At 38.5% G+C, this 59956-nt stretch overlaps 3 protein-coding genes across 3 annotated transcripts; 1 reads left to right on the plus strand and 2 right to left on the minus strand.

Moving 5' to 3' along the window:
• Positions 1-215: 215 nt before the first annotated feature.
• On the minus strand, positions 216-41283 carry LOC130914776 (uncharacterized). Its single transcript, XM_057834276.1, has 8 exons — positions 41131-41283; positions 34186-34302; positions 32389-33034; positions 32009-32144; positions 28078-28247; positions 26141-26278; positions 15027-15253; positions 216-8634 (listed from the first exon to the last, which is right to left on the minus strand). The coding sequence occupies exons 1-8, from the start codon at positions 41185-41187 to the stop codon at positions 7462-7464; spliced, it is 2664 nt and encodes an 887-aa protein (XP_057690259.1). The 5' UTR covers positions 41188-41283; the 3' UTR covers positions 216-7461.
• LOC130914777 (coxsackievirus and adenovirus receptor homolog) lies at positions 15278-26129 on the minus strand. Its single transcript, XM_057834277.1, has 2 exons — positions 20824-26129; positions 15278-20317 (listed from the first exon to the last, which is right to left on the minus strand). Exon 2 carries the CDS (start codon positions 20307-20309, stop codon positions 19455-19457), a length of 855 nt encoding a protein of 284 aa, XP_057690260.1. The 5' UTR covers positions 20310-20317; positions 20824-26129; the 3' UTR covers positions 15278-19454.
• A 12948-nt stretch (positions 41284-54231) lies between the features above and the next one.
• On the plus strand, positions 54232-58393 carry LOC130915103 (uncharacterized). Its single transcript, XM_057834841.1, has 2 exons — positions 54232-54499; positions 57062-58393. The coding sequence occupies exons 1-2, from the start codon at positions 54322-54324 to the stop codon at positions 58327-58329; spliced, it is 1446 nt and encodes a 481-aa protein (XP_057690824.1). The 5' UTR covers positions 54232-54321; the 3' UTR covers positions 58330-58393.
• Positions 58394-59956: the final 1563 nt, after the last annotated feature.

The raw sequence follows: 59956 nt of genomic DNA on the forward strand, positions 1-59956 counted from the left end.
AGTCAGGTGCTTCTTGTTTCCATTGAAAGCTCATTGGTTAAAAGCTCTGTGCTGGATCAGTTGGAACAAAGACCAGGACCCACTGCGGCCCTCGAGGACCGGTTTGCCCACCCCTGGCTTACACTATCGTGACAAGTGAAGCAGGTCTATAAATTCAAGTACACATACTAATATGACTAAAAGATAACACAAGCACGTAACATGGCTGGTATGAGACAAAGACGTAGGTTACCCTACATAAATACATGCGCAGCAGTTTGATCAGAAATAGGGTAGCATTAATATCTCAGCAAAATATAATTTCTCCCCAATACGATATACTTTTTTTTTTTTTTTTTTTAAACGAGTCAACACTGTCCACTGGTGGGGTACTCTCCAGTTGTAATATGAAAAACGAATCGTAGCAACAAATAATTCCCACGAAGTCTGTAGGGAACTTTTTTTTAAATGTGTAACATTATTTACGGGGGCACAATTTTACATCAACACATTGCGACGTAAACAACAATAACGACGAGGGATGTCTCGATCGCATATTTTTTGCACGTAAGACCGAGTCCGAGTTACCTGATTTTGAGAATCTTCCAAAACAGTCTCGAAAGATACATGGGGGGGGGGATTTTTAAACAAAAGTTCCAAACATGTTACTGTCCCACCGTGCTGACTTCATAATGTGAATTTTTTTTAAAATAAGAACGTAGAAAAATGCTTGTCTTTATTAAATGCTTCATTGAGTGAGTCCACTCAAATCCACTCGCGCTGCTGAGAACAGCCTCTCACTTACTAGACTTCATACAGCAAACATATGCAAGTTTAACATTGATTGACACATCTGTGCCTTTAATCGTGGAGCTACCAAGCTCCTCTAGCAAGATCAAAGCTTCAAACCCGTCAATCATCGCTAACGTTAACTACCAAACAGAAGCTGGACAGTTTTGCCGCAACGCTTAGCAGGAGAGAGGCTGAGGAGCTTTACAAGCATGAAGCTGAAAAACAAATATATTGTTTAAATTAAAAACCCGATCCTTTTCACCCAATTCCAGTCCTCTGAAAAATGACGCAATCGGATCGGGACATCCTTAATAACGACTTACATTGAAATAAAGTTTTTAATAATATAATAAGCTGCGAATTATGTTCAAAGCTTATGTATATTATAGATGAGTTACAAACACTAAAATAAAGCATTGACAACCAACATGTCATTTTACTCAGGGTTCCATGTAAAATATAGGAGCTGCAAATTAGCATGATTTTTAGGTAAACAAAATTACATGGAAGCACCTGAAATCATCGTTTGCGATAGTGATTGTTCACTACAGCCAATTAATAGACAACACTTGTATATTGCTCAAATCATTTTTTTCTGTACATCTACATAAAAAACACATCATAACAGACAGGTGTATAGAAGAACAAACTATGTTACAGCACTATCCAGTGTTTGTCTTTTAAATACACTCACTGGCCACAAGATTTTGTACACCTGCACAATCTAATGTGAGTCAGTACAGGAGCTGTATCAAAGACATCGCCTCTACAAAGGGATTAAAATTAAATGTCAGAGTTTTTAATGGTAATTTGAAAAAAAAAAGTTAATTTAACTTTTTGAAGATTTTCCCCCTACACTGTAGGGCCTACAGTAGCTGCATGTACTGTCAATAAAGAAGCATTTCTTACGATGCTTTTCTGTAAACTCGTTGAATACAAACTACTATTCTAAACATTTTTAATTCTTGTAGTGTATATTTATGCTATGCATAAAATTGACTGCATCATCTATTCATCAATTCAATACGCTACTCAAAGTGTTAAATAAATATATTCATAAAGGGCTAGCATGGTAGGTTAGCGTCATAGACTTCGTAATTGTATAGACGTGTCACATCCGTCACCCACTGCGCATTGTCTTCAAGTAGGGGGCCGCCCTACAGTCCACTTCAGTTATTCGCAGTCGGTCACAGTTAGTCAATACATGCAGGGTTCCAACGCCGGATTTAGGTTGGAAAAAGTATGAAAGCTGTACCGCATACAAACAGGAAGGATTGTCTCAGGAGTGATTTGTTCGAGAGTTCTAGGTAATTATTATTATTTTTCGTACGATTCATGCATTTTGAAACGTGACAAAAATCAATGGGAGAAATTAGCTGCGACAGCATTGGCATTATAATTCGCAATATTTACTAGTGTTGCACCGATACCATTTTTTGGGCCCAATACCGATACAGATACCTGGCTGTGCAGTATCGGCCGATACCGATACCATTCCGATACCACTCTGTTTGCAAAAAAAAAAAAAAAAACTATATATATATAAATATGTGCGTATAACGGATGCAACGATATAGTTAAGTCACGGTTCAGTACGATTTTCGATACAATTCAATACATTTAATGCTCTGAAACAGAAAATACAACTGTTATTATTATTATATTTTTTTTTTTTTTGCTAACAAGCAAAAAAAACAGTGCCATCATATAAACAAGCATTTTAGTGCATAATATTTATGTGCTTACTTCTTCCTGATCTGAAGAAATTTCGTATATATGTGCTGAGAACAATCTTTACTGTTTGTAAAGTGGGTCACACTGTTGATTGCTGCAGCACTCTTAGCAGATATTTTTTAACATCCTATTTGTGGTCCGAGTCCATCTGTAACATGTACTGAATTAACAGTATTTGCAGCATTATCTATAGTCACTGGTATGGGTTGATTTAGCCTGCTTAACTTCCTTTCAGTCATGGCGGTTTCTATTTAATCAATATAGTCTATGGACTACGCGTCGCTCTGGGCTCACGCAGCTAATGGCATGGGATCTAAACATCTAACATCTAGGTTGCTATTTGATGATTTCTAGTTTGTGCGCGCGAGAGTTGGCATGGGATCTAACAATAGGACATCTAGATTGCTATTTGATGATATCTAATGTGCGCGCTGCGCCACTTGAGTGTTTTCTGGCCACAGAAGTCACTTCTGCTCATTACTGCACAACACCAGCATATTACAAACGACTTTCATAAACAGGACGAGTTTGAAGTACGGGGCTCTTAATTTGCCACTCAGTGTTCATCATGAAACCATGAGTTTGCTGAGTCTCCCACGGTCTTAACCTTTCTGATCCCTTCAGCTCTACAACAGTAAGCGTTAGCTTACGCAAGCTAATCGTTTGTGAATACCATGTTAAATGAGCAGAGTAACATCGCGGATAAGCGCTGTAGTGTACATTAGTAATATTGAAGATTAAAATGTAAATTTCGTGTGGTAATTCTGAGACAAAGACATTCAGATGTAATGATTTGGGAAGTTAGCTCACGTGGGGAGGACATTATATTAGCGTTCAAATGATGCCAGTACATGGTATCGGCGCCCTAAATGTTGGTACTCGTCGATACCGATACCACCAATTCAGGCCGGATCGGCGCCCCCTGCCGATACTGGTATCGGTATCGGTGCAACTTTAATATTTACGTGAAATAAATGCTAACTGCCTGGTTTTTTGCTCTTTTAACAAAGAATCGAGACAGTTTTACGTCCATATCTATAAAGAATTCAGGGATTTAAGCATTTGTTTAAAAGAATTTTCAACAGACAAAGCTCTTTATTTACATATGGCGGCTGCTAATTTGCTTACTGACTAGCATCATAGTTTGCAATATTTACGTAGAATAAATGCTAACTGCATGTTTTTTTTTTGCTCCTAACTAAGAATGGAGACTGTTTTACGTCAATATCTATATAGAATTCAGGAATTTAAGCATGTATTCAAAAGAATTTTCAACAGAAAAAGCTCTTTGTGATATGGCGGCCGCCAAATTATCTTACTGACTAGCATCATAGTTCGCAATATTTACGGAAAATAACTGATAACTGCATGGGGTTTTTTTGCTTTTAACCAAGAATCGAGACTGTTTTACGTCCATATCTATAAAGAATTCAGGAATTTAAGCACTTGTTCACAAGAATTTTCAACGGAAAAAGCTCTTTGTGTTTCCACGAGGTCAGCTTTGACGGACATAGGCCCCCATATGAATCACCCCCGCGTCCCCTCAATACATTATGAAGTCTATGTTAGTGTTTAGTACATCTGGGTTGGTTTTCTTGTCTTCTTGAAAAATGCATGCTATGTTAATTGACCTTTTTAAAAAGCTCTGCCCCCGTTAGTTAGAGCTGCTATGCTGAAACACTTTGTGACGCCAACGGCACAAGCCTTTCCAGGCAGATATATATCGGAGTGTTTTAAGTGATTTATTTTGGAGCAATACCAGTGCAACATCCTCGAGATTGAGGCAGAAGGGTTTACAATATGCAGCAATATGTATAAAACTAAGCAAAATATGAGGCAAAATCCTACAGATTCAACACTTACGGCAAGCAAAGGGTTGGGATACTAAGGTGTCCGTTCACAAAATGTTACAAAAAAAAATAAAAACAAGTTCAAGGAGCTTATTAGGACGCTATGTTTACTTAAAATGAGGAAGCACCGCTTTATGTTAGCGCACACATAGAATGGACTGCGAATGAAGGCATAAAGTTGACTAGCTTTAGCTTCAGAGACACCTATACTTAAGACATTATAGTGATGACATTCTAGTAATATTCAATAACAGCAATTACAACTTTGATATCAAGTTTAATGAACGTTATTGCCTCTACGAAGCAAGTTCGGCAAACCTCTCACAAGTTAGCCTCTGGTGTTAGCTTAATCTTACCTTAAAAGTACACGTATGTGTGACTTTGTTTTGAACACATTTAGTCATACATCAATGCTTCTTAATCTATTGGAAACCAATTTTTTTTTCCGCTTTGGGAATGAAAAGAACCGCATTTTTACTGAAAAAGTATCCTATTTAGATATTTACTTCACCATTTTAGACGTCCGCAGCTTCTTCATCCTTTTCGTCATCTTCCGTAAAGTTTCATGGCAGTTGGTGATCTCAAAACCAACAAATTAATCAAACAGGCAATGGAGCAATCTGAGAGTTCGACGGATCCTACTCGATCACGAAGTTGCTAGGACATTTGATTGGTCAATTGCCGTTTGGGGGGGTGGAGTTTGCGAAAGGTCAATTGAAGACTTAATTGTCTATAGGTGAATATGTGCTAGGGCTGGGTTGGTTGATTTCGAGATTGAAATCAACCAACCAAACCAAAAATGATTAAAGCTCTGTAATCGGCAATGTCATATTTAATCAACCAAGCAAATGCAAACTCTTGCTGCAACGATTAATCGATATACTCGATTAATTAGATTAGAAAAAAAGCATCGAATCAAAGGAATCGAGGATTTGTTTAATTAGAGTGGCGTTGTAATGTTTGGTTTTGCATTAAGGTTTATTGATTTGGGTGGATACACTGCCCTCTCGTGGCAACAGTGAATAGGACATAACTCATTTAACATGGCTGAATCCATTTGCTCTCTGTTAAGACCAACATAAGGTAAGTTTTCATTTGAGCTAAAAAAAAATGTATGCATTCGTAATTTAGTTTACAGGTATATTTAGCAGTTTTTTGTGGGAATATGTGTGAGAATGATTTGTCAGGAGCTTGTGAGGCAGCATTCTAAAAAAAAAAAAAAAAAAAAAAAAAAAAAGTTTTTGTAGCATTTAAACTAGCGGACTTTTGCGATGTAAGTTAGCCAATTGTTCTTTCGTTGTCCTTGGATTCTCATTTATTTATTCTTATTTCCTCTTTGAGGCTAAGCTAAGGTATTTTTAATTTATTTTTTAAATGAAAATACAATTCTGCAGTTTGAAGAAACACTGGGGAACTTTATTTTCGTTCGTTCGTTTCTTCATCGTCTCCCGCTTATCAGAATCCAGGTCGCGGGGGCAGCAGCCTTAGCAAAGATGCTCAGACAGCCCTTTCCCCTGCCACTTCCACCAGTTTGACAGGTAAATCGAGAGCTTCACCTTCCGGCTCAGCTTCGTCTTCACCACGACAGACTGATACAGCGCCAGCAACACTGTGGACGCCGCCTCAATCCGCCTGTCGATCTTACGCTCCGACCTACCCTCACTCGTGAACAAGATCCCGAGATACTTGAACTCCTCCACCTGGGGCAGGCACTCACCCCTGACCCAGCTAAGAACCATGGCCTCAGACTTGGAGGTGCTAATTCTCATCCCAGCTGCTTCCCACTCGGCTGCGAACTGTCCAACCGAGAGCTGGAGGTCGCTGTGCGATGGAGCCAGAAGGACCACATCATCTGCAAAATGCAGAGATGAGATCCTCCCACCACCAAACTCAACCCCCTCCACCACCCGGCTGCACCTAGAAATTCTGCCCATGAAGGTCACGAACAGAACTGGTGACAAAGGGCAGCCGTGGCGGAGTTCAACCTTCTCCGGGAACAGGTCCGACTTGACACGGACCTGACTCATACTCGTGTGGTAGAGGGACTGGATGGCCCCTAGCAGAGGGCCTTCCACCCCATACTCCCGGATTACCCCCCACAGGGTGCATCTGGGGACACGGTCATAAACCAAGGTCATACTTCTATTTTGTATTTGTATTTAATGCTCTTTTTAAAGTGCAATCTTAGCCTTTGTTCTTACATCTCCGAAAATGTATTCTGTAACGCATTCAATGTTCCTAGTCCAATTATTTGATTATTCGAACTAACTAGATCAGTGATGTCAAACCATTTCCACAAAGTGCTGCAGTGGGTCCTGGTTTTTGTTCATACCGAATGAACACAGTTCAACCAATGAGGTGTCTGCTAAAACAAGCAGCACCTGACTGCATTCAAATGATTTCACTTGTAAGACCCCAGATGAAAAGGTATTCATCTCGTTTGGTTGGAATGAGATCCAGCACCCACTGTGGCCCGTTGAGGACCAGTTTGACACCCCTGAACTAGATGATAAATTGATTACTAAAATAATCGATAGCTGCAGCCCTAATGCAAAATGACTAGTTTGGCGGATTTTGAATAGTGCCTCAAAAAGTGTTGGTTTTCAGGTGGTTGATTACATTCCAGGCAAGGTCAACTGTAAAGCTAAATTCACATAAAGAAAATTCCACATATTGTGCACTAAAATACAAAATATGTTTCAGTTTTCGAACGCCCGCCAGTTTAATGCTAATATACAATGTTAGAGGCCATTTTATTTAATTAAAAAAAAAAAAAAAATCGTGAAAACAATTTGTGATCTTTTTTGGGCCAGATCGCCCAGCCCAAACCTAAATGTGAGTATGAATGGTGGTAGCCCACATTGCACCTATAGTCAGCTCAGTAGCCTCCAGTTCATGAGCACCCTAATGAGGAGCAGCGGTATGTGAAACAGAGGACTCAATTAAATAAAAGAGGATATTTTTTGAGACAGCTCCTTAATTGGAACTCATTAGACGCTGTGGGTGTACGATTTACAGGTATATACACAGTAATGATCGTCTCCTATGTTAAACCTTAATACAGTAAACAGTGAATCTGTAAACATGTTGAGCAAGGGATCATGTGTTAGCGCTTGAGAAGAATTCTAGGACTGCTCCTAGTTTTAACTGTTGAGGTAGTAGATTTAATCTGCCTAAGACGTTTTGTAGAGCCCTTGGAAGTGACAGAGTAGCTACCGTCCTTGGTTGAGTCATCAGCCCAGCCCTTGGTAGGGCCAACTGCAGCACATTTGGAATCGTCATTGGAGCAGCTGCTGGCTGGTGAAATAAACGTGACAATGTCTTTGCTAGCACCTTTTTTAGTTCCCTTTGGACTGTGTTTGGCAGAGTTGTTCGCTGGTGGGTTTTTATGTACGTACGGTGATGTCACTGAGTTGACTCGAGCTTTAGGAACAGCAGCATGTCCCGCAGCTCTGATAACAGTCCTAGAAACAGTAATCCTGGGAATTGTTTTGGAGATCTGAGTTGACCCAATTTTCAGGTTCTTCTGTAGCCGTTTTTCTCTCATACTTCTGCATATGACCTCACTTACGGGACCGAGATCAGATTTATGTTTGACCTCAAGAGTAGTGATGCTTGCCGCTGAGCCAAAGCTTCTAATATTAACTTTATTCTGTAAGTTCTCAGCTACAAAACTGTCCCTTATCATTTTTAGCTCTCCAATACGTGTGTCTTGTTTAATCTCTTTATCAACAGTTTTTCTCACCTTGCGGACAGTATGTTCCACTTGGACATCTTCCTTACAGTTAGCCTCCGTCTCACCGTAGTTATTATCCAGTCGGTTATCCCCATTGGACTGTTGTGTCCTGCATTTCTTTAATGGATTGTCGGTAGAAAAATGATTGAGAGAAGTTGGATTTGCATCTGGTGGAAGTCCACGCTTTCTTCTAGACAATCTCACAACACCGGCGGTCTCTTTGAGCTGTCTTGTGGCTAAGTTAGTAGTCAATGGCATTTGAGCTGGTGCCCTGCTTGGATTTTTTCCTGAGTTCTGAAGACCTCTGAGTGTCTTGGGGTTTCTGTAGAACTTACAAACTGGTAGGCATTGATTGTGAGGCAGCTGGTGGTTGCTGTGTTGTGAGAGGTGATTGCTCTTGACTTCTGGTTGGCTTTGGGAGTGTCCTCTTAGTTTGGAGGTATTGCTGGGCCTTGGTGATTGCTGGCTGCCACCCCCCGTCTTGGGCTTCATGGATGAAACTGGTCTGACAAAGGAAGTGCTTTGGTCAGACACTCTAGTGACCTAAAAAACAGAAGGATCTTTTAAATGGATATGGGTTATTTAGAAATTGAACAGTAGGAATACATGGATGTGTCACACTATGCGACAGGACAAGCCGAAATTCTGACACAGCAGACTTTCTACGACGTGGTTTTGAGGTGCCCAAGATGCCAGATTGGCACTCGGTGGATATGTCACACTACAGAAGGCGCCGTGATGCCCCCACTTCAAAATGTCGGCCATGACTGTCAACCATTCTCCACGATGTGTCTGTTGGGATAAAATCGGGCTGAAAATGTGGAGTAAATCAACAGGGGGACATTGACATTTTGGTTGGGAATTACAGTAAAGACTGGATTTTATTGTATCTACTATATAGTCAGAAAAAAATTAAAATGGGCCAGATGATTCTTGTGTAATTTTACAATTCCAGCCAGCCAGATGGAGGTGATCGTTTTTAAGCCATCTCAATGCAAGTATTAGTCTGCTAACAGAGCTAAGCCACTACAGTACACTAAATGGTAACTAAGCCTGGAAGGAGGACTGAACGAGCACTCGCAGTTTGGCGCAACTCAGCTCAGGGTGGTGGCAGGTGGTTCATTCACACAACTAGGTGAAAAAAACCCTATTGAAGAGGGTCATATAAAAAAGGAGGCACTCCTGAGCTGTGTTGCCACGCCTTTATTCAAAACTAAAATGAATCTTCTAATTGGGCCAATTTGACTACGTGTGCCAAGTTTCGTGGCTCTATAAGATGCCTAAGCCCCTGAAGAGATCCACTTTCTTTTAATGACGGACAAAGAGTTCGTCATGGCAATAGACAGAGACATGCGGACGTTGGCCTTAAAATGTAGTATTACAAAAGGTAATACGACATTGACCCACCTAAGAGGAAGGCGCAGATATGTTGTACATCTGCCAAGTTATGACTGTTCGAAATTTGTAGTAAGACAAAATGGCGACGGTCATTTTCACTCTGTTTATAGCTCTCTGCTTCAACAAAACCTCAATATTTTTCAGCAGGCACCTGCACATATGTCTTAAGGCACCCAATGCAAGTTTGAGGTCAATTGATTTCCTTCCCTTGGAGGAGGAGCCTGTCTAAAAGCAGCAGTGGGCGCCAGGCCTAAAGGGTAATATTTCAATGCAGTCGTATTCAGGATGGGGTACCTCTCATACATGCCAGATATAAAAAAGACTGAACCATTTGTCATCATTTGTCATTTACTGAACTTGGCGTGTTGCCAAAAAACTAAAGGCCGACTTTGGCACCCCGCACAGGTTTTGATATATTACTATTTTGATAGTGACACCTTCTTCTACAGGGGTTCTACAGGTATCAGCAAATATCATTTAATGCTTTTTAATGCAACTTTTAAATTCACTTTAAACTAATTTAATGCCGATGCACTACTGCAGATAGTTTCACACATACAAATTGTAGGTAGAGTTGTCTGATAATGACTTTTTAACAGGCATGAAAATGGGTCAGAGGTTAATAAGGTGAGAAGGGTGAGGAGGAAATTAATTATTATTAATATAGGGCTGTCCCAAACGACTAATTTCCTCCCGATTAGTCAGCTGAATATTTTTTACGATTAGTCGACTAATAAAAAAAAAAAAAATTAATAATACTGTTTTTTTTTTGTTTGTTTGTTTTTTACTAATTTAGCAATGAAATTTTTGTTGACAAAAACATTTTGGAACACTAAAATTCTTTATTAAAGTACAAATAAATATGTAAATGACAATAATTAATCACACATAAACAATGAGGTCAAATGTTGATAGCATTTACTAGTGCAAAATAATGGAATGTAAACAGATTCAGAACACTGACTTTGCCTTTCCAACATACTTAAAAACAACTCTTTAAAAAATAGCATTATTATTACAGTATACTACTATATATAATAGTATTATTATAATAATAATGTTGCCAATCATATTTTTCAAAAAGGGTGTCATTTTAAGGAAATCAGTAGTGTAGAATCTGAATTCTGTAGTATTATAGTATTTACATATTATAGTATTAATTCTGAAGCATGGGGGATTAACTCCAGAAATCGTTATTTATATAAGCGTGACGTGCTTTTATTTTGACATGTTCACCGGAAGTACGTTCGCTAAACCGCTAACAACTTCACACTCCGCAACAAAGCACTTTTCGTCATTGCTTGTGATGTCACTCATAGATTTTTTTGTTTTCGTTTACATTTTTTCGTTTGCAAATGCTGTTAACCAGCTATTCTAATTGTTTGAAGTGTCACCTTTTAATTGCACTTTTGCGTTTTGGAGAAGACTACCAATGTTTTATAGCAGGGTAAAGTAGGTTGTCTTTTTTCCCCATTAGTCCCACTGTAGCAATGCTAATGTTTACAGTAGAGATGTCCCGATCGATCGGATCGATCGGGTCCGATCACGTCATTTTCAAAGTATCGGAATCGGCAAAAAAATATTGGCCATGCCTTTTTTTTAAAAAAAATATATATATATAATATATATATATATATATATATATTTTTTTTAATTAAATCGTTTTCTAATTGTATTTAACGTTACAGACATATGTTACACTCATCCAGAGTCTTTAGTTTAGGCTTAAGGTAGGGTTATCAAAAATATCCCGATAACGGCGGCAATTAATTTATTAAAAAATGTGTCACATTAAAATATTTAACGCAATTCATGTATGCGATGCACGACCCTCTCACTCATTGTCGCGCTCAATCTGTAATGACGCTGTTTTACCTATACAGAGACATAAAAGGCAGCGCATTATGAGTAGAGTGAATTTAGGCAGCCTTTGGAGCCTTTTTTTAATTGGCTAAAGCCTTTCAATCCCTCTCCCTATGAATAGAAATATAATGGGAAGCAATGTGGGGAAGCAAGGTGGCAATTGATCTTTATCTTAACACCTTAAGTTGTTTCCCAACGCAGAGAAGATATATCAATTGGTAGAACGACGCAAAGTCATGGTTCCACTTCCCATCATGCATTTGGGATTGCCACAGTATCATTTATTGAAAGCTCAACAAATACAATAGATGGCAATATTTAGTCACAATATACAAAGTCACAAGTCTTTCTATCCGTGGATCCCTCTCACAGAAAGAATGTTAATAATGTAAATCCCACCTTGAGGATTTATTGTCATAATAAATAAATACAGTACTTATGTACTGTATGTTGAATGTATATATTCGAGTTTTATTCTTTTTTTTCTTAATGCATTGCCAAAATGTATATGATCGGGGAAAATTATCGGGAATGATTGGAATTGAATCGGGAGCAAAAAAAGCAATCGGATCGGGAAATATCGGGATCGGCAGATACTCAAACTAAAACGATCGGGATCGGATCGGGAGCACAAAAACATGATCGGAACAACCCTAGTTTACAGTGTTTGATATACATGCGTTTCCTAATTTTGCATGTCTGAACTGTAACTCTACAGCTTGTTGATTACCAATAAACATCTGTGAAATGAACTGGAGTCTCATATGTCATCTACACACATGCACAAATGTATGCATGCACGCGGTGATAAAACGCAGCCGTGAAAATTATCACCCTCATTTTTATTTACCTTGCGACAAATGGACTCATTGAATATCGCGACAGGCTTAGCAACTTCAACGAAACATGTCGTTAGTTAGTGAGATGGAATTACTGCCCCCCCCTTAAACATTTTCTCCTCTGATCTTCACAATTCTCGTAGGTCACCCTTTTTGACTTCAAAACGGCGAATTTTGCCAAAAGGTAAGTGATTTTCATGCCTGTTTTAACCAATCACCGATATTCCGATATTATCCAACTGCAAAAATCCAATACCGATCTCAAACCAATACCGATATATGCGGTCGTGGACTTAACATATTATGGCTGATTGTGTTGTGATGCCCGACTGGGTACTTTAATAGTGATAAATGCAACAACTTTAGGGGAATCCAATAAACATTCTGTGAAAAATAAGAGAACAACTTCAAGTTATGGAAAATGTGCCTATATTGCATAACTATAATGTTGAAATAAAAATACGTTGCGTAACGCAAATGGTCTGCTCACATAACAAGTCCATGCATCTTAGTTTGGAGACATCTAATGGTCAATAAGCATAACTGCTGTGCTAAGCTGTGACCAGCCCTTGTACAAAGGCAGAAGGCTTCTACATTCACTTCGAAGGCAACACGGATACTAGGCCAAACGGATCATGAAAGCTGATGTCGATATTAACTGATTTTTAAAATGCTTTAATCAGCCAATTTTGTTGGGTAGCCTGTAATATCAGACAACGCTAATAAACTGTTTTAAAAAGTTTTTAACCATCAAGCTTACAATATACTTTTTAATGACTAGAACATTTAGTCTGCTTTTTAAGGCCTGAATTTTAACAAAATCCATTTGATGACTTTTAATGCTTTTTAATGACCCACATAAACCCAGTTCTATCTGGCAGAAGAATATTTCATCATTTTTCCTGATACCATTTGTCACTGTCATGGACGAATTTTAAAAATGTTAATATTTGCTGTGAATAAATTATTTTTCATCCAAATAAAAGAACTGAAACATTCACAGTGGCAGACATTAATGATCCTTGATTACCGCTCCCTCAAACAAGCAGAGTTCTATGAGGTTTAAAAAAAAAAAAACAAAAGTCCGGAAAGTGTGCATAATTGAGAAGACTTTTTGGTGTATTTCCCACAAGGCCTTTCACAGAGTTAATTGCATAACCCTGTTCTACGATCAAATCACAAGTTAGGCAGGAGGGCAATTGTGCATTTTAACCACCAGCTTTGCCACTGTAATGACGAGCCAATGGCAACTCTTAAAGAGCATACGACACGAGAAAAAAAAGTCTTAAATGGCATTATTATGTGAATTAGAATCATATTTTGAGACGATTCGACTATATACAACAACGTAGCAAAGCGCAGATGACGAGAAATTAGTCTTTTAATCTGCCGGTTAGCCACGCCTACCATTAAAGGGCTTTAGCGTCCCCAACAGGTGGATGACGTCAGCGGTAGACTGTGCTCATCGGTTGTACTATTCAGCCCATTGAGGGGGAATTATTCAGAACGAGGAAAACACGACGAAGAGAGCCGCAAAATGTCATTATTTCAGTCTCTCTATTCCAATATTTGTACAGGATATTCTTTATATCCAAGTATTTAACCCCAATAGCTATATAAATGGCTTGAGAAGGACCAGTCAGCCCGTCGAGGGGGAACTATTTACAACGAGGAAAACGCGACGAAGAGATCTGCAAAATGTCATTGCTTCTGTCTCTTTACTTCAATATTTTTACAGGATATTCTTTTTATCCAAGTATTTTCCCCAATTGCTAAATAAATGGCATGGTCATGACAAATAACAGTCTTGCGCTGAATGGAATATGAAATAATAAAAATGCATTTATTCAGGACGACATGGCAAAATTACTCCATAATGGTCAAAACTGTCGACTTCACCTTTACTGTTGCACCTCCCGAACGATATTTTATGACACCTAAATCGGACATATGTCATTTCCCTTCCCTGGCTTCGGAGAATGTAAACAAACCAAAAGGCGTGACAGCTAGCCGACATGCTAACCCAAACAGAGTGATGTTTCAAAGTCTTCGAAGCAGAAAACCACACATAACTAGCCTGGATTTATTGACATGACGACTGGATTGTCGATTGTCTTTGTGGATCGGCAAACCGCCCGGCGGAGTTCGTTACAGTTCGTTCCCCGTGCTGCTAATGTGCATGAGGACAGCGTTTTACATGCCTATCAATGATCAAACGTAAGTAGTCCTTTATTTAAAGAAAGTTTGTAGTGTTTACTTTGTAATCGCTTCATTCGTATTTGACATAATACAAAACAAGATGTTTACTCACTTCCTCGTAAGTCCAATGGTCCCACAGTAAATATCCACGGTGAATGGGAACCTTTTGAAACTCCAACAAGGCGCATACGCCTCTCCCTCATACAGAATGATTTTTCTGCAGCCGTTTGGCTGGCGTGATACGAAAAATAAACATATTAATCCGCAAAATCAGCTGAATCCTTCGTCCTCATACACAACAGTACGCTGTATAGTGAAGACGACGCCTTCTACCGTACACGTCACAGCGCCCTCCTCCACAATGCAAGACCGAAGCCGGAAGTCACTCATTTTCATGGCGCGGGATTAAAAAAACTAAATAAATATAGCAATCGCTTCCACACACATCCAAGCGGTCCATATCATTCAGGAGCATAAAATGCCGCGTGTATTATGAAATAAACATGCTTTTTCGTGTCACATGCACTTTAAGTCTGGAGGTCTTTTTACGTGTACAGTCTGTCAATCCACTACAAACCGCCCCACTCCATGACAGTAATTAGACATCTTCAAGTAACAAACATGACATTAACAGACCTTTTTATTTCTCTTGAGCTGCATGGAGAAGTGCCGAGGTCTCAGGTGGTGTTTTGTAACTTCCTCACTTCTGCCAGTCTCCATACATTCATTTTTTATCCTCTGCCCTTCCTCCTCCTTCCTCTCCCTCTCCCTTCTCCGTTGTTCCCGCGCAGTTAGATGACAGATGGAGCTGTCCTCCACAGAGTCAGAGCCTCCAAGGTTTGGTGACCTGAAGCCTGGCCTCACTGTGGGACAACACAACAAAGACAAAATGTATTCATGTCAGCAAGATAATTCACCCAAAAATACTCAACTGGACTGTTTTTGTTTGTTTGATACCAGCATATTTTTTACAACCTCGCTCATTTTTCATTGAAAAATTAACTTTTTAATTTACAACGTACAAATTAGGGATGTCGCCGATCCGATCACGTGATAGTGAATAGGGCCCGATCACATCATTTTCAAAGATTCGGGTGTAAAAGATTGGGTTTTTTAAATGTATTTGTGTATATTTATTAGTCTTAACTCATAGGCTGCCAGTGACGGTGATAGAAGTCTAATCCATTTTGACTGCAGTCAAATTGGAAGCTGAACTCCTACAAGTGATGAACAGAACAAAATCGCTTTGCCTTTAATTCGGAAAACTAAAGGTAGGAATAAAAAAACGCATTCGCACTGCACGGAATTTGTTTAAATCAACTCCAACGACTAATTAAACCCCTGCTAACTGGAAGATTAAGCCTAATATCAAACATTTGAACTTCCCCTTTAAAATAAATCCCTAGCCATTAAAATGTTGTCTATAAAAGTTGTAAAGCAATAAAACAAATAACAAAAATGAACGAAATGAACAAGAATCCTTCAAAGTATTTCATAAAAGTGATTCCAAATTATTTTTCGAACAGATCATGTGACTAGCACCTGAGAGACGGTCCTTTGCTTTGCTTAGCCAAAACGACATCTGAGGAGGCAAGATGCAGATTTAGAATTTCTTTAAACCTAAGCTTTCAAAAGCTTCCACAAATGAGCTTGAACACGAACAGTGTCAAGATACAGTGCAGGCCAAAACTTTGGACACACCTCATTCAATGCAATGCAAATTATGGTCACAACCCCATTGAAAAGGCAACAAATTCCATTTATTAACCCTGATAAGGCTTACTTGTGGAATAAAAACCTTTTCAGGTGTCTGCATCTTAAAGCTCATTGAAAGACTAACAATAGTGTGCAAAAAAGTAAAACGACCAAAGGGTGGATACTTTAAAGAAAGTAAAATATAAAACCCATTTTCAGTTATTTCACTTTTTTGCCAGGTACATAATTCCACATGTTCATTCATAGTTTTCATATCTTTAGAGAGAATTTACTACATAAACAGTAGTTAAATATAGAAAAGGCACAAATGATGAGGTGTGTCCATCAACATTTTTTCCTTCCCCCCTCCCACCAAAGTCAAACTCTGCCTATGGTTACAAACTTAAAGGTTGGTTACAAACGGTAGATAGCGCTGTCTGTAATTCCAAGTGGCTCCTTGAATTGGATGTGGAATTTTTAGAGGACAACAGTCTCTGAGCCAGCACAGTTTGCAACACACGGAGATATTTTTTTCATCTTTACTGGACAAAAATCTGAAGTAATGGCTGTATTTTCAGTGAGCAAATGCAGCCATTTGTGGCATCTCTCCAGCCTCTTTCAATGTTTGCGTCCTGACGAAGTATGGACGCGATGCTATGCTGGCCGCAAATTCTCACCGATCACAACCTCACACAGAATAGTAATACACATGACCCTAGGCCTGTCGAGATTACAAATTTTAGTAGGCAATATATTGTCTCATAAATTGCGATATGCGATATTATTGCCTGATTTTTTTAACCTATTCAACCACGAATATAGTGACAATACATCCTAATAAATCACCTATTAAAATGCAATAAATTGTTTTTCTTAAATAAACCACAAACTACAGGGTGACCCAAAAAAAAGTTTACACTCAGTTGACTGCTTGTTTAAAAGCCATTGAAACATATCTAAATAGGTCACTCAATGCAGCTGGTAATCTGTCGTCTCTACAATTCCTGTGCTTCTGCTGAAAATGAAGAAAACTTCAGCTGTACCTGAATTGCTGCGTGCCGGTCTGACACCTACTGAGATTGCAGCAAATCTGAGAATATCCAGATGTGCAGTCTACAAAGTTAAAAAGAAGCTGAAAGATACTGGAACAGCCTCACGAAAACCTGGGTCTGGAAGTGCCGATCGGTGCGGACCAAAAAGTTGATTGACAAGGGGATATGTGGCCACCCCAGAGTCCAGATCTCAATCCCCTGGATTATAGCATATGGGCAACTGTGGAGGACAGTGCCTGTAAGAAGCCACAAACTTCTGTGGCAGCCTTGGAGAGGTCCATTGTTAGATCTTGGGAAAAGATGACAGCATCCTACATAAAGAAGACCTGTCAAGCGTTCCGCAGGCGCCTGGAGGCTGTTGTGACACTTAAGGGAGGACACATTGAAAAATAGAGTGTACTGTACATGTTCTTTACAATAATGTATAATTTGTGATTAAATTCGAATTCTAAGATGAATAAACATGGCATTTAAGTTGTATTATGGCAGTGTAAACTTTTTTTTGGGTCACCCTGTATATTAAGTTATTTAAAAAATGCATTATAAATCATTTTAAAGCTAGTTAGGTGCAACCCTCTGTCATTTTTGTTGTCTGCCAATTTGAGCTCATTAAAAGTGTTAATTTGATCCAAAATGACTGTCATCTTGTCCTGCAAAGTGCGCATGCAAAATTTAATGCCAAATTATTATCATTTATTGTATCAAATTATCATTGCCAATCACATTTTTCATAATGGGTGTCATTTTAAATTTATTCTTAGTGTAGAATCTGAAGTATATGCGATTGCCTCCAGAAATCTGAAAATGATATGCATTTATTTTGAAATGTTCACCGGAAGTACGTTGGCTAAGCCACTAACTTTAAGCTTTACACTCAGTAAAAAGAAACAAAAACAAAATGCACTTCTCTTTCGTCATGCATGTTTTATCAGTAATAGATTTTTTCTTTCTTCTTTTGTTCGCATCGCTTGCAAATTCTTTAATCCAGCGAGTTTTCATGTTTGATGTGTCACCTTTTAACTGCAATTTTGCGTTGTGGAGAAGACTCAATGTTTTATAGCAGACTAAAGTGGTTAAAACATTGTCTTTTAGCCTCAATGTAGCAATGCTAAGGTTTTACAATGTTTAATATAGAGGTATTTCCTTATTTTGTATGTCTGGAGTTTAATTCCAAGGCGTGTTGATGGCCAATAAAAATCTTCGAAAGCTATTGGAATCTTATAAAGTATGTAATCAACACGTACATGTGTGAGTGCACGCAGCACACGCACGCACATAAGTATGCACGCACGCGGTGATAAAATTGCAGCCGAGAAAATTACCGCCCTCATTTTTATTCACCGTGTGATAATTTGACTTACTGCATATAGCGACAGGCTTATTAACTAACGCACGTTGTTATGCATAGAAAAGAAGCTTATACCGCCTGGGGCAAGAATAAAAACTGTCCCTCTGTCCAATGACACTGTCATTTTTGTTCCATTAACTCGTTTTTTCGGTCAAATTGTTTGGCATATTGTCCTGATGAGTTAATGTTGGTAATTAATTTGAATTTTTAAAATTGATTTTATTCAATTTTATTTTGCAGTATCATATGGTTAAAAAAATGTACCTTGAGTGTATTTTTGCAGTTTGGATGTGACTTCTTTTTTATTCAGGAAAATGCACTTAAGTTTGGATGGGACTTTTTTTATTCAGGAAAATGCACTTAAGTCTTTACTGTTACAAACAACAACGTTATAAAGTTGTACTTTATTTTAATAATTACTGTATGATTATTATTTAATGATGTGATTATTTAAGTTGATCGATATTACCTTTTTTTCTTTAATATTAAAAAAGACGCAACCTTATGCAGGTGTGCTTATAATAATAACAATAAACAAATGATACTTTTTAGTATCACCTGTCTTTATGGTTTACTACAGCGTTTGTTAACGTTGTCGCTTTGTAAATATTCTTTATTTGAAGGTGAACCGCTCCATTAATTCTGCTACTAGCGAGTTTATTTTTTTAAATATATTTATTTTACAGTTACTCAAGATCAGTCAAGATCCAGATTAGTTTTCTGTTAGGTGTTAAAATGAAATTGATGTTTTACTTTAACAAAATGTGCTTTTTTTCTCCCAAGTGTAACCTTTCATTTACATGTGTATAAAAAAGACAACCGACATACTAGAAATAACATAACTTGTTTATTAGATTCAACACACGAGTAAAGTGAGATTAAAATCAAAATGCCTTTGTGGTAACAGACTTAACAAACAATGTTAACAATTGTGATATCACTTATCGAACATGAGTTAACAAAAACTAATTATTTTTCCATTTCAATTTCCTGGGATTGATCTTTTCGTTTGCGGTAGCAGAAAATGGCAAGGACAACTGTGACAATGAAGAGTATGGTGATAGTGACAACGATGGCAGCGACTGCAGTGGTTGTCAGCAATCGTGGACCGCTCACATTGTTGGCCTGGGGCAGGGAACAGTCCAGGTGAAGGTCACAGTGTTTGCTGCCCACCATACTTTCCACCGTGCAGCGATAGCTTCCACACTCCCGCTTGGTGATGTTGAACTGCAAGGTGGCTCCTGTGGGGTCGACAATGGCCTGTGTAGGCAAGACCTTATTTCCACTGGTCTTGGACCAGATGTAATGCAAAGGTGGGGTGCCTTGCAGAGAGCTGCATTTGAGCGTCATACTGTTGTCGTCTTCGTCCACAGTGCACAGAGGCTGACTGGGTGCCTCCATGACTGTCAGGTCTAAGATCTTCTGGTCCATTTCTGGTAACTTCTTTACCCGACAGCGGTACATCTCCATGTCTGACAGACGTACATCTTTGATGATGATGGATGCGTCTCCATTTTGGGGATCCGCTGATGTGAAGTGGACCCTCCCCTCCATTGGTTTGTACAAATCGGAATACAAGCGGCCGCCCGTAAACCAAATGATGGTTTGCTCCTCTCGGTCTGCAGACACGATACTCCACAAGACCTCCGTGTACTGTTGAGAGTCCATGGTGTAAGAGTACGCACAGGGTAGCTGGACACTTGACCCCCGGGCGACGTAGTAGTGGTTCCTTTGCTTCTGGATTTCCAGAGGGCATGTTGGGCAAATGTTGTAAAACACTCCCAGGAGGACAGAAGGCCAAAGGAGGTGCCACATCATCACCATGTATACACCTGCAAGTAAAAAGCAAAATATACTGGAATTAATAAAATGTATTTTATGTTGTTTTTATTCTATCACGATAAAGAAATAGACTTGACATCAGTAATTATTTTTTCATTACAAGTGTAAAAAACAATGGAAAACAGAATTACGCCGACATCAGTTAGATGTATTTTGCCTCATTACAAGTTTAAATGCTTTCAATCAGTAATGTTTCCACTTAAAATAAAAATATACAATTGATGACAGCATTTTTCTTTCATTACAACTGTAAAAAAAGATAATGAAAAAAACAAACTTACTCATCAATAAGCATAAGCATTATTACAAGTGTAAAAGTTATCAGTCAGCAAGGCTTAGACTCCGTAATGAAATTAAAAGAAAAACAACCAAAAAAAGATAACACTGCACTATTTAGTTAATTTGGAAAAATGATCAATACACAACACCACAATTCTAATGTTTCTAAAAATAAATAAATAAATAAAATAAAAATAAAAAAAGTTGGATTTCTTACCTGCTTATCTTTAGGAAGGACTATGCACACCAACGACGGCAATACTTGTCTGCTTCTTTGGCATTTGGTGTAAAAATTCATAACGAAAAAACAACTTATATAGGAACGAAAAGATCAAAGCATCAAAGGGCTACTCGTGACGTCACGCTCTTTATTGACGCGCCTCCGCCGCCATGTTAGAAGGCTTCGTGTACCGTCACTTCCGCTTAATATCCGCACTTTTGCTCGCGACTTCTTTTTTACACGTTCGCTAACGACCAACTCATCTCACCATCAAGATGATTCTGAGCAAGGTTCCAAGATCATCGATCCACCTAAAATATCACAAGGCATGGAAACACCACGCAAGGAACCTACCAAAGTAGCAGAGACAGAAAGCTATCCTGTGAGGATTACTAAACCAACTTCATGTTATTATGATAGTATGCACGCGTTAAACAAGAGAAGTTGGTTGTAAGATTGATTTGAAATTTTAAATAGTACAACTGTTCGGAAAAGAAGGCTTATAACTACATGTTTCGAAACAAAAAGAAAAAATAATAATGAGATATCTTCGTAGGAAGGAGCGGTTATGTATGTACCTGTTATTCAGCATTATACCACTAGGTGGTGTCAGTTGTACGTGTTCCTTATGCTGACAATAACAAGTCCAAAATAAATAATGAATGGAAGTGAACCTGCCAAGTGTCTGTGTAGCTCTGTGTCGAGCTTAAAAGTGTTTACATTTCGACATAAAAGGGAGCAACATAACAAAAGTAAAAAATATATGTCAGAAAGATGTGAGGATAGAGTAAGGACAAATAAGGAGGACGTGGGGTGGTGATGGATCATCACCCATCTATCAGCTATAGTGGGCCAGAATGCTGCAGGGGTGGCAGTATGACACATGGACACACTCAGGGATGCTGGCTGTCATGCTGCTTCTCTGTATCCTACAGTGTAATACGCAGGCAAATGGGACTCCACGCAGGGATGCCATTGGGTCACAACCAGTGAAACAGACTATCTGAGTGTAGGGCCTCATTATGACCAAGGATAGATGGTTACACACACACACAAGGCACACAGACAGCTGTAGGGGGACAAAGGGAGCACTACAGTTGAGCTGCACACACCTCATTCATACTTTATAGACAGCGCATATAGGGAATGGGACGTACTACGTCATTGTTTGGATACGCCTCCATGCTGATAATATCCTTTACTTCCGGTCCGGCAGACTCAACGGGGATTGTAACGTGTGGTAGTGCTAAACTAATTCCTTTGGTGTATTCGAAAGAAAATATGGGTGTGTATTGTTGTGTTAGCGGGTGCAACAGCGTCTCCCACGACAAAAGGGCAAGGAAAACTGGACACACTTTTCACCGTTTTCCTGCATGGAGGACCAAATATCAGATCACGAAGGCACGACGGATGGCTTGGGTCGCAGCGGTTTGTCGGAAAAGCATTTCTTTTGATCATATTTCTGCTGGAATGAGAGGTTTCAGTACGTTTTTTTTTTTTTTTTTTTCCCAGTTGTGTACATCTGCAATGCGCGCCTACTGCTACTACTACTCACCTATCTGTTGTGTTCCTAAGTAAACCTGCTGACAACACATCCCGATTGGTCACCATCTCTTCTTGGATTATTTGACAAAGAAATTTGTTCAGTTGAGTGGTTCCATTTGTCTTGTGTCGGACTCAAACAAGCCCCTGCAGCAGACGCCATCTGGGTCTGCCTTTCTTGTCAATAGACTGTGGACTTTAATGCACATATGTATTCTGCCTGGCTATTTAACTAAGGCCAGTGAAGTGTTTTTTTTTGTTTTGTTTTGGGTTTTTTGAACCACTTTGACAAAGACACGTTTCATTGTAATGTTGTATTTATATATTCTATTATTATTTATAATATATTCTTGTTTGCACTAATGTAGACTTTAGACTGTCAATTCAAATAGTGTTGGAAAAGTTGCAATACCTAATATAGAAATGCAAGAACTGTAATGTACATATTTATACACCTTTATTTACCTAAGGCCACTGAATGTTTTTTTTAACTGCTTTGAAAAATACAGGTTTTGTTGTGATCTTGTATTTATATAGTATATAGCTTTTTATAATGTAAAAACACACATAATAGGACACCACACAGCTTCCTTGAAGCCGAACTTTTAACAGCACGTCTGCCGCACGCAAGTGCACGCGAGGCGATATATCGCAGAGGAAAAATTACCGCCTTCATTTTTATTTTCTGTGCGATAAATGGAATTATTGAATATAGCAACAGGCTTACATGATGAACCTTTTTTTTTTTTGTCCTAGAAAACGTGACGTGATGTCACTCCCAAACTCAAGAGCAACATTTCTATTCGAAATGCTCTTCGCACATGACTACAGTATTCTTCATTCTACATAAATTATGAGGCAATAACAAAATAGTAACACACAGGCACTAAGGAAACGAATTTTAATCAGATTACTGGTTTGGAAAAATTAGTTCTTGAATGAAAGAAAGTAATCAGATTAAGGTTAGTCGTTACTTAGTAACACGTTACTAACAACACTGCAAACAGTATCATCAATATTAGAGGTACACCAATATGGGATTTTCAAATGCTGATACCTATGTCTTAAAACATTTTTAGTCGATTACAGATATTCAATTTTTTAAGCTGATATACTTTTTTTTTTTTTTTTTTTTTTTTTTTTTTTAAAGCGCATAGATTATAGAAGGCAATATTTCTTTTAAATGCTTCAACAGCTTCAAATTTACAATGACTTGAGACATAAAGGATTAGTCTAGTAATCAACCCGATAGACTTCACCATCAGTTGACAAGACCGTTCCCACTGACATTGCGCCACACCTTCCCGTAGGGTGCCAGCCACCCAGTCACAAGTTGAGTTGGCTTTCACTGTGATAAACTCAAACACTGCGTTCAAACCCCAGATTTAGGTGGAAACAGGATGAAAGTTTTACTGCTTACAAGCAGGCAGGAGTGTCTCAAGAGTTATTTGGTCGAGGATTCGAGGTAATTACATCATATATGAAATAGCAACATGCATGCACTTTGAAACGCTGTGAAAAAAAAAAAAAGAATAAAATAGTGTAACTTTGGCTTGAAATACTGTATTTACGTAAAATGAATGTTAACTGCCCGTTTTTTTTTTTTTTTTTTGCTTTTAACCAAGAATCCAAACTGTTTTACATTCTTATCTATAGAAATTCCACAAATCAAGCATTTATTTACAAGAATTTTCAACTTAAAAAGCTCTTTGTTTTGTGACAGCTGCCATGTTGGATTACACAATACCGTAACTTTGCTTGAAGTATTTACGTGAAATGAACATAACTGCCCGTTTTTTGCTTTTAACCACTAATCTAGACTGTTTTACGTTCATATCTATAGAAATTTAGTGATTAAAGCATTTATTTACAAGAATTTTCAACTTAAAAAGCTCTTTGTTTTGTGACGGCCGCCATGTTGGATTTTTGTATCGCTACACAATAGCGGAATTCAACCTAAATAAGTTTTGACTGAATATAGAAAAATACAAATTTTGCTTTTGTTGAGTAAAAATTAAGATGATTCTGCATGCTTTCCTCAAGTATAAAGATTCTGATGTGAAAATTGAGTGATTTATTAGTTGTTGAAAACTGCACTAAATTGAAAATTAAATAAAAAATTAAGTTGCTATATTTGGGAAAAAACATGTTAAATATTGCCATTGATCCTGGAAATATAGGTGATTATCTCTGCATTTGGTGATTTTTTTTTGTGTCCATCTAGCGTAAGATTTGAGAATTTCATAGCCATTTTAAATTTTGTTATACTTGTATAAAAAAATAATCTGGATTTTATTAGGGAATGACTATATTTTTTGATGTCGCCACTTATGGAGACTCGTAAATGCCAAAGGGAGGTGCCTGTTTTGGTTTTAGGTCGCTAGCGGCTTTGGTTTTGAAAATATTTGAATTTTAAGTTTTTTAAAATAGGCCCCCTACGGATCGCCCCGTGTCCCATCAACTGATAGCGAAGTCTATGATCAAACCAACGAATGCAGCACTTTTTATGATTATACACACTCACCAAGAACAGTTAATTATTTTCAAACAATTAAACCCACCAGGACATCACGACAAGATGTAAACAAGTGAAAGTGAGCGTTGGTGTTGGTGTTATACTTATATAGCGCTTTTCCACCTTTCAAGGCGCTCAAAGCGCTTTACACTATCTCGCCATCTACCTACTGGTGACGCAGCACCAGGAGCAACGTTTAAGAGGATACTTGCTATATACATAGATACAAAAAAATTGGAAGGCTTGAATACGAATAACCCATCTTTTTTAATATTTTTTTTCTTAATGCAGATGAGAGAAATATGCAAGGTGGAAGGCAGGACACAGTTTTTATATTTTATGGTTTTATGTAGCCTTAAACTGCATTCAGACCGGACGCGTGTTGTCGTGCGGTATCGTGTCACACATCGTGCTTTTTGTTCACACAGAAAATAGAAGTCCCGAACAACTCCCGCTACCCGTAATGTAAATATAAATAATATATCGACATCTCATAATTTTCTTACTTTTTTTCCTCCTAATATTCCTTCAGTCCCCTAATTTTAAACCGAAAGTAGTTTTTTGTTGATAAAAACTTTACGCTGGTAGAAATCTCAGCCCATGAAAACAACTTCTGTTTCACCTAATGTTAAAATAAGCAACAAAACGACTTTTATCTTTACTTTTACAATATATGACTTAATTTCGTAATGTTCTGACTTTATTCTTGTAATATTACAAATGTTATCTTGTAATATTATGACCTAATTCTCGTAATATTCTGACTTTAATCTTATAATATTACAAAAGTAATCTTGTAATATTATGACTTTTTACTTGTAATATTACAATGTGTGACTTTATTCACGTATTTTTCTTTCCCCTTTGGACTTGTTGACTGGATGTTGAGGAAGGTTCCGGGCCGGCTCTGGCAACTGAAGTTACGTGAATTAGAAAACATATTTAATCGGCTGCTTCCTCATCATCGCTGACATCTGTCGTAGAAAGATAAAATCAGCCATCTTCCCTGCGGCGCAAAATTTGAACGCGCAACATCGCGGGGCACGGCCTATCTGGTCGAACGTGCAACATTGCGTCATGCCTGACGTGGGTAGCCCGTTGCGAGGCAGTTTGTCGCGCATCAATGCACTATTGCACTCTGTAAGGGAAACTAATGGTGCTTTCGGTCGGAATGCACTTTTATCCTCTGTGTTTTGAACAGTTATAGCACTTGAAATCACTGGAACAAAGACAGCCATAGAAAAAGTAGTTGAGCACCTGTTTGAGCGACCGTGTTTTTCCTGTCAATGGTAGCCTTTGGCCAGGTGGAAAGACAGGAATTGAAATGTCGATTGGCGACTGGTTCGTTCTCTCGTCCACTCAAGAAGGCCATGTTTCTTGGTAATGCTGCTGAACCTGACATCACAAAGAAAAATCCATTTTAGTTGTATCCATGACTGTGTACCTATTACCGGCGTAATCTGCGTAAAACCTCACACTTGGGTTGTGTTCTTTTATATCAGGCATGAAAATGGGTCGGGGGTTAAAAAAGTCAGAACGGTGTGGACGAAATATGTTTCGGTAGGGCTGTCCAAACGACTAATTTTCTCCCGATTAGTCGACTAATAATTTTTTTTTTTTTTTAACGATATTGGAAAAAAACTATCATTGCAATTTTTGGGGAGTTTGCGATATTAAAACGAGAACATTTTCACCAAATAACTTGAATAGCTCTATTTGGAATAGCTGCACTGTGGGCCAAGAAAAAGAGTTTGATCGCTCTGCTTAGCAGGAGGGAGAGTGAGACGATGTGGCGCTGTATGAGCATGAAGCAGAAAAATATGAATCTATGTTGTTTTTAAATAAAAACCCGATCCTATTCACCCAATTCCGATGCTCTGAAAAATGGCGCCATTGGCCCAAATTTATATAACGCAGTTTAATACAGGATCTGCACACTTACTGTGTTTATGAAGTACAACAAAAGTTGAAATGTTGAAAAAAAAAAAAAAAAAATCGTTATTTATATGACGAACGTGACGTGCTTTTATTTTCACCGGTACAACGTTGGCTAAACCGCTTAGAACTTTACACTCCACAAAAAGCACTTTTCGCCATTGCTTGTGGTGTCACCAATAGATTTTTTTTCTTCATGTTTTTGTTTGCAAATGCTGTTAACCAGTGATTTTTCATGTTTGAAGTGTCACCTTTTAACTGCAAGTTTGCATTTTGGAGAAGACTGCCAATGTATGTGTAAACCAAATGTCAATGTTGCAACGCTAAAGTTTACAGTGTTTAATATAGATGTGTTTCCTTATTTTGTATGTGTGAACTGTAATTCTACGGCGTGTTTATGACCAATAAACATCTGGACACAACAACTGGAGTCTCATATGTCATCTACACGCACGCACACAGTGATAAAACGCAGCCTTGAAAATTACCGCCCTCATTTTTTATTTACCTTGCGATAAATGGACTCATTGCATATCGCGACAGGCTTAGCAAATTCAATAAAACATGTCGTCAGTTAGTTAGATGGACTTACAACCCCCCCCCCCCCCCCACACACACACACCCCTAAAAATGTTCTCCTCAGATCTACACAATTCACGTAGGTCACCCTTTTTTACTTCAAAACGGCGAATTTCGCTGAAAGGTGAGTGATTTTCATGCCTGTATATTATACAGTGGTACCTCTGCTTACAATTGTCTCTTCATACAGAATTTTCAGGTTAAGACACGCCTAAATGTGACAATATTGCCTCTTGTTACGAAGGAAATTTTAGGATACCATAGGCAAAAGCACAGTATGGCTGGTATTTGCAGCTTCCAGGGTTTACTGAACGTACCATACTTATAGCTGCTCCGTCATTGGCTATTGCCTAGCATTCCTGGCATCCAATTGGCTAAGAGGGACCTCTATTGTATGTGTGTATCCCAGCGTCCTCTTCATTCGCCTCTCGTGTTCCGACAGTTTTAAAATGAGTGTAATAACTTTTATTTTTTTACCCGGGGGGGTGCCCCACTATTTGAGAAGTACTGGATTAGGACATTTGTATTGAAAACGGGTCAGAATTTTCAAGTTATGAAACTGCTTCCAGAACCAATTAATTTCGTAAGTAAAGGCACCACTGTACCACTTTGGTCCAGACCGAAAGCAAAACACGCACTCACGCACCGTTTTAGAAATTAAATCCATCATGGAGACTTACCTCTTAGGCAGAGAAAAGATAAAAAGTCCTCAGTTTTGGGTCGACGTCTGGTTAGACTGGTAATTACTGCTAGGCTGTGTCCCTGCCTACATTGTGTTGATGACATCAGTGGTGGACCAGGAGAACTGGGTGGAGACTGGGCAAACTTTCTTTGCGCTTGCAGCCTTGGCCTACACAAACATACATAAACTTGCCAAAATTAAAAGTTTTTCTGATACAGAAAACAAACAAACAAGTGTGGCAAAAAAATAAACTAGTGGTGGGAACCCCTGGGTAGAGCTGGGCGGTAAACCGAAAATTTACCGTCACCGAAATTCTTCACGATGACCGACGTAATTTTGACCATGTCGGTAAATTCGGTAAATTAATAAAACAAGAAAATAGTCTTTTCATCCCGCTTTGACTGTTGTTCGTCTATGCTCATTCCCCTTTAAGAAAGCAGTGAATGTACTTACGTAGGGAGTCACGTGATCATCAGGAAGCCAATCAAACAGAAGCCCGGTAAGCTAACGCTAGCAGCTAATGCTACAAGCAAAACGTGATGGAGTGTGGCTTAAGGGAGGTTCGCCAAACTTTCACCCGACATTTAATAGACTTGGTGGCATCCAGACGGGCTTTCACCAGCTGTCCTCCCTTGTTCTCACAATTTCCGGAGATGGTGCTTTCAGTGCTTTCTACCGGTAGCCAGGCCACAGGCTAACGCTAGCCGCTAACGCTAGCGGCCGCTAGCGGCTAACGCTACAAATGAACGTGATGGAGTCGGATAGCGGCTCTAACCTTGTCGAAACGGCTGAATTTAATGAGTAGATTGGGCATGGACTGCATCTAGCAATTACTATGTCGCGTTATTTTGTATCTGACTGTGTGTGATTTCTCTGATAGCTTTTGTGATGGTAAAGCATTCAGCATAGCACAAATGGCCCCAGCTATTTTTCTGTATGTGTTAAATTCTGTGTCATTATTGCTATCATAAAATCTTAAGTGTTTCATTTGCAGAAGATCAATATAGCTTTAATGTGTGTCTGTCTGTCTGTTTGGGGGTTCATGTATGTGTGCATTTATTAAAAAATGCACTGGGGGGGGAGACCCTGAAACCATAAAGTAAATACTTGTATTAAATAATTATGTCACAGCAGCCATTAACAATAAATTGTCTTTTTGAAGTGTACTGTTCGAGCTGCAAGTCATTTGTGTTACAATGACATGTTTGCACAGGCATATCGATTTTGACAATGTACATTGTTCAAGCCATACACTCTGTTATAAATGCTCATACTTGAATTCTTATTGTTTACAATTCATTTGTATAAACCTAATGTCTAGACTGCATGTACATTTGTTAAATATATCAAATTGAATGCTGGTAACTAAATCAACAAGAAACTGTTAATCTGTATTTCATGCATTGATTCAGATTTTCAAATTATATAACAGTCCGCTTGGACGACTTTATCGTCATTTATCGTTATCGAGATAAATCTGCTCCATTTATCGTGATACATGTTTAAGGCCATATCGCCCACCCCTACCCCTGGGTAGCTTCACGATACGATATGATTCGCCATTCAAGGCTCACTATAAAGATTCTCTCTTGATACTGCGAATTATTGATACACGGGTCAGGAAATCATTCGACGATATTCTACAATACAACTAAAACAGAAAAAAGAAGCTCTTTTCATCCTTCTGCTGTGCATTGAAATGGGTGTATCGCTAGTAGGCATCCAATCTGTTTGAATTGAACATTTGTTCATTCACTGCCATCCCATGCAGTTCAAACAAATTGGACATCTATGGCCTTCTATGGCAGCCAATGAGTTAATTTTGGGGCATGCCAGGTCATTTCCTTGTGATTTGGGGTCACTTCCCATTGATTTTATGGCACTTCTGGGTCACTTTGTGCTGATTTGGGGGCATTTATCATCGCTCTTGTAAAGCGTCTTTGTGTGGCTTGAAAAGCGCTCTAGAGATAAAATGTATTATTATTATTATTATTTACATAACATTTCCTGTTAATTTTAGGTTACTGAACAAGAAGTGACCCAGGAATGTCCCAAAATGAATGGGGTGTGACTCAAAATAAAAACTGCTTGCTGTGAATGCTCTAGTTTCAATGTTCATTCATCCACTCCCAGTGAAAATGAATTGGTCATCTAGCGCCGTCAACAGCAACCAATGAGTTAACATAGGCACTATGGTAAAGGAAAATTTTGGTAGCAACCTTTTGGTTCCTTTTTATCTTTTACCAGTGACACCCTTTTAAAGACAATATATCCCTTGCGGGAGCATATCGATAACCTTTAGGAATACAAGGTATCGAGATACATTACCATCTCGATATAGTGGTATGAACCCTTTGGAATTTCTCACATTTCTGCATAAAATCACCATCAAATGTGATCTGATCTTTGTCAAAATCACGCAGATAAAAAACTGTCTTAACTAAAACCACCCAAACATTTATAAGTTTTCGGTTTCATATTTTAATGAAGATAGTATGCAAACAATGAGAGAAAGAAGGGGGAAAAATAAGTGAACCATCACACTTTGGCAGCAATAACCAGACGCTTCCTTTAGCTGCAGATCAGTCTGGTACATCAACCAGGACTAATCTTGGCCCATTCTTCTCTACAAAACTGCTGTAGTTCAGTCAGATTCCTGGGATGTCTGGCATGAACTGCTGTCTTTAGGTCATGCCACAGCATCTCAATGGGGTTCAAGTCTGGACTTTGACTTGGCCACTCCACGACGAGTATTTTGTTCTTTTGAAACCATTCTGAAGTTGATTTAATTCTGTGTTATGGATCATTGTCTTGTTGCAGCATCAGTCCTCTTTTTAGCTTCAACTGTCTGACAGACGGCCTCGGGTTTTCCTGCAAAAAACATCCTGATAAAATTCATTCTTCTATTAATGATCCCAAGTTGTCCAGGCCCCGAGGCAGCAAACAGCTTGATGCTCCCTCCGCAATGCTTCACGCAGGGGATGAGTTGATGATGTTGGTGAGCCGTTCCATTTTCCCTCCACACATGACGTTGTGTGCTCCTCCCAAACAATTCAACTTTGGTTTCCTCAGTCCACAAAATATTTTGCAAAAACATCTGTGGAGTGTCCAAGTGCCTTTTTGCGAACATTAAATGAGCAACAATGTTTTTTTTAGACAGCAGTGGCTTCCTCCGTGGAGTCCTTACAAGAACACAATTCTTGGCCATAGTTTTACATATAGATGATGTGTACACAGAGATATTGGACTGCGCCAGTGATTCCTGTAAGTCTTTAGCAGACACCCTAGGGTTCTTTTTTACCTCTCTGAGTATTCTGCACTGAACTCTGTGTCAGCTTTGGTGGACGGCCACTCTTGGGAGAGTAGCAACAGTGACAAACTCTCTCCATTTGTAGACAATTTCTCTGACTGTCAATTGATGAACATCCAGACTTTTAGAGATGGTTTTGTATCCTTTCCCAGCTTTATACAAATATCCTTGATCGCAGGTCTTCAGACAGCTCTTTTGACCGAGCCATGATGCACATCAGACAATGCTTCTCATCAAGACATCTCACACCAGGTGTGTTTTATAGTGGGGAGGGCAGCTTTAAACCACTCATTAGTGATTGGGCACACACCTGACTTAAATTGTTTGGTAAAAAATTGGTTTCAATTGCGCTTTAAGTCTCCTTAGGCAGAGAGTTAACTTATTTATTTCCCCCCTTCTGTCTTTTTTTGCATGCTATACTCATTAAAATATGAAAACCTATAAATGTTTGGGTGTTTTTAGTTAAAGCAGACACTGTATTTTCATTTGTGTGATTTTGACAAATATTAAATCAAATTTGATGGTGATTTTATGCAGAAATGTGAGAAATTCCAATAGGTTCAGATACTTTTCATACCACTGTATATTGTGCTATAAAAAACAAACGAAAGTATCTAACCTCCTGCTATGTGGGTCATCCTCGTCACAAAGGAGGTTTACATGGTGGCGCTGAGGGCGGGTCTGCAAGGGCCAGCTCCAACTCGAGCTTCCTGACAGCGAGGACTGACACTGGATGGTGCCATTAACTAATGAACCTAAAATAAAAGCCAGAGTTTTTAGTTCCTGAACAAGATGAAGAAAATTACAACAGTCCCCCACTTGCTTATTTTGCATTGAATACTGTCAAATCCCAAAATATAATTACTATTGTGTAGCTTATACTACAGTGCATTTACAGTAAATAGCTTAGACCTGATAGAAAAAGCCTAATGTAGACTTCAATTTTATTTAATGTGGATACTACTCAGAGCAATTTTAAAGTAGAAGACTGGTACTGACCCCTGATGCCTTTGGGAGAGCTTGACCTCTGATTCCTGGCCGGGACATGAGTCTTCACGAGTGTCTGTACATTCCTGGGTGGCCTCCTATTTTTAACTGAGTGCTTGTGCTGGGATATTTGAGTTTGTTTAGTAGTGTTTGTGTACTTAGACGTTAACACTGATGAAGAATTTGACATTTTATATGACCGTAATGACCTGGTTGAAATAGAATTTTTGTGCGCATGTTGTTGTAAGCTGGTGTGCGGCACAGTTTTTTCGCGATATCCTTTCGGTTTTGTGTACGTGCGCTGATCTGTATGAATACTTTTAGTTTTCCGCGAGGATACATCCTGAGACGAGGTTCTTTTTTGCACTTTGTTGCTGTGGTCCCTATTCTGTTTTGACTTAACTTGAGTGTTTTGCAGATCATGTGTTTTTTTCTGCTTATTCTGCAGTCTGTGTGAGACTCTTTGCTGTTGAGGCTTTTGACTTGACTTTTGGGGTTCGGGAGGAAGTGTAGTTTTTGATGCAGGCTTGCGTTTGTGCCCGTGTGTCGACAGGTTTCCATGTGTGGCTCGATGTGTGTCTCTGAATTCCCTGAGGGAGAGGAAAAGAACTTTGCGCACCAGACGTTCTTCACACCAGGGCATCCCATCGCTGATGTCCTACAAAGTATAGATAGCATAAATCAGTGGGAGTTCTCCTACAACATGCAGTGGTACCTAGGGACATGAAAACTTTGGTACTCGAAAAATTAATTTTACATAGTTTTTCGATGCTTTTCTGTGTCATGTTACGTAAAATTATTAAGCATTAAAAAAAAAAAAAAGATACGCAATTCCCACTCACAGAAAATTTTTAAAAGTGGTTCCATAAGATCCTGTTGCCCTATTGGCCAGAATCTTTTCTCATTGTGCTCAGAAACCACAATTCTGCTGCCGTATTGGTCAGAATCTTTCCCTTCAATCTCAGTAACATGACTCTGCTCTCCATATTGGCCTGTTGTGGATGACGTTTCAATTTGGGTGTCGCAGAGTGATGACGTGTACAGGTGCGACGGTGTTGTTGGTGGAAGATGGAAGTGTTAAACATCCTCTTCGCACAAGTCTCCTCGCGTTTTTACGGCCACACACGGTCCGATACATTGGTATCACTGTCGGACATCGGCTCACTCGAAAGTTAAGTTTCCACCACAGACTTTACTATCACACGGGGCTCGAGGCCGATCCGTAGGGGGCCTATTGTCAAAATCACTATGACCATCTATCACTAATCACTTTTTATCTCGCAAAAATGCACAGAGAAATCCCTCGCTGGCAGCTGCAAGGCTAAACCCTCCCCCACCGGTTGTTGCTCAATGGGAGTGAGTCAGCTGTGCAACACGAAGAATGGAGGAGGTGAAACTCCTTGCAATACCGTGATACCGTGAAACTGTGATATTTTCGCTTAAGGTTATCATACCGTCAGAATCTCATATCGGCACATGCCTAATCCAAACATGAAAAATACAGTATTTGTCATAAGGGTAGTAGTCTGTTAAACCCCCACTTCAAACTGCAACCTTGAAATTGAGATTCTGTCGAACATCCTGACGATGTTGATGTAAACTACCCGTGCACCAAATGTTTTTGCTGGAGAGTATAACAGAACTGTTTAACTAAATTAAGTATCTAGTGCCATGGATTGAGCAGTTCAGTGAAATACAAATCTCGATCTTAGAAGTTATGAAATATGAAGGTTATATTTACTAACACAGACTGCCTATACACATGCACAATCGTTTTCTGCATTAATAAAAAATATACATTTCGCTCACATATTTCTTTCTGATGATATTCCGTTTGGGTCTGTCTGTACTCATCTTGCACACTTGACATGAATGACAGATGCTTCTTCTGCTTTGCTTACTGTGCCGGTGTGGAAATTTTGTGTCCTGTGAAAAGAAAACCAATTTGATTTCATTTGTTAAACAGGATTATTTTAATAGAAATAGAATAGAAAGTCTTTATTCTCTGTACAGAGTACAATGACATTTAAAGCTTCGTCATAATCTGCACTACATTAAACAAAAGCAAAATAAGGCCAATATAAAAACACATGTTACAGGATACACTGGGAATAAAGTGAATAAGTGACTAGCAGCAAGTGGTGATGTAGTGGTAAAAAAAACGGTACTTATATGACAATTTACAGTCACCAGTAGAGCTGGGAATCTTTGGGCACCTAACGATTCAGGGGCTCTGATTCGCTTATAAAACGATTATTGATGCACCCCCCCCCCCCTTTTATTTATTTATTTATTTAAAATGTTTTGTACATTAGTTCCAAAATTGTTGAAAAATCCTCTCAGGCTAAACCAAACTACTATTTCAGTATCAAGTTAACATATAACAGTAAACAAATATACAAAAATAACAGTAAATAAAAAACTCCAGTCCCCATTCTGTATGAGCAGCTTTAAACTACATTCAATTAATTTAATGTTGTGAATCAACTGTTAGAGTTGTTAAAATTGCTCCCGTTATTCCACAATTTCCCTTCTGTCTACTTTTGTCAAAGTTTAAAACTTTTTCATCATTTAAAGATAGATTCAAGACAAGATTCTGATGATTTAGGAGTATTTTAGATAAAAAGTTAATTAGGCTCACTACAACAGAGCCTTCTAGAGAGGTCTACTGCTTTAAGATGGCGGCTGTTTACTTACGCTGGAAAGTCTGTCATTTCGCATCTCTGTTCAATAATACATGTTCTAAACACCGACGTCGTCTGTCATTTTGCACATGATATTTACTCTCGGTCCGTTCCTCATTGCGTCCCAAAAACCGCGCTGACTGTGTTTTACTTCCGCTTTACCTGGTATAATTAATTAATCGGAATTTGGATATTTGTGAATCGTTCTCGAATCTTCCACGGCCGAATCGCGAATAATCTAAGAATCGGAAATTTCGCACGCCTCTAGTAACCAGACCAGAAGGCAGACTGCTGACTTGATATGATAGTGCAAATGACAGTTTGTTCATAGATATTGATGTAACTAGAGGTCGACCGATATATATTGGGCCGATATATGGACTTTTTTCCAACATCAGCCATCGGTTGATTAACAAACAACAAAAAAATCGAGAAAAATGGATTTTGATCAGGCATCTGTGTGGGCAACTGTGGCCGCCGCTGACAGACGATAAGACCCCGGAAGGACCCTGCAGCAGCTTGAAGGCAGGCTGCTACAGGAAGCTTCAGGCTTGCCTATTTTGTAAATATTGTAAGATTTTTTTCATCTTGCATGTGAGAATATGCAATATTGCTTAAGCCTTTTAGGGTGTTTACTGAGTGATCCTTACGCTCTAAATATGACTCGTAGCATTAGTGTAGCATTATACATTAACATTAATGTTAACTTGTCAAGAGTCAAGAATCTGCATTGGACAAGGTGATGATTCTGGAACTTTTTTTTGGTGCTGTTCCAGTGAGATTTACAAAGATGACTGCCTGAAGAAGACATCAAAATTCCCTCAGTCCTTGATGATATGGGGCTGCATGTCAGGCAAAGGCACTAGGGAGATGGCTGTGGTAAAATCTTCAATAAATGCACAAGTTTACATTGAAATTTTAGACAGCTTTCTTATCCCTTCAATTGAAAATATGTTTGTCATTTTCCAAAATGACAATGCATCGTGCCACAGAGCTAAAACTGTTAAAGCATTCCTTGGAGAAATACTCATTCAGTCAATGTCATGGCCTGCAAATAGCCCAGATCTCAACCCTATTGATAACTTGTGGTGGAAATTGAAAGAAAAAAAAAAAAAAAGGTCCAAAGCAAGGCTCCGAACTGCAAGGATGATCTGGCAACTGCAATCAAAGAGAGTTGGCACCAAATTGATGAAGAATACTCATCAAGTCCATGCCTCAGAGACTGCAAGCTGTCATAAAAGCCAGAGGTGGTGTTAGTAAATACTAGAGATGTGTTTTGATTGTTATTTCTTTGTTTGTTTCTCATGATTCCATATTTTTATCCTCAGAATGGAGTGATTCCATATATATTTCCCTGCACTTGCTCTCTAAAATTAACATTTACTGACCACCACAAGGTTTTTATTCATTTCTTTTAGTGTTTCTGAATGCTAAAGAGTTGCACTTTCGAACAAAATTTTTTTTTCCCCAAGCTTTTTATCCGAGGTTGTTCTACATGATAAAATGTCTGACTGAGTTTTCGTCCGAGACTGGTGATTCCATACTTTATGCTAGGAGTTGTATTTGAAAATATTGTGCTGTTCTTGCTGATTGTATATAATCTTAAAAAGAAATGCTACGTTCATTGGTTTGGTAGCACTGGAACGAATTAATCCATTAAGTCTTAGGTGATCATTGTAAATTTGAAGCTTCTGAAACAATTTTTAAAAAATTGCCTTTCATTATGTACGTGCTTTTAAAAAAAAGTATCGGCCTCAAATATCAGCTTACAAAATCGGCTTCGGATATTAGATATCGGCGGAAATTTTTTTTTACATATCGGTATCGGCATTTGAAAATCCCATATGGGTTGACCTCTAGATGTAACAGTGCTAAAATGCTATAATATAACTAGGCATGTGCCGATGACCGGTTTCAAGGTTTAACGTGGTATGAAAACGTCACTTTTTCAAAACCACTAAAATTTTCCGTAATTCCGTAGTACGATATTAGATCATTTTTGTCCCAAAAATTTAGCGAAAAATCCGTGGAGCGGCAGCGCTCACCCCTCCCCTTCCGGTTGTTGCTCTGTCTTGTGTCTGTCGGTGGCATTACACCTGAGCTTTTTCCCCCTCAAGAAAGACAGTCACTAATATGGGAGTACTGCGGCTGCTGAAAAGAAACAGACGGCCACGGCTTAGAGGACGAAGGACAGCCGACATTCTTGCTGAGGGTGGTGGCCAGGGGAAGTGGTGGTAAAACGGATACTACAACGTAAGATTGTTCATGAGGCAGATAACGTATCTAGTTAGCATGCCAAGAGGGCTAACAAGTTTCCTCTCAACTATTAGCCTACTTTTGTAAAGTCTTCCGCCGTTGTAATAGTAAACATCTGTTCAAAATAAGATTTTCATAATTCAGCCTGTGGTGTTTTTTCTCTCTGGCGACTTTGTGTTGAGAGCGGGTGGGTGGGTGTGTATAATGCGTAAACAATGATAGGAGTCATACACACGCGCTCTGTCTCTTACGCTTGCTCTCCATTAATATTCAACTAACACTAATCGTAGTCGTGGTATGCGTTTTACATCAAATCAATTTGATCATATATTGTTTAAGTCCAGTATTATATTACCAAGGGTTCTTGTTCTAATGTTGAGCAACTTGAGCTGTGGGTTAAGGGTTTAGTCTATCAGTTCTATTTATTTCAATGTATTTATTATATTCATGTTGATGTTCCAAATTGAAAATATGTTGTGAAAAATTTTAAATTCTGTTCAATGTTTTTTTTTAAACCCATACATCTCAAAATAACACATTTTAGAGCTATAATTCCAATGCCGTGATACAGTGAAATCGTGGTATTTTTGCTTAAGGTTATCGTACCGTCAAAATCTCAAGCTGGCACATGCCTAAATGTAGCTGCAAATATTGCATATGCAGTACCCAGATTACACAGTGTCCAGATTGAGACAGTTGCTGAGAATTTATTAGTTTGTGGCATACAATGTAATTTTTGGCAGCCTTTTTAAAATTTCATCTTAGTCTTTTGGACGATAATACTTATTAGTCTTTGTCGTATTTTAGTCATCACAAAATGTGTTTGACTTCGACCAGTTTTTGTTGACGAAAACCCAAGACTAATTTCGTCTAGTTTTAGTCAAAGTTCACTAAAAATACTTTCCTCTCTAAAATTAAAAATTTTTACTTCAAAAATAAATAAAGTTTCCAACTACCGTATTGGCCCGAATATAAGACGGCCCTGATTATAAGACGACCTCCTCTTTTTCAAGACTCAAGTTTGAAGAAAGACTTTTTGAACACCAAAATAATTTTCATACAGAAAATAATTACAGTACAGCCGAAACAAATGATTATAACAATATATTTGAGAGAAAAAGCATATTATTTTGCCTCATTCAAATCTTAATATCTGAACAATTAAATATGTAAACTAAAGTGCAATCACATTCGTAAATGAATGGCTTCTGGTTTTTAAATATAAATAAACTAGGGCTGTCAAAATTATCGCGTTAACGGGCAGTAATTATTTTTTTTAAATTAATCACGTTAAAATATTTGACGCAATTAACGCACATGCCCCGCTCAAACATTAAAATGACAGCACAATCACATGTGTACTTGTTGTGTTTTTCGGAGTTTTGTCGCCCTCTGCTGGCGTTTGGGTGCGACTGATTTTATAGGCTTCAGCACCCATGAGCATTGTGTAAGTAATTACTGGCATCAACAATGGCTGGCAACTAATTTATTTTTTGATTGAAAATTTTACAAATTTTATTAAATCGAAAACATTAAGAGGGGTTTTAATATAAAATTTCTATAACTTGTACTAACATTTATCTTTTAAGAACTACAAGTCTTTCTATTCATGGATCGCTTTCACAGAATGTTAATAATGGTAATGCCATCTTGTAGATTTATTGTTATAATAAACAAATACAGTACTTATGTACCGTATGTTGAATGTATATATCAGTCCTGTGTCTCATCTTTCCATTCCAACAATAATTTACAGAAAAATATGGCATATTTTGTAGATGGTTTGAATTGCGATTAATTGCGATTAATTACGATTAATTAATTTTCAAGCTGTAATTAACTCGATTAAAAATTTTAATTGTTTGACACCCCTAAAATAAACCAATCTATTGTGATAAAACAACAAAATTGCAATAACTGCATTAACAATCAAAGTGAAGTCTAACTGTAACTATAGTCGTGAAACAAATTAGAATAAGGAAAAACATTGCAATAAAAAATTGCAAACTGGTTAAACTTGAGAGAAGCTGAGATCTGTCATGACAGAACATTACTTCAATGATATCTGGCGCCATCTAGCGTCGTGAATGGGGAGAGTAGCTGAGATCTGCCATGACAGAACATCGCTTCAATGATATCTGGCGCCATCTAGCATCGTGAATGGGTATAATGTCTAGACCGCGAATATAAGACGACCCCCTCTTTTTCACTCTTATTTCAATGCAAAAAACACCGTCTCATATTCGGGCCAATACGGTATTTTGAAGGAACATTGACGGATGAGGACATATTGCAGCATCTACAAGGACAATGCCAACTTGGTGATAATACACACACTGCAGGAAAACAGGAAATTACTTTCAATAAATTATACGCACCTGGATGCCGCAAACTGTATTAAAAAAAGTTGTCAGAGAGTTTAACAGGAAGCTCGCAATTAGCAATAGCCTAATGCTAACATGAACTTGAATGCTATGCTAACGCTACGAGTTACATTTAATGTGTGATGATCACTCCGCGCAGACCTTTAAAGACTAAAGCAACATTGCATACTCGCTCTTGGCAAGATAAGACGACAAATCTTACTGTGTGTGTGTGTCTCAAAAAAAGCTATGGGGAGACTGGAGGGGACACAAGTGTGAAAGTAGGCGTGGCGCAGCAAGTCACATGAGTGGCACAACCATACACTGCTACGTTGCAGGCTAACTACACATTAAATGTCACACATTGTGAACACGTGACGGAAACTATTCCCCATTTTCATCTCGTTCTCGTCTCATCAAACGAAAACTGGCACTCGTCTCGTTATGTTTTAGTCTCCCAAAACAGATTTTTAACTCGTTATGGTCTCGACATCGTCATGAAAAAAAATGTTCGTTGACGAAATATTTACGTTATCGCCATCATTGAGGAAAACAACGCTGGTGGCATACATGTGACATTGTGGTGGCATTAGCAGTGCAACGACAGTAACATTTCACGACCAATGTCACATTTAAACACTTGAGTTTCATCTTTTCAAGATTTGAAAAAGTACATTCACTTCACATTTCCCCGAATGTGAAAATGTACCTTTAGTTTTATATTAAGCACATGTAAAGTGAAGAATTGAAGAGAGGTCCACAATATGTCGACGTGCAACTTTGTTTATCCCTTTGGCATTCAACTAGCTAGCATCTGTGAGTGGACATATTCCAGTAAAATAGGCAAAACAAAATGCACTGGAAAGGACGGAAATTGTGTTAGTGTAATCCGGTTTTAATTGACTATTACTCCTGTCCATCCGTGAGATAACAGACTTTACAGTTGTAATAAATCAATACCGACAATGCTTCCTTCGACGGATTCAAGTGTAATTTGGCAGTCACGTCGGAGGTCCCATAAACATGAGCTTTAACGATGTTAGCAACTACATGTTCATGAAATCTGGCGAAGCGAACTGATCCAACTACACGTCTAAAGATAGGCCTCATACATTTAGTCTGGCAACATTAATCGTTTCAAATGGTTACTTTTGTCATTTATGTTGCACTTAGATTGCGATAACATAGCAAGGGAAGTAGCTATTCGCCGTCTGCCTGCCTTCTCACTAAACGCATTGTACACATCGACGTGTGGATGTCTACCAGTCTGAACGACACCGAGCAGTCTTGTAATGCAGGATGATAAGGGAGGTGGATTACGTTTGAGCGGACACGATTCTGGTCAGAGTCGTGAAACAAAGCAGGAATGAAACAATGGGCTGCTGAACAGATCACCCACCTCAAACGGGATAACCGGCCTCGCGTTGCTACATCGTGAGCACTGTGCCCACCTGGGGTTGTAGCAGTAGCAGACAGACCCTCACGGACAAACCTGGAGCCAGACACATTAGAGCCCCCGCCGAATGTGGCTCGTCCGCGTGAAGGTTCCGCACGCACACGGCCTGGGTGCGCGTGCAGCATCGTGCGCATGTGAAAGGCCAGTCTCTTCCGGTCTACTTAGGGGGCGTGGTCTCCTCTCCCCCCAGAACCCGAGCCCAATGTGAGCCTGATAAGGCCCCCAACACGAGCTGTGTTAGTTAAGTAAAGTACAGAAAAATAAATGATAAAACTATACTTCTTTTATCATTATAAACAGTGCTTACCGAGAGTATAAACAGTGCTTACCGAGAGTATTGGCACCCCTGTAATTCTGTCAGATAATGCTCAATTTCTCCTAGAAAAGTTTTGCAATTACAAATGCTTAGGTAATAATATCTTCATTTATTTTGCTTGCAATGAAAAAACACAAAAGAGATTGGGAAAAATTCTCCAAAAATGGGCCGAACAAAAGTATTGGCACCCTTTGAAAACGTGTGATGCTTCTTTAATGCATGTAATTAACAGCACCTGTTACTTACCTGTGGCACATAACAGGTGTTGGCAAAAACTAAATCACACTTGCAGCCACTTAAAATGGATTAAAGTTGACTCAAACTCTGTCCTGTGTCCTTGTGTGTACCACATTGAGCATTGAGAAAAGACCAAAGAACTGTCTGAGAAAGACATGAATGTTCCCATGGCACTGTGGCCAACCTCCCTAGATGTGGACGGAAAAGAAAAATTGATGAGAGATTTCAACGAAAGATTGTGCGGATGGTGGATAAAGAACCTCGACTAACATCCAAACAACTTCAAGCTGCACCGCAGTCCGAGGGTACAACAGTGTCAACCCGTACGATCCGTCTGCGTCTGAATGAACAGGGACTCTATGGTAGGATATCCAGGAAGACCCCACTTCTGACCCAGAGGCATAAAAAAAGCCTGGCTGGAGTTTGCCAAAACTTACCTGAGAAAGCCAAAAACTTTTTGGAAGAATTTTCTCTGTCCAGGTGAGATAAAAGTAGAGCTTTTTGGGGAAAAGGGATCAACATAGAGTTTACAGGAAAAAAACAAGGCCTTCAAAGAAAAGAACACGGCCCCCCCGTGAAACATGGCAGAGGTTCCCTGATGTTTTGGGGTTGCTTTCCTGCCTACGGCACTGGACTGCTTGACCGTGTGCATGGCATTATGAAGTCTGAAGACTACCAACAAATTTTGCAGCATAATGTAGGGCCCAATGCGAGAAAGCTGGGTCTCCCACCAGAGGTCACGGGTCTTCCAGCTGGACACTGACTCAAAACACTTCAAAAAGCACTAGAAAATGGTTTGAGAGAAAGCATTGTAGACTTTTAAAGTGGCCAGCAATGAGTCCAGACCTGTGGAGAACACCTGTGGAGAGATCTGAAAATGGCAGTTTGGAGAAGGAACCCTTCAAACCTCAGAGACCTGGAGCAGTTGGCCAAAGAAGAATGGTCTAAAATTCCAGCAGAGCATTGTAAGAAACTCATTGATGGATACCGGAAGCGGTTGTTTGCAGTTATTTTGTCTAAAGGTTGTGCTACCAAGTATTAGGCTGAGGGTGCCAATACTTTTGTCCGGCCTATTTTTGGAGTTTAGTGTAAAATGATAAAGATTTTTTTTTTTTTCCATTTTGAGTTTTTTCATTGCAAGCAAAATAAACGAAGATATTAATACCAAAGCATTTGTAATTGCAATCATTTTCTGGGACAAATTGAGCATTATATGACAGAATTGCAGGGCTGCCAATACTTTTGGCCAGCAGTGTATAGGCTTGCATTTATACATCATTTTTTGTGAGTTTTATGGTTTCAATTCACTTAACAACAGGGCTGGATCAAGAAAAAATATTTATGGGGTGGCCATAGGGTTGTCAACTCCCTGGAAAAAAAAGGAACACTTCATTGGTAGAGCCGGCCGGCCCGATAAAGATCACCTTTAAATTTTTTTTTTTTTTTTTTTTTTTTTTTTTGCATGTGAAAAGTCTTTTTTTTTTTTGTTATAATTCTAACAAGCGCATAAATTTGATCTCAATATTCGTAGGGATGATATAACAGCATGACCTGCATGCACACTTTTTGCTCGGGACGGGACATTAATAACACCAAACAGCCTGGGTGAACGGCAGTCAGGGCTACATTTCTCAGTAAGGAACCTAATTGATTGATAGGCTAAATGATTAATGCAAAATAAATCTGTATTGACTTGTACTAATTTTCACACTGCAAATTTACAATATAAAGTTTTAATCTGATCATTTTTCTTAAATCTAGTCGAATAATTTTCTTCATCTTGTTTTGACTTTTAAAGGCTAGTTAACAGGTTATTGCCTCAGATTCTTGCACTTACTTTTAGTAAATATTACTGTTTGTTTGGTAAAAGAATGCTTTCAAATAATGTTTTGAACAATATCTATTTCTTGAATTAAGAGCATTTCTGACAAACAAGTTTTTTAAAGGTAAATATACACACTTTTTGCTTAAAATAAGTCTGGTAGGCTTATTTTCAGCTAGCTGTTTTTCTTATTTCAAGAAATCTGAGTAAAATTTACTCGAAGGAGTGGCAGATACTGGACTGTCTCAGAAAATTAGAATACACAATATTCTAATTTTTTGAGACAGTCCTGTGTATATATACAGGACTGTCTCAGGAAATTAGAATACACAATATTCTAATTTCCTGACTGTCTCAGGAAATTAGAATATTGTGTATTGTGTATTGTGTATTGTGAAATTAGAATACACAATATTCTAATTTCCTGACTGTCTCAGGAAATTAGAATATTGTGTATTCTAATTTCCTGAGACAGTCCTGTATATATACACAGGACTGTCTCAAAAAATTAGAATATTGTGTATTCTAATTTTCTGAGACAGTCCAGTAATTTCACTTATTTCTAGTAGGTATACACTGAAAACATTGTTTTTTTTTTTGTTTTTTTTTTAAGGAGGTGGGTTTTTGCAGTGCATCTGTATTGCTTCAGGTGATACACCGTTCAATTCAAACCTTTATTTTCAAAAACTACTAAAGAAACATTTTGAAAACGTCCACAATTAATGTCTGGATTTTATTAGCAAATTTAAATTGCATTCTTTGAACACAAATTATATTAACATACACAAGAAATGCAAACTTGTTAATCATATTGTTAATTATCCAGGAGTGCAAAAAAATAAACATTTGTCTTAATACCACTCAAAATTTTGTGTCTAAATAAATCAAATATAACAAAAACTTCTTAGTCAGGGAATAACAAAAATAAACAAAAATGGAGCCTTCCTTCAGGAAAAACACGACTGCTTTTGTCCACAAGCACAGCCAAACTCAACAAAAAATGAAAACTCCTTCAGACTGCTTTAACCCTTTAACCCTTTAAAGCCTGCAACATGAAGCAATTGTCAGAGAATCCCGAAATTTAAACAATAAGGTCCGAATGGTACTTTTTCAAATTTGTGAGAAAAAAAGAGAAAAATCAAAATGAATATGTGTAATAAGTGCTCTAATATCTATAATCCTAGCTAAATCCTTTTTTTTTCTCACGGAACTTGCAGATGCATGTGTTGACTTGCATTCATCTTTTTTTTTTTTTTTTTTTTTTTTTTTAATAAATCTCAAAATTCTAAATTAGAGTCTCAAAATAATGAAATTCTAAGTGTATCAAATGTGATACATTAGGCTATAAGGGGTTCAGACCACATACAGTAAGTCAAAAATGAAAACTGGGGAGAATGGGGTAAACCATGGTTCACTACATTTCTTACAGCTGAGCAGAGTTCGCTATATTTCTCACAGTTTAAATAATGTTAACATAGTAGAAAACACAGGAGGACACTTCTCCCTAAGCAGCTTCTTACTCAGGTTAGCAAGTTCACGCAGTTTAATGTAGTGGTAATGCTACCTCTGATGCAGGTCGGACTTTCAGTAGCAAAATTATTGGTGCGTTTCCCACCTTCACAACAATGATTTTTTACATTACTTACAGTGGCTGCTGGCCGAAAAAACTTCTGATAATCTTCGAAGCGGGCGGAGGAGGAGGCATGTTGACATGTGATATAATTCTCTACTGTGTGTGCGTGTGCGTGTGCGTGTGGGTTTGTGTGTATGGGGGGGTTGTCAAGTCATCAGCCAAACGTGCGTTTGAGGAAAAAACATGGACTGGCACATTCAGCAAGTGAAAAAGGGGTAAATTTAAGTCTGAACATAATGAAAATAATTCACTCAATAATGGTAGGGTCAATTCTATCGTTACAAAATATGGGAAGACAATCTAAATGACCTATATAACTGAACACATTAAATAATGCAAATAAGGTTGCTTATAGTTGGTGGGGACAATTTCAGCATCCTGAAAAGTTTGTAGTATTTTGTCTTTACCGTCCCTATGCAAACCACCTACGCCCAAAAATTCTAGTATTTTAATAATTTTACTCAAAACTGATTTAATTAGGTACATATTGGAGTTAAACAAGCACATGGGGTAAAATTATTATCATCAATGTATTTTTAATCCAAAATATACTAGAATTAAATCTGTCAAGCTAAATTTAAAATTGTATAATTCAACACTTAAGGTTCTGAGCCTTCATTTATGTGTATGGGAGGCGGGGGGTGTTTGGCCGTTTTGGTGTTTTTTAAATACTTTTTTTTTTAAATGTGCAAACATGCAAGCAAACTCTGGTAAGGGTTTTTTTTTTGGTTGTTTTTTTGTTTTACAATTTAGGTGCATCCGAAGTCCCCTCTGCAATAACATTTTTGCAAATGATCACGCCAAATAATTTGACAGAACACAAAAATATAATACAATTAGTGAAAAGTACACAGAAAAGAACAAGAAAACAAATGATCATCATTTTAAACACTCTTATGTTGTCTCCCGTTAGTGACAGTAACTCGACCAATGAGAAGAGTGGGATTTCGTATTGTCATTGTTCCGTCCCATAGGAATGTGTTTCCCTGCATGTTCTTGCGAAGCACCATACCAGTATTCGGACGTTCTACAAATAAGACACTATTTTCGAGTTTGATGATAATAAGGGACAAAGCGCGTCCTTTGAAAGCTCCATAAGGGACATCATTTTGTTTCTGAATACCGGATGATAATGTTTTTCACGGGACAGTTGGCAACCCTAGGTGGCGAGGGTGGCAGGAACCTTTTGAGGGGTGCCAAATTTTTCATGATCGTATTATCAATTCTTTGGACATTGAGACGATATTCTGCGACGATTTGATTCAAAGGCCTTTGATCGATTTAATCCAAAATTATGAACACATTTAACACAATCAGTTCCAATTTTTCTAAAGCAATAAAGGACACAGATATGTTTGGATGAGTTTGACAATTTTAGTTGATTTTTTAAATGATTTTTTCATTAACAAAACAGAATATCAAATTTATATAATCATTTTGTATTTTGATCGACTTAATCGATTTAATTGTACGGAACAATCAATATATTGATCCACATCGATTTATTATTACACACCTAGTGTGAGATGGCAGATGTGTAGGCTATAGACAGGTTTCCGAGGTACTTCCACATTTCTCCTGGCGACTTCCGTTTTAGAATTTCTCCATCCAAAACAACAGTGGAGCTGGAGTAACATTACTCGCCAAAATCCCTCAAAAAAGACAACTTGGAAATACCGCATCCATTTGCCATCATCACGACATGGGAGGACAACATGTTCATAAAAGCAGATGTGGAACGAAGCCCGTGCCACCACAAAGACCAGGTGCTTATGTAGTCATGTTGCCACTGGTGCATACCTGTGAAGTTGTACGGTTTCGGCGTAATTTGTACGAGTGAGCACTGATTTTTAAATGTCTACGCCGTACGTTCAAAATCTAAGTTTTTCGTGCATTACGTTTGTTTTTTTTCTCCGTACGGATTTTGTCACCGTTTCGGCAACGAGACAATGTGCATTACGATGCGTTACTACGTTGGTTGAATGGCGCAAGAAAAGTCAGAGACACTGAGAGAGAAGGGTGTTGTGAAGCTGTAGCAAACGCGATGCTAGGCTAGGTGGCTCCAATATTTCCTGACTGTAGCCGACAGCCTAAAAACTATGCCTAGATATCAAATGCTTATAGAACTGAATGCGAAATGACAGACGGCGGCGTTAATAAACAACCGCCATTTTGAAGCAGTAGACTTCTCAGAAAGGCTCTGATGTAGTGAACCTTCCTAGCGAACTTAAGTAACTTTTTATCTAAAATACTCCTAAATCGGCAAAATCTTGACTTGAATCTATCTTTAAATGATGAAGCACTTTTAAAACTTTAACATGTCGAAAGTAGAACGGAACTAATGCAAAAATGGTAGCAATTTTAACAATTTTAACTGGAGATATCCCGATCGATCGGCATCCTGATCGATCAGGTCCTATCAAGTCATTTTCAAAGTATCGAAATCGGCAAAAAAATATCGGCCATGCCTTTTTAAATTTTTTTTTTTTTTTTTTAAATTAAATCGTTTTCTAATTGAATTTAACGTTACCGACATAATATGTTTCACTCTTCCAGAGTCTTTAGTTTAGGCTTAAGGTAGGGTTATCAAATTTATCCTAATAACAGCGGTAAATAATTTTTATAAAAATGTGTCACGTTAAAATATCTAAGGCAATTAATGCATGCGCTGGACGACCCACTCACGCTTTGTCGCACTCAATCTGTAATGGCGCCATTTTACCTATATAGAGAGTTAAAAGGCAGCGTAAAATGAGTAGAGTGAATTTTGGCAGCCTTTGGAGCCTTTTTTTAATTGGCTAAAACCTTACAATCCCTCTCCCTATGATTAGAAATATTATAGGAAGCAATGTGCAATCTTAACACCTTATGTTATTTGCAAACGCAGAGAAGATATATCAATTGGTAGCACTACGCACAGTCATGGTTCCACTACCCATCATGCATTTGGGCATGACTACAGTATCATTTTCTGAAAGCTCAACAAATACACTAGATGGCAATATTTAGTCACAATATACAAAGTCACAAGTCTTTTCTATCCGTGGATCCCTCTCACAGAAAGAATGTTAATAATGTAAATGCCATCTTGAGGATTTGTTGTCATAATTAACAAATATAGTACTTATGTACTGTATGTTGAATGTATATATTCGTCCGAGTTTTATTCATTTTTTTCTTAATGCATTGCCAAAATGTATATGATCGGGGAAAATTATCGGGAATGATTGGAATTGAATCGGGAGCAAAAAAAAGCAATCGGATCGGGAAATATCGGGATCGGCAGATACTCAAACTAAAACGATCGGGATCGGATCGGGAGCAAAAAAACATGATCGGAACAACCCTAATTTTAACAGTTGATTTACAACATTAAAGGGGAAATGTGAACTAAGGTTGGCCAACCATAGTTGGCATAGTTTCAATGGCTAAACAATTATAAGCATATTTTCTTTTTTTTTTTTTTTAACGCAACCCTTCCAGATTCTTTGTTTAACCCATAGCAGCGCCCTTGACAACGAAAATGCTTGTCTTCGGCAATCTTCGGAAATCTTCCGAATTGACGTCACACCGAGAACTGCGACGGAAGTCCGCCATAGAACAGTATTGTTTGTTGTCTTGCTTCTCGGTAAGATGCCACGGCGGTGTGTGGCGATGTTTTGTTCTCACTCAAACGAAAAGTTGTATGAGTGGCCAAAGGATAGCAGGGCATGTAAATGGACATCTTTCGTTCGCATGAAGCGGATGAATTTTACGCCATCATCGAGTAGTGTTCTCTGCTGCAAACACTTCGAAGATGCCTGCTCCCTTAACCGGTCTGCTTATGATCAAGGATTTGCCAAAAAGTAAGTGTGATTTTTGGATAGATGACTGATGACTTTGTCAAAGCAGAGCTGCCAACTGTTGTGGAATGAACAGTATAAGCTAGCGACGTTAGCCGAAAGTTAACTCGTGGCAATCCCCGATCATAGTTGTTGTTGCGTAGTTGTTGTGTAAGTTAAGCGTGTTTAAATTGTGCGTCATCTATGATCTTGTCCGAAAGGGTTAATCCACTGTCAATCGGGAAAGGGATGTGGATGTGCATATAAGCGAGTCGGCGTCGCGGTAATTCACGGTCACGTTGCCGTAAGAGACACACACCGCCGGTGAGTTTGTGCACATTTATTTGTATTTGTATTATGTATTTCCACCTTCATGCTTCAAGCATTGCATTGCATTTGTAAGGTTCGGCGTTTCTTTCACGGTGATCGCTTGATAGCCTTCTAGTTTGTGTTTCACGCGAGCCGCTGACAGGTGACAACTAAGCGTGTTGGCATTGAGTCAATCTCGCAGCGAATCAGCGAGCGGCTCAAGTCACGCAGTGAATCATGGGAAATGTAGTCTCGGGACAACACTGAAGTGGTGCTTTGTAATCTGTTCGCTTGTGTGAAAAAACTACATTTCCTCATAAAGAGAAGATAAGATAAAGAAGGAGATCAGCGAGAAGCAAAACTTCGTGGTCGAATGTGGTGGCAGTCCGCTATTATTTTGTTTTCTTATTGTTGCCACAATATAGTGGAGAAAGCCATCAACGACTCATCTCCTTCTTTCCCCCCAATGTTTTTACATTATTATTTTATATGCACGACAGCTGCCAGATCTCCCAAAATGAACATGAAGTCTGATTATTTTTTTTAACAATGTCATCAGATAGACAAAAACATAAAATTATGTGCAAATGCCTGCATCTTCAAATCATGAAAATAATAACAGCTTATATCTTACCAATCTTGTAATCTCGATGGGTCTTGTATCCATTCCATGTCAGGTAGTCTAGGCACATTGTTTGCATCCTGATTAGCGTCTGGCTAATACATGTTAGGTCCAACATAAAATTCCAACCTCCTCTTCTTCCTCCAACTCTTCAAAAACTTGGATCTCCTCCCTTGCGCTCGATCTATCGCTTATATCGCTGTTTGAATCATTGTTTGAAGGGCTTTGTATGGCGGGCGTATGTATGGAGCTGCCATCGCTGTTGCCGGTGTGATGTCTCACTTCCGGGTTCGTCCCCTTTCAGGCTCGAACTTCGGAAACGCGATTATTTTGTCAAATATACAACATATAAATGATTTTTTCATGCTTTATTTGTTGGACAATGTTTAATTACTTTAATTGTGACCCTATTTGGCATGTTATGAAATTACTTCACATTTCTGCTTTAAACGATTTAAAAACATAGCAAAGGTTACTATGTTTTTTTTGTTTTCTTTTTTGAAATTAAAAAAAAAACAAAAAAAAAAACATTAAAGGTAACACCAGTTACTTTGCCAAGTAACTAATTAATCTTACATTCAGTAATTCATAACTGAGTTACTAACTCAATTATGTTTTGGTAGAAGTAATTTTAAACCGTAATTAATTACTTTTTTAAAGTAAGATTAACAACACTGGTCATAAAGATGAAGTCTGCAGAATGAAAAGTGATGAAAACTGAGATTTTATTTTGCCAATTTGTTGCCAAACACAATTTGCCTGCAACTATCGCTGATGACTTCTCAGAATTAGCAAAAGAAATGTTCCCGGACTCAAAGGTTGCATCGGTAAGTTTGTTTTATCAATTGACCTTTTTAATTTATAATTGGACACACTGACAAACTACCTTCAAGTCAAACTAAATAGGGAGCTGAGGTGCCATGAAGTGCAGCAATCAAGACATGATAGAAATTGCCAAAAGTGCTACATACAATTATAACAAAAGTCACTGTTAATTTTTAGTAATCATGATGTAGCCGATATTGACTGTTCTTTGATTGCACCAGGTTATAAGTTACAATATTACCAATAAATTCATATTCTTTTATAAATTGAGTTTTATTTTTGTTTCATATTGTTTTTTTTATTTTTATTTTTTAACTTTATTTACACAAAAACAACTACCAGTACAAATAATGGGCGAACAATTCACATACAATCAACAGATTTACAACAACAACAACAAAATAATAAATAAAATGGTCGGGGTCATTTTTAACACAAGCCATACTGTTTGCAAAGTCTTTTGGTCCTTATAGCTTTGGGGTTCAAAGAGGAACTTAAATGGTCCAAATATAAAGAAAACATTTTCCCATAAACATGAAAATTTTGTCTTTGATTAGCATATTTTACACAGTGAATGTGAAATTTTGCCAATATTTAAAATAAGATTTACAACATATCTTATCCATTTCTGGTTCTTCAACGTTGGATAGGCCAAACAAAATATGTCTAAAAACAATTTTCAATGATGGCAAACTTAGGAATTAATATAATTGTTCAGGTCAACCCAAAAGATGTGGGAGTAAGTTCATTCCCAAAATAAATGGGAAATAGTTTCCTCTGCATATGCACAAAAAGAACATAATGTCTCAATCGTTCTTTGTCAATCACGTGCCCAAACTAGCGTCATTTTGAGTGTACCACGGATGTAAACATACCACAACAGGAGTAGCTCCGACGCCACATTACTGCCTCCAACGTCATCGCTGGATATAAAAAACTCCCTCGTTTACGGTATCAGCGCTTACATTTTAAAAACTATAAATCTCTCGAAGCTTACGGACATTTAACGAATGGCTGTGTGCAGGATCTCCGCATTTCGACCGCAGGACTGCGACAACACAGTCGTCACTCTCGTTGCTCCTCTCAGAAACATGATACAGCTCTTACTTGAACATTGTCGAACTTGAATTGTACCTTGAATATCATCTTAAACATCACATCACTAAAGCATGTGAAGGAACTGTCATAATGACATGCAAATTTGTATATTGCACAATATATTGTTTCAGTGTTGACATTGCCATGCAAAGATGTGCAATTCTCTCAATGCAGGACTTATCATGTGAAGTGGGATAAATTTACTAGAACACGTTATTGTACAACTAGTGTTATTTATTTTACTTCATATGCACGTTTTAAATTTCCTTGTATTGCTAATTTCTGTTTACCATAGTGCTGCTGCTGTTTTAAGAATTTTAGTAAAAATTGTATCGAAAAAAGTAACTGTCAAACTTCTCGTTTTGTTAGCAAACATCGTATTTCCTATTCAGTGTTTATCTCCACAAAATTGTTTGAATGTGATTAGTAAAAAAAGTACTTTTTATTATCAAAACCAACACTAGTTCTTTATGTACCTAAGAGAGGCAAAGAGTCGAGAAGACTTCAAAATTGTCACTGACATACTTTATTTAACAGGTTTAAGTCATCTACAAACGTATTTAAAAAAAACCCTTGCTTGTACAAACACTACGAAAAGAAAACTAATTGTACTTAACTACTGTTGGGCAATGGCTTGTCAGGGCACAAATCAACATTGTGGCTTCTTCACCATCACATGGAAGAATCATGTTTATGGGTACGGTTCCTGTTAAGATCTTATACTTGTGACAAACATTTCCGATGACCCTTTCAACATGGATTCTCAAATGTGCTATTTTCCTAGTTTCCGCCACATCTCTAGCTGCTAACTGACAGCGGCCTTTTGTAAATGCTGGGGAGTTTGACATCTGAACACTACATGCCCACACATTCTTGTAAACCTCTGTCAGCCAAGACAATGTCCCCAGGTAACAAATTATCAAGAAAATCACTGTTCAGGGTTATATGTTTGTCACTTGTATGACCTCCCCAGCCTTTTGATAAGAAACAAATGGCCCCCCTAGGGTGTAATACGTATTAAATACTTCATAGTGTGGTGGTGCTTGTAGCTGGAAAACATTTGGGCACGTGCTTTCAGATTTGATGGGTTTTCTGTGAAAATTTCAAAATAGTAAATCACGGTCTGTGTCACATCCTGATTGGTGTTGTGCGTCTCATCCTCTGTGATTAGCTGATCACCTTCTTCTCCAGCTTCATGTGTCCCCTCTTCAGTCTGTAGCTGACCACTTTCTTCTCCAGCATCATGTGTCCCCTCCTGATTTTGTTGGTGACTGTTTATTTCACCAGGCTCAGATCGTCCCTCCTTGGTCTGCAGCTCTTCAATGTTTGCATCCAGCTGGACCCCCATCTCTGGTGCTTGCAGTATCTTTCCGTAGCTGCTCATGCCTACTTCGTCTTGCAGAGCGTGCAGTGTTTGTCGGTGTAACAGATGTGTGTCCCCGATGTTGGGATGGTGCCCAGTCTGGGTCAGTCTCCATCATTTCATAAGCTGGTTCATCTGCAATCACATTAGATTTTATTTAGAAAGCTAGGTAAGATTGTGAAATGCCATGGAAATATACAATCGTTAACACTTAATCAGACATGCCACCATCCCATCAGATCTCTCAGATCACAAAAGGAAATCTCACGCATTGATAAATATTTCTGTGCATTTTTGCTGTTTACCTTTATCTTTCAAATCATTCACGCTACAATGTTTTTATAAACAATGACTGAATAAATTAAACGCTGATTTATAACGAACGGATTAACCCATTTCCACTGCCCTCCCTCTTTGCCTGTAGTTTACAAGTGAGGCTAGCTAGCTGAGGTTAGCCAACGAGAAAGCAAAAAAACAGCAATATTCAGTATCAATACTTAAAAAAAAAACTCACAAAAAAAATCTTACGTCGTGGTCAACTTTGCTGCCATTTTTGTCGTGTGATTTATGGCAGCCTTTCACACAACACGAGTGTCCCATTTTATCAAAGACGATGAGAGCAAAGACGATTCTCACTGCTCAGTTGTTTACAATAAGTGAGCACTCAAAATAGCGATTCGACCCACAATGCACTGCGGCTTTTGCAAGCGTTACGTCACCTGACAAAGACCGATATTAATTTTAAATTTAACCATTGTCGTCTTTACAGGATAACACCTGTTAAGTAATTTGAGTGTGATTTATTTTACTTTATTTCTTAATAAATATTTTCTACGCAAAATAAGTCCTCTCAAACAATGGTTGGAGGCTTCAGAGCTTTGGATCAAAGATTGGCACGTTACAATTTCTACCTTTATGAGAATTTTGTAATAATCTTCGCGAGCCCTCTGGTATCGCATCAAACTCAACAGAATATTCACGAGGCGTAACAACTTTTGTTTCATATTGTGACGTCACAACACCGCCCCGCCTCTCTTGTTCCACCATTTTGTCCGTCAGCACATCGTGTTAACGTGTTACAGCTACGTACATTCCTCCTATTTACGGCGTGTTTCTGCTCGTTCACATTGATTAATCAAAATGGTGAAGGCATGTGTGGCGGTTGGTTGCACTAACAGAGAAGATAAACGGAGAGACTTGAAATTCTACCGAATTCCGAGAGAACCGGAGAGGAGAGCGAGATGGACAGCTGCAATTCGACGGGAAAACTGGGCACCAAACCATCACCACAGACTATGTAGTAGTCATTTTATATCTGGTAAGATGCATTTAATATATATTTAGAGAGTTTGGGGCTGACAAATAACCACAATTAAGATCATGGCGAGGCTAATCGCCGACAACATACAGTTTCAAATTCTAGATGTTTATTTCTTTCCTTTCTTCCACCATCATTATTTTTAAAAAATAATATTTAGCCGGTACCAAGTGAAAGAAGCTGGCCTCGTCTACGGATCATCAGTTAAACAGGGGTGTCCAAACTTTTTGCTAAGGGGGCCAGATTTTGTGTGGTAAAAATGTGTGTGTGTGTGTGGGGGGGGGGGGGGGGTCGACCTTAGCTTAGGTGCTTTACGTAGAACGATATATTTAAACAATTTTAGCAAGCCATTCTGTGTGTCGCATTTGCTTTATTATTATTTTTTCAATTCATAATTTCACCAATCTCGCAACTAGCCTTTGTGGCGTTTTCTTTCGACTCTCGGGTTCTTGCGAAATACTGCTGCTGTGGAATTAAACTAGCTTCTAATTGCTTCAATTTCTCGCTGCGTATCTTCCTTGTAATCTTGTACATGTCAGCGTGTCTTTTTTTGTAATATCGCCTCACATCGAACTCTTTGAAAACAACGACTGTCTCTTTGCAAATGAAGCAGACGCAGTTGTTGCGTATTTTAGTGAAGAAATAGTCCAATATGCACCTATCCTTGAAGCGTCGGTCATCGCAGTCAACTTTTGGTATTGATTGTCGCCATTTTAGAAAATTGGAAGTAAAGGGTCATACGGGGAAATGTTGCTTAGAGTGCTGCTGCCTTTTAGTGGGTAAATGAGGAGCAGCATTTAGTGTGCAAGCTATTTAATATGCTAGTAGCAGTACTGCTGACCAAATTATTAAGTCTGTGTGAGGGCCAGACCAGTGGCGCCACTAGGGGGTGGCCAGGGGTGGCCATGGCCACCCCTATAAATTGGTTAGCCACCCCTCTAGCCAGTATATCGTTAGATTGTTGTAGCATCAGTTATGCATTTCATCCCAAATGAATGCATTTATTTTGTTTTGTTAAATGTAGGGCTGTCAAATTTATCGCGTTAACGGGCGGTAATTAATTTTTTAATTAATCAAGTGAAAATATTTATCGCCACTAACGCATTTGCAGTACGACTCATTCACGCGTTGCCGCAAACAGCCTACAATGGCGCCGTTTTACCTATATACAGATGTAAGAGGCAGAGTGGAGTAGATACAAGCATTCCTTGGGGCCGTGCTTATAATTGGCAAAAGCTTTGTCATCTCTCCCACAGCAACTATAAATATTGTAGGAAGTGACGTGGGGAAGAATGTACACCTTATGCCTAATATATTCATAATGCAATAAAATTGTTGTGGAACTCAAAATGTTGACTGGACAGTAATGGACTATGCACATTAAATCATTAGTAAAATCAAATATTACACAATACACCAAAGTATATCAGTAGCTGTGTCCTTAAGTCTTTCTGATAGTTTTCCCCTGACCTTTTTACTGCAATAATATAATGAAAACCTGAAATTATGGCTTTTAGTTTTGGTGTGCCACCCCAAGATTTTAAGTGGCCCCATCCGGCCGCCCCTATTAAAAATTTCTGGAGGCGCCACTGGGCCAGACGTTATTGATTTTATGACAGAGCCTGGGGGCCAGTGTTCGGCCATTCCTTACTACGCGGCGAAACGTGTAGACAATCTCAGCGCGCTTGCGCAAGCATCCACACACATGCGTGCAGCGGTTAGAAGCGGCGAGTACTCACTATTTTTTTTATTTAGTTATTTAGAACCTTTTCACTGCCTCGAAGATACTTTTTGCATGTATTACCCTCTCATACTTTTAACCATTGTGTTTTTTTTTTTGTGTTAAGCTTTGAAGCAGTTGACCACATTAGTAACGTAGCATATTTGAACCGTTGTTCTGCCAAAATCTGCTACATCAGCGAAACGTCTACATTGGTCGAATTTGACACCCAAAGTACTACCGTGCGCTCTAAACTTGTTTTGTTTAGATGCATACAGGAATAACGTCCTAAAAAAATGCCAGCAGAAAACACTTAAATGGAGTTATATCAAATAAGGGCGGTTTAAATACGCTAGGTGACTAATGTGGTCAACTGCTTCAAAGCTAACACAAAAAAACACAATGGTTAAAAGTATGAGAGGGTAATACAAAATAGTGAGTACTCGCCACTTCTAACCCATGTGCGCATGCGTGCGGATGCATGCGCAAGCGCGCTGAGCATTGTGTAGACGTTTCGCCGCGTAGTAAGGAATGGCCGAACACCGTCCTTATTTGATATAACTACATTAAAGTATTTTCTGCAGGCATTTTTTTAGTACGTTAGTCCTGTATGCATCCAAACAAAACAAGTTTAGAGCTCACGGTAGTACTTTGGGTGTCAAATTCGACCAATGTAGGACGTTTCGCCGATGTAGGAGATTTTGGCAGAAAACCGGATGAAATTTGACCACGGGCTGTATTTGGCCCCCAGGCCGGACTTTGGACATATCTAAGTTAACATCTTCACATTTACACAGTCTATGGCTACATTTATATTAATATTCAAAATCTTTATTTTGCAGGGAAAAAAAATGACAACCCACGGAGTCCAGACTATGTACCTTCAATATTTTCATACAAGAAATCCTCTGTCAAACGAGCAAGGAAAGAGATGGCAGAGAAATCTGCAAGTCGGCAAAAATCAAAGACAAAAAGACAGGAAAATTTCCGTCGTAACAATGCAGTGGATGCATTGTTGGATCTTTCGAAAAAGTGTTGTCGTGAACAGAGTGTGTGTCAGGATGTAGAGGTGGCTGTTGAAGCTGGCCCCAATGTCAATGCCCCTGTTGATATGGGGACCCAAACGAGTTGTACTATGGATGACATTGCATCACTTGAGAAGGAATGCCGGAGGTTAAGGACTGAAAATCTTGAACTGAAAAGAAAGCTGAGTGAAAGTAGCTTTGATGAATCTGGCTTTACCAATGAAAATTCTGCGAAGGTGACCAACTTCACTGGACTTCCCTGTCTGGCAGTGCTCATGGCAATATTTGAGCTGGTGAAACCACACATGACTGAAAGAAGAGTGTCAAAATTCCAGCAGGTCATCATCTGCCTACTGAAGATGAAGTTCTTCATTAACAATGATTTTTTGGCCTGTTTATTTAAGCTGAGCAGTTCGACTGTTTCTCGGATTTTCCTGGATAATATTGAACTTCTTTATAAGTATGCTGTACCTGCTCTTGTGTTCTGGCCTGATGGGGATATTATTCGGCAATCTTTACCTGCATGTTTTTATGGAGAATTTAAGAATTGTACGTCAATAATAGATTGTGTTGAATTTTTCATTGCCATACCCAGTGACCTGCAAACTCAAGCTCAAACCTACTCTCAGTACAAATCCCATAACACTATAAAATTCCTAATCAGTATTACACCTCAAGGGCATATATCTTTCATTTCAAAAGGGTGGGGGGGCAGAACATCAGATAAATATGTCACTGACCATTCAGGTTACCTGGATAAGCTCAAGAGAGGTGACGTTGTGCTTGCAGATCGTGATTTTGATGTTGCCAATTCAATTGCCCTTCGACATGCTACATTACACATTCCTAGAAGTAAATCTCAGCTGGATACCATGGATGTTTCAGAAACAAGAAAAATTGCTAATGTCAGGATACATGTAGAAAGAGTTCTAGAAATGGTTCGAAAAAAAATGTCTGTTCTAAATTCAGTAGTTCCCTTCACTATGATTCAATCAGCCAATGATGAAACAACATGTCTCGATAAAATTGTTGCAATTGCTTGTGCACTTTGCAATGCCTGCCCTCCCATTGTTCCGTCCGACTGATTTATAACATTACTGTGGAAATGAAATTGATAAAAAAAAGATTAAAGGATTTCTTACAATGGTATATGAGAATTTTATTCGTTGTTTATTCTTTTATTGTTTGTTTGTACATTTTTTTCTCTTCAGCAATGTCCTACAATACTGACAAAACCAGCCCTTTTTAGGTAATATTTTTAAGACCGCAGCATTCCTTGTGGTAAGCCTTAATCTTACAATCATCACTGCTGTAATTAATTATTGTCTTCTTAGTGTCACTTTTTTGGCAGTAACATATCTTGTTCTCTACATTTTCAACTGGCAAACACAATGTATTTTTTTATGGGAGAAGTACATGCAAAGAAGTTCAGGTAGTATGCACATTTTGTAGAAAGTGGCAACCTTCTCCAATGCTTCGGCAAAGAACTTTGTTTCCAGGGTTATGCGCTGGATAAGCAAACCACAGGTCCACAAACACAGGTCACAGTAGCTCCGGCCAGTCACAGCGAGCTGACACTGGATCTGGTACAGGTATGTGTGGTCTGCTTTCAATCTGAAATGCCCATCAAGACTCTATGCAGAAATTTTTATCTTGCACTGCACTTTCGATTGTTGAATCTTTGTGAATCTATCTCCAGGAGTCCTCCTTCGCAGCAGTCACACGTCACTAAGCCATCAGGTGAGGCACCTATGTAAGGAAGCTCCTTATGAATGAAGAATCCACTCTCTGTCACTTTCATGTTTCTGTGTTTTGGCTTAGTGATCATTTCATAGTCTTTCCTCACTTTCAATTCATGACTGCATCCATACCTACAATGATAAAATTATATTAAAAATATTAGAAATAATGTTTGTCACTCCTACATTTCAATGAAAATTGAAAATATGTATCAATGGATATAAATATTGTGATAAGATGATAATGATCCTCCCCTTCAAAAATGTGTATGAATGCAAACCTGTGAAAAATGCATTTATTTTGAAGGGACTTTATGATTTTTGATCATACCTTGTAGCCTCTGTTGTGAATTTGAATGCATCAGGGTAGGTAGCATATCCTCTGAATCAGTGAGTTGGAGGGATTTTCTTTGTCCGAGATGCAGCTTTAAAGTTACTAGCTATAATACGGCCGGCCCGATACAAAAACCAGGATTTCGTGGTTAACTGTTCTCTAGTAATTTGTTCTATGGCACTGATCTGAAATGAAGACAACATTTTCACTGAACTGGTCACAGCTTAAAATATTACAATTCGACAATGACAGTGAATTTAGCCTGACCTGAGAATCATCAATTTTCATGTCGGTCATAATTGTACTTGCTTCCGCTGTAAGTTCATCCAATGATTTAGACACATGTGTCTCCATGAAGAGGGAAGACATTGGTTTCGGCAAGTCCAACTTAACAGTCTTGGGGACAAACTCCTCACAGTAATCGGGTAAGACTGACAGTAGCACTGGCTTGACACCAGAAGAGTGTAATTTTCGGTAAAAATCAGTATAATCCTGAGGGGGTGGCAGTAACTGTTTATCTGGGGTTACTGACTTACAGTAACTGACTCCCCAGCACATTTCCGCTTTTTTGCTGCTGGGCTTGTAAAGTCTATGTCTGATGATCTGGCAAACTCAACATTTTGGTTTTGTGAAGGGGCT

This window comes from Corythoichthys intestinalis, chromosome 4, assembly GCF_030265065.1.
Source record: "Corythoichthys intestinalis isolate RoL2023-P3 chromosome 4, ASM3026506v1, whole genome shotgun sequence".
Classification (NCBI taxonomy): Eukaryota; Metazoa; Chordata; class Actinopteri; order Syngnathiformes; family Syngnathidae; genus Corythoichthys; species Corythoichthys intestinalis.

Excerpts from the sequence above, each read along its gene's own strand:
- LOC130914777 (XM_057834277.1), bottom strand. The coding sequence starts at position 20,309 with ATGGTGATGATGTGGCACCTCCTTTGGCCTTCTGTCCTCCTGGGAGTG.
- LOC130914776 (XM_057834276.1), bottom strand. The coding sequence starts at position 41,187 with ATGTGTCTGGCTCCAGGTTTGTCCGTGAGGGTCTGTCTGCTACTGCTA. Across the intron at positions 33,035-34,185 it reads ATATCATCAGAAAGAAATAT|GACATCAGCGATGGGATGCC; the intron begins GTGAGCGAAATG and ends TATACTTTGTAG. Across the intron at positions 32,145-32,388 it reads CTCTCCCAAAGGCATCAGGG|GTTCATTAGTTAATGGCACC; the intron begins GTCAGTACCAGT and ends CTTTTATTTTAG.
- LOC130915103 (XM_057834841.1), top strand. The coding sequence starts at position 54,322 with ATGGTGAAGGCATGTGTGGCGGTTGGTTGCACTAACAGAGAAGATAAA. Across the intron at positions 54,500-57,061 it reads TAGTAGTCATTTTATATCTG|GGAAAAAAAATGACAACCCA; the intron begins GTAAGATGCATT and ends TTTATTTTGCAG.